The following is a 70,178-nucleotide window of genomic DNA, read 5'->3' as shown; positions in this document are numbered from 1 at the left end:
CGGCGCGGGGCCGTTCCGGGGCAAACCTCTCATTTGCATATGGCCCCGTCTTGGCCAAGGAGGGGGTGGGAGGTGGGGGCCGTGGGGGAAACGGGGAGAGCCCGAAGCGTCCCCTGGGGAGAAGGGGAAGGGCTGACCCGGCCGCGTCTCCTCCTCGCCTTCCAAGCCCGGCAGTCGGCGTTATGTGCCCATTGCCCAGACCGAGAGACTGAGGCTGGGGGCCAGAGCCCACCAGCGTGGGGTTGCCTCTGACCTTATCAGAAGCTTCCGGAGCTGCTCCGAGCTATGCAGAATTAGGAACAATAAACGCAGGCGGAGAGGGCAGTGAGGGCAAGGGGGACCACAGGCTGAGGTCAGTTCTCGGATCCCCATCTCTATCTAGGTTGCCTGAATGGGGGGCGCCCTGGCGTGGCTGCTGCTGTTGCTGCTGCAGGATCCAGGCAGCCAGGGACTGTCCTGCAACGTGTCCTCCGGCGGCGTGGACTGGACCAAGGCGTTCACAGACACATGCCTGAACTTCAGTGGCCAAGGCCTGAACCTGCCCCAGAACCAGTCTCTGCAGGCCAGCAGTGTGGCCATCCTCGACCTGTCTGGGAACAGCCTTCGAGAGCTCCCGCTGCCGTTCTTCACCCGCCTGGAGAAGCTGAAGGTCCTGGATGTAACCCGCAACCCACTAGAACGTGTGGACAGGGCACTGGCCGAACGCTGTGACATTGACCTGAAGGCTGACTGTCTCTGTGTGCTAGCATCCTGGGACGAGGTCCGGCGAGACAACTGCTCCCAGCAGCCCCCTCTGCAGTGCCTGCACACAGACACCGGCACCTGGCACAACGTCTCTGCCTTCCTGGAGGCCGGCTGCCCCCCTGGCCTGGCCCCGACCACCATGGGGGTGCTGGCAGCCAGTGCAGGCCTGTTCCTTGGGCTCGCCGTTGCTGGCTCAGTGCTGGCCTGGAGACTCCGGAGACACCGGGCATCCAGTAGCCAGGGTCTGAGCAAAACGTGGGCTGCTCAGGATGGTCTCCGGCCCGGCTCCGGCCGGCAGCCGAGGTACAGTAGCCGAGGCCTCAGCCCTGAGCCCTCGGGGGCCGCCCTGCGCAGGCCCTCCACACCTGACTATGAGAACATGTTCGTGGGCCAGCCGCCCGCAGGGCACCAGTGGGCCGACCACGGGTGAGTAACCCACACACATCTGCCGGCAAGACTCTGCAGCCAAACGGTCAGGGTTCATACCTCAGCTCTGCCTCTTGCAGGGTGTGTGATCTTAGGGCAAGTAGTCTGACGTCTCTGGGCCTCAGTTTCTTCATCTGTAAGATGGGCTAACAGCCCCTGCCTCATGGAGTGGGGATAAGAATTAAGTGAGCTCCTGTGTATGGGACAAGCTTCCCCTTTCATGACCTGCAAACCCAGTTTCTGCAGCCAGGGACGAGGAGAGAGGAGGCAGGTGTGCAAGGCAGAGTGAGGGCTCGTGGTAGCGGTCAGCGGTCTGGGCGCAGACCTCGTGTGACTCAGGGCTGTCTCTGAACCTCCATTTCCGTCTCTGTAAAATGAGGACAGCCCCCCCATACCTCCTTGTCACATAGGAGATGCTAAGAAGGCCCTGTGTCCCTCTTCCTCCACAGAGCCCCGCTCCCCGAGAAGGGCTGGCTGGACTCAGACAGATGCGCGCAGCTTTTCCAGTCGGGCGAGGGAGGGGAGGGCATTTCAGGGGGCGGCACCGGCAGGGCAAAGACCCGGAGACGGGAGAGGACAGAGAATCTGCTGTGAATGAATTGTGAGAAGGCAAGACACACGAGCTGAAGCTGGATGGGCCGGCAGCGTCCCTGTAGGAAGGGAGCAGGGCCATGGCGGTGTCAGGCAGCAGAGTCCACAAGGCGGGGAGGTCCCGGGAGCCTGCTGGTGAGAAATGGGAGAACATACAAAGCAGATGCAAATATGGCTCCAAAGCAGAAGTGGTCTGCGGGAGGGAGTTGAAATCACTAGCCTCACTAAGGCAGTGTGTGCTTGGATGCCCGCCTCTGGCTCGCTGTCACCAAGCCCTCACGGTCAATCTCCTCCAAAAACATGTTTTTGAATTTGATGTGTCAGTCCATCCTACATTTTATAGTTGCAGAAATGGAGGCTCTGGGAGGAAAGGGGATGACTTGCCCGAGGTCACCCAGTGAGTCAGAAGTAGAGGCAGGAAACAAACACTGACTCTCAGTCCTGCCCATCCCTATACAACCATTTATATGTTCAGAGTAATTCATACTAAAGTATGAATGACTAATAGACACCCCTTATCCAAAATGGTCTTTGTTACAAGAGGAACCAGGGGAGTGGTTAGGTTGCTCCGAAGGCGGGAATGTTCTTCTCCGGGGGTCTTGCCTACCATAGCTAGACATTCCTAGGAAGCTACCTCCTCCCCACCGACTCCGTGGACGCAGAAAGTGAGGCTCAGAGATTGATTTTTATATTGAGGCCACAAAGTCAGTTGTTTCAGGGGACCTAGCAAAAACATTTCCCATCTAAAGGGGCAGACACTGTTTGACTCCAGTCACTTGTGTCCATGTGGCCGCTGTGACCAGAGCTTCTGATTTTTCAAGAGGAAACTAAGGCGTAGATTTTAATGTGAAAAATGGGCAACCGTTTCAACTTTAAGGAAGAAACAATCCTACGGTGAACTCAAGGTCATCGGATGCAGCCCCGCAGTGCTGAGTCCACAAATCTTCCCTGAGTCACTGGCCCTACTTCCTTTCCTCAGAGAAAGCTGGCCTGGCTGGGAGGACGCCCCCCCGGGCCTCAGTGCCCTCATGGGTTAATCTTAGTAGTGGCTGCAGCCGCCCTGAACCTTCTTTGCCTCTCAAAGCTGACACGCCTGCCCTGAGTCCCACCTCCCTCCCATCTGTCTGTCCCCACAGGGCTCAGCCTTCCGAGGACGGTGACTTCTACATGAACTACAAGGGCCCTGACCATGCCTCCCAGCCTATCTACGGCAACCTGCAGTCGCTGGACTGGGCCCCGGAGGAGTACGTGATGGCTGGGCGCTGAGCCTCCCTCGGCTCCCATCCCAGCCTGTCCCCTTCCAGGTGACTCCGGGCCTTCTGGCTCTTCCTTGGCCTCAGTCTCTAAATATGGGCTATACCTTTACTTCTGAAAGTATTTATTAAGCACCTACTGTGTGCCAGGCATGGTGGTGACAAGCCGACAGAGGCCCCATTGGCTCCCCAATACTTGGGAGTGACCTGAGGTGGGAGAGAGGACCAATGAGAGTCTTCTGCTTCCTTGCACCTCTGCATCCCTCCTGCACTAGACACTGCTTGAGCCCCGAGTCCTGCCCCCAGCCACCTGTCGTCCTCCCCGCATAAATCAGATCCCACCCTTCCCCAGCTTCCACACCCTTCACGTCAACCCATTGCTCTTCCAACAGACCCACGTCCTCCCCACCACCCATGAAACTTGGTGGGTTTTGGCCCTCACCCACCTCTCTGGCCCCATTTTCAGCAGTTTTGCTGCTAGACACTGGGCTTGTTCCCACCTCAGGGCCTTTGCACCTGCTGTTCTTTCTGCCTCAGATGCCCATCCCCCAGCTCTCCCCCTCAAGTTCCATCCTTCCTGCACTTCTCGGTTCAGATGTCACCTCCTCAGGGAGGCCTCCTCCCCGATCAGCTGAATCCCCTCTGCCTCGTTCACGAGTGCGTTGGCCAGGATGACTCCTGGGCACAATTCGTACTACAGTTGCTGCTTTTTTAATGATTTGTCTTTGTGCTCATTTGTCTCCCTCATTCGACCATGCTCAAGTGGGATGGTTTCTGCCTGTCTCATGACTCCTGTATTCTCAGTGTACAGCCACACCTGGCACAAAGTGGGCACTCAGTGAATACATTCGGGGGCACCTACAGTCATTCAGGGCTGCCTCTGGGTGGTGGTGTTCACAGGGGACACACCTCACTCACTGCTGGAAGTGGATTCTCCTAACAGTTCCTCTCAGACACTCTCAGGGTGGACGGGCAGGTGGGTGTGAGGAGGGGCCTGGACTCAGCACATCTCAACAACTCCAAGATCCTGAGTAGGAAGAATTTACAACCAAGGAGATGCAGTGTGCATGAAAATGTTCTTCACAACTTGCTTATTTCTCCCTGCTCTTTTTATATGAAAGAACAGAGACACCATTAACATGGAGGGAGGTGCCACAAACAGGAGGGGCGATGGGACTCTTCTAATCAGGGGCCGCCATCACAGTCAGCGCGCTTGATTGCAGATGGCCGTGACTTGATTGCAGATGCGCGTGAGCAGATGGGCTGCTGTGTTTGGAAAGGTGACTCCAGCGTGGAGAGAGACAGCAGCAGGACCGTGCTAGAGAGTCAGGGCCAGATAATTACAGAAACAGGAGTCCTGAGAGATGAGGAGGGCTGGAAGGTTGCTGAGAGCCGGAAGGGTCTCAGAATCATGAACGGGAGCAGGGAAGTAGCGAAGCATGGCGATAGCGAGGGACGTCCTGGGCTGCCCCTGAGACCACTGGAGTCACGAAGGCCAGCCAACGCCCGGCGTCCCCGAGAACGCCCTGCCATCCGGTCCCTGACCCGCCGCCCTCGCCCCGGTACCAGGTGCCCTGCGGCATCAGGCCAGGGAGGGGCGGGCCCTTCCCTAGGTCACCAGCTCCATCACGGCCACCACAAGGGTCAGGTCCGACAGCTCCATTTTTATTGACTGAGTTTTAAATAAACGCACCCTGCCAGGCCAGCCCTCCAGTCCCCAGGCAGGTCACCCCAATAAATTAATAATAAATACAAACATAAATACAGCCGTTTGGGCAGGAGGGAGTGGACGGCGGAGGTCAGGAAGGGGGACCCGGGTCCCGCGAGCCCGTTCGACAGGCAAGGCCCCTAAGGTGCGTCCGCGGCGCGCGCGCCGCGAGCGGAGGCCGAGCCGCTCACTGGCAGTGGCAGCCGGCGGCCACGAGGTCGTCGAAGGGCGTGAGCGCCACGCGGCCGTCGGCGGCCCGGTGCAGCAGCACCACGGGCGCGTAGCCGGCGGGCACGCAGCACGGCGCAGGCGCGGCGGCGGGCTTCAGGCCGTGCAGCCGCGCCTGTGCCTCCGCGTGCCTGCTCGCCGACCGGAACCGGCCCGGGCAGGCGCCGACGCACATGCGCACGTCCAGCTCGCGCGGCGCCACCACCCAGTCGGCCCAGCCTAGGTCTTCGATCGACGCGCGCAGGCTCAGCAAGCGGCAGCAGCGCCCCTCCCCGAGCGGGCACGCGTCCCGGGCGTGCGCATGCGCGCCGCGGCGCCCCCTGGCAGCGGGGGGCCACCAGCGCAGCTCGAGCCGGGGCTGTGCCGCGCGCAGCGCCTCGGGCGACGGGCCCCCCCGCCGCGGCAGGCGCAGGCTGAGCGCGGGAGCCGCGGGGCCGCCGAGGCGGAGCTGGCGCTGCAGCTGCCGCGTCAGGTCCCACGAGCCTGGCGCCTGCGGGGACAGCCGGAGCAGGGCCTGGCGCAGGCGGGAGCCGGCAGGGAGCCCCTCGGTCAGGTCGGCCCGGAGGGCGTGCAGGCGCAGGTGGCCATCGGGCCCAAGCCGCACTGTGGGAGAGAGAGGGGAAACACGGTCACCCACGCGCCTACTGTGTGCCAGGGCGGGGGTGCCCATTTCCTCCCACACGCGAAGCTCGATCCCACCCCAGGGCCTTTGCGCAAGCTGCCTCCTCTGCCGGGCACACTCTTCCCCTGAGCCTCAGCCGGGGCTGCTGTCCCTCCGGCCTGCCTAACGCAGGCACCGCCCTCCTCTATGCGCCGGTGTATCATTCGTCTCCCCACCAGGTTCTCAGAAGGGATTTCTGTCCGCTTGTCACCACCATGCTTGGCACACAGTAGGCGCTTAGTAGGGAGAAGGGAATGTATAGCCCGTGTTTAGAGGCTGAGATTCAAACGCTGGCTCCGCCTTCTCCTTCTGACAGTCAGAAACATTTTACTGAAGGCCTACTAAGTGCCTGGGCCTGAGGACTGCAAGTCTGTACTTCTCGGGTTCCATAGCTGAGTAATGAAGGGCACCAGGCTCCCCAGGATTCTCAGACCCACAGGCTGGTGCAAGTGTGGGGAATACTGGGGGGAATGGGGTTTGAGGACCCTCAACGCAGTCGCTAGGCTCAGAGAGGGCGAGAGGTCTACCTGGATTCTCACAGCACAAGCGCGACTGGGATGGGATAAGAGCGCTCCCTTCCAGCCGAACACCGCCCCCCACCTACCACCCCTCCCCCCACCCCCTCCCCCCACCCCCTCCCAGCCCCCAGCGCAGCCCAGCTCTTCTTCCACTGTCCCCGCCTCCCGCCCCCCCAGCCTCCCTGGAGGGCGCGAACATCCTCCCTCCCTTCCTCCCTGAAGGCACCTGTCACGTGCGACTTTAGCAGTGCTTTCTACAGCGATTGCATCAGATTCGGGACCAGCCCGGACAGGTTCTGCACTCGCTACGCACCGCTCGTCCCCGCCCCTTCTCCCCTGCCCTGCATCCTTCCTCCTGGATCCCCCCAAAGCCACCACCTCAACCCAGCTACATCCAAGGACAGGGACCCCGCCCCCGGGCCCGACCTTGTCTCTGGGTTCTCCAGGCTCAGTGAGCCTTCGAGAGAGTCGCTGGCTTTTCTCTAGGGCTCAGTTTCCCCATCTGCGATCCGAGGACGCATTGTAACATATCACGTTGGCTAAGCCTCGCCTTGTCCCCATGCAAACGGGCCGCCAGCTCCCCCATCGGCCCCAAGGGGATACGTTCTTGCCTGGGCTCACAGATGGGGAAACTGAGGCTCAGCAGCAGGCCTGGGCCTCTATGACTCAGAACCACTGCTTAGATGATGGGAGCTGTGGGGGGGGGGGAGGTCCTCCAAGATTTCACTCACGCTTCGGGGTGAGCATCCGGACATGATCAACCGGGATGGGGTCGGCGTTCCAGTCTTCCTGGGTCTGGTTCAACAGCAGCCTGGCCTGCAGGTGCTCGTAGCGTTCCCGCAACTCCCGGAATCTAGAGACATCGAGACTGGAGTGCCCGCCTGAGGGTCCCAGGAAGGCCGGGGAGTGGTCCTGGGTGAGAGGTAGGGCGCCTCCCGGAGGCAGCCACAAGAGCAGCCACGACAGGAGCAGCATCGGAAAGTGGCGCATGGCTGTGCTACTTCAGCTCTGAGCCGGGACTGACGCGACGCTGCTGCTGGACTGGCCTTTATAGTCCCCCCGGACTTTGTCCGCCCCCGCCTGCCTGGTCCCGCCCGCCGTGGGTGCAAAGTAAACACTCCAGGGACCACAGCTGGGCAGGGTCTTGGGCTGCTTTTCCGGGGAGGGATTTGAGGGAGGGGTGCTCCTGGGGAAGGTGGGGAAACCTCTCCCCCCAGGGAGCCTCTCTGAGCCTCAGTATCCTCTTCCCTGAAATGGGGACATCATCCCAGCTTGGCGGGCTGGTAGGAAGAATAGAATGATTTTGTCAAAAAAAGACTTATTACTGTGTGCTAAATTCCACAGCAAGAGTTTATGAGGTGGCCATCTTCCCCCATGGGATTCCCTCTGTCCCCTCTCTGGTTAGGATCAAAGGCTGCAGATGCTGAAAAGCAAAGGAAGCAGAGGAGGAAGGGCCAGAAAGTGCATCCTTGGCCAAGTCATTCCTCTCTATCACACCTCCGTTTCTTCATCTGGAAAACAAGGGCCAACACTTTCCCTGGAGAGAAGGTCAAATGAGGTGTAAAGGACAGGGCCAGGCACATAGTAGCTATGTGATAAACTGGGTGTTTTTGCAATTACTCGTCCTTAAATGGGAAACTTCTATTCATTCTTCAAAACCCTACTCAAAAAGCCCCTCCTGCAGGAAGCCTTCTCTGACATTACGTTTCCAGGCTCAGCTGGGTGTTCCCAACCCCCATCCTCTCCTCCAGCCCTGGCCTGACCCCACAGCACTGGGAGTGCCTGTGCTTGGCTCCAGCTGCCCCAGCCTGGGGACTCCTTGAAGGCTTGGGCAGGGAATTGGGGTGCTGAGGTGTAGGGCAGGGAGGGCTGAGGTGAGGTCCGGCCACGAGATAGTAGAGGGGCAGGAGGTGCCCCAGGAACACCCTTCCCCCGGGGCACCCAGACCTTCCTCCACTGCTCAGCACTCCCTGCCCTGGGCACTGACCCCTGTGCGTGCTTCCAGGTTCCTGGCAGCAGAGAGGTGGGTGGCTGTGCAAGGGAGGTCATGGGGGGTGTAAAGTGTGACAGGGCACCTGCGGGCAAGAGGTACAAGCAAGGCTCCCACTGGAGGAACAGTCCTGGCCTCCCCTACCCCCAGCACACACCCACTGGCTGTGGGAGACCCGCCTCCCCCCGAGTGTCAGGCTCAGCCTCTGTGCGGGGGGGTTGTGGCCTGGCGACCGGGGTCCAGAGGCTCCCCCGGACACTCCGGGCACTCAAGTGCCCAGTAACACGGCTGCACCCACCACCACCCTGTCCCACCCAACTGCAGCTGCTCAGAGGCTGGGCCAGCCTCCCTCCATTCAGACCGGGTCCCTGTCTAGAGATAAGGAGGCCACTGGCCCGAGGGGCGAGTAGGCGACAGAGTCATAGGGGACAGCCCGTGGCGGACCTTGTTTATGCTCGCGCCAGCTGGCAGGCTTCGTTGGAGTCCAGTGGGAACGCTGCGTTCCCCGGGTCGTCGAGGCTGGAGGCCTGGGGGTCACGTCCCCTCACCACCCTCCGTCTCCTGGGTGGCTGCCACGGACGGACACGGAGGGTCCACAAAAATCTGCAGAAAACTCGCCATTTAAAGTGAACAGTCCAGTGGCACTTAGTACATTCACAGCGTTGTGCAACCATCACCTCTATGTAGTTCCAGAACATTCCATCACCCCAAAAGAAAACCCCATCCCCATAAGCAGCCGCTGTCCACCCCCCCCCCCCCGACCCCCGCACACCAGCCCCTGGCAACCTCTGACCTGCTTCTGTCTCCGTGGATTTGTCTGTTCTGGATGTCTCCTGTTACATATCCTGCACCCAATTTCCAATGCGGGTGTGTGGGTTTTTCCCCAGACAACAATTCTCCCACACCAGCTGGGTGTCCTAGAATCCAGCTCAATTCTGACACCGTCTACCCAGAGAGAGCATCCGATCCTACAGGGGAGGGCTCAGTCCCACAAGACTGCCCCCCACCAAGTCCAGGTTGTCACCTGTGCTTCTGACCAACCTGCTGTAAACGAGAGGCTCCCACGACCCCTATCTCGGGTTCAGTGTCTTTGCAAGAGCGGCTCCCAGAACTCAGGAGGCGCGTTTACTCCCTGGATTCCTGATTTATTACAAAGGGTATTAAAGGATACGAATCCACAGCCGGATGAAGGGGTGCAGAGGGCGAGGAAGGGCGAAGGCCCAGGCCCGTGCTCTCTCTGGGCACCTCCGCTGCTCACCAACCCGGAGGCTCTGCGAACCCCATCCTTTTGGGGTTTTCTGGAGGCTTCTTTTCACAGGCATGAGTAAGTCACCGGCCATCGGTAATGGAACTCCATCTCCAGCCCCTCCTCAGAGGTCGGGGGTGGGAGCCCTCTCATCACAGGTTCCCCTGGCAACCAGCCCCTGAAGTCCTGTTACTAACACGGCAGAAAGACGCCCTGCCACACTCATCACGGGGACTCCAAGGCTTCCGGGGGCTCGGGGCCAGAAGCCAGTCGAGGAGCAAATCTATGTTTCTCGTTGTCAAGTCACAATATCACACATAGAAGTAGGATCGCAGACTGTGTGGCCCTCTGTGTCTGGCTCCTCTCACTCAGCAGGAGGTTTTCGAGGTCCCTCCGTGAGGTAGTGTGTCAGGGCTTCAGTCCTGTCTACAGCTGAGCACTGGTCCATTGTGCGGCTGGACCGTGTTTTGTTCATCTTCTCATCGGCTGATGGACACCTGGGTTGTTTCCACCTTCTGGCGATTGTGACCAGTGCTGCTTGAACGCGCGCACACGGACTGGATGACCTGTCTTCAGTTCTTCTGGGGCTACACCCAGGAGTGGGATTACCAGGTCATACGGTCATTCTATGTTTGTTTGTTTGTTTGGTGAGGAAGATTGCCCCTGAGCTCACATCTGTGCCAATCTTCTACTTTGTATGTGGGACGCTGCCTCAGTGTGGCTTGAGGAGCAGTGTGTAGGTTCGCGCCCAGGATTCGAACCAGTTAACCCCTGGCCATGGAAGTGGAGTGCACAGACTTAACCTCTATGCCACCGGGCGGCCCCATGTTTTGCTTTTCAAGGAGTCACTGGAATGTTTTCCACAGCCTCCACCGTTTTATTTTTAAACTTTTATTGAGATACGACTTACGTAAAGTAAAAAAAACTCCACTAATCTTAGATGTTCAGTTCCATGACATTTCACAGATTGTATGCCTGTGGGACTGCTTCCCAGATGAGGTTCCAGAACATTCCCAGCCCCAGGAGCACCCTGGGGCCCCCATCACTCTCCCTGCTCCTGGATAACAGCCATGCCCCCCTCTATCAGCATGCATGAGTTTGCCTGTTTGCCAACTTGATGTAAACAGAACCAGCCAGCACACCCTCTTTTCTGTCCAGTGTCTGTCACTAAACACCATGTCCGTGGGTCACTGTGTCCTTTGTTATCTGCCAGGTGGTCTGCTCTTTGTCTGTGCTGTATAGTATTCCACTGTGCACATCCAAGAATGGAGCTGCTGACTCATGAATGGGCACCTGTCACTTTACGAGCAGGACCAGTAATTCGGTCAGTTTAATCCTGGATTTTCTCAAGGGGACACAACACTAACGAGGGCCTGGGGGATCCCTGGGGACAGGAAAGGGGAACATTAGCTCCATGGCAGTTTCCACTTCACCAAATTCTGGAATGCTGGCAGCCAGGCCAATCTGGCTCCCCTTTGAAATATCTTTAGGCGATGACCTCATGGCCAGTCCTGCGGCTGTGCTGGGAGGCACGGTGGGGCGGGCAGCAGGCAGCCAGCCAGCAATGAGCTCAGCGGGTTGGGACCCGCATTCCTCGCTGGCAGCATCCACCGGTCCCTGGAGGCTGGTCCAGGGCAGAGGTAAACAGAACACGGAGGCCAGGGGTCAGGCTGTCCCCTCCACCTGGCTTGGCCCCAAACCTCCCAGAGCTTTCCCTCACCACCTGCTCTGGGCTGTAGATACCCTTGCCAAATTCACGCAGCACGCTAGAAAGTTTGCACACCCACATTTATTGCTGGTTTCTCGTGACAAGAGGCCAACAAGGTCATGGGAGGAGGATCCGGAAGAGGAGGAAAAGCAGATTATTTTTCAGTCTCCCCTGAGTTCACAGGCCAGAGAACAGCTGATCCATCATGTGAACGTCCCTCAAGGCCGGCGCAGGCCTGTGTCACCCAGCCGTTCTGCAGCCGGCCTGGGTCCCCGTCCCGGCCCAGCCCTGGGGATGCCCAGCAGATCTGGGAAGCACGTCTGATCTCTCCAAAGCTCGGCTTCTCAGTTCTCCCCCGCACACGGCAGCACTGACTAGATGAGGCTGATTGAGAGCTATAACCTCAATATTTAGAACCAAAAGCCATTATTATTACAGGGGGTTGTGTGATGATGTCTCAGCTTCAGCCAGAGTTGGGTTCAGAGAAGCGTGGACATGTTTGCTTGGAAAGAACGGCCCCCAGGGCAAGCTCCTATTTATCTCTTAAACCCCGGCTTTCATGTCCCATCTTCCATTACGGCTTCTCTATTCTCGCCTCAGGTTCTCTCAGGCTGAGGAGCCTCCCTCTGGCCGCATCGTAACCACACAGGGCTGGAGTGTCAGTGTGTGGCTTTGTGTACCCCAGACCAGGGTCTTCTCAAGGACCAAGCCACAGTGTCACTATATTAGTGTCCTGGGGCCGCTGTAACAAAGGACCACAAACCAGGGTACTTAAAACAGCGGAAGCTTCTTCTCTCACAATCGCGAGGCCAAAAGTCCAAAACCAAGGAGTGGGCAGGGCCGCACTCCCTCCAGAGGCTCTAGGGGAGGGCCCTTCCTTGTCTCTTTCAGCTCTGGGGCCCCAGGTGTCCTCGGCTGGTGGCCACGTCACTCCAATCTCTGCCTCCGTCTCCACACGGCCTTCTCCGCCTCCACATCTCTCCTCTTCTCTCTCTGAGGACACCTGTCATTAGATTTGGGGCCCACCTAAATCTAAATCCAGAATGATTTCACTCTGGGATCCTTACTTATATCTGCAAATAAATATATGTTTCCAAATAATGTCACATTCACAGGGACTGAGGGTTGGGACGTCAGATTGTCACAGGAATTTGTGGTCCAGAGAAAGGCCATGGAACCCTTGAGAGACATTCCCAGCAGAGAATGGCGGGGTGGGAGTGGGACACCTACTTCTACAGCAGAGTGTGGAGCAAAGAAAGACATGCCAAGAGGAAAAATCTGAGGACCTACTATGTGTCAGACACTTAAGATACAATCTTTATAAAACCTGCTGAGATGGACCCGTGATCCCCATTTCACAGATGACAAACTGAGGCCGGAGAGGTGGGCTCGCCAAGGCCGCACGGCCAGAAGCCAGGGAGGCTGGGGTTCGAGTCCCAGGCAGCCAGCCCCCAGCCCTCCCCATCTCCCTCAGAGCCTCGAGCCGAGGGGATCGGCCGTCCTGAGGGGCGAGCACGAGATAAGGAGAGGAGGAACTATAATCTTCCCCCTACCCTTCTGAGTTCTTGGCTGAGACCCCCGTAATAAAAGACAGATTAACAACAGAAAAGCAAACAGAAGTTTAACACGTAGACCTCAAGCACAGCCACGTGCCACATAAGGACGTTTCGGTCCAAGATTGACCACGTAGACAACAGTGGTCCCACAAGATCAGTGCCACAGAGCCTGGGTGTGTAGGAGGGCAGGAGGCTACGCCATCCAGGCTTGGGTAAGTACACACTATGATGGTCGCATAACAACGCATCTCTTGGAACGAGTTCCTGCCACCCGGTGACGCACCACTGTAACCCTGGGAGATACCCAGAGCAGCTTAGCGACGCTCCAGATGGCCCAAGCCACAGAAAGATGGCGGGGGGCGTGAGGCCGGTTACGGCAGGTGACCAGGAAAAGCTCTGCAAACAAGGAGGCATGTAGATTTGAGTCTGTGCTTCCCCCTCCGAAGATCCTCTTGTGGTTTACAGCTGTCCTTCTCTTCCGGTGCGGGGAGGCAGACAGCCCTACAAACGGGGGTTTTCCTCACAAATGTAAATTTCCCCTACAAAAGGGTAACTTCTACTCCGTTTAACTTCCACTCCATTTTCAGAGCTTTTCCCATGTCTGCAGTTTCTCAAAATAATCAGCTCAAAACAATCCTTGTGCCAAAGAGGCACATTCTGGAGTGGCATCTTCTGCCACGCTCCAGGTGGGAATAATACACGTGCGATGTGGGCATACAATGGGCTTGCAATACCTGTGCATCGTGGGAAAAGCCCAGGCTCAGGGAAGGGAGACCCAGGTTCAAATCCTGGTCCTGCCAATTCTTGGCTGTGTGACCCTGGGCAAGTGGCTTGGCCTCTCTGTGCCAGGCTCCTTCTTCAATGTCCTAAGCCCTTGACAGCCATAGCTGTGAGGACCCATAGGTCTTTCTCCTTTGTGCTAACACAAGAGGTACTTTAAAGGAACTCATCTATTCATTTATTCACTCTGTTAAAAAAAAAAAAAGGCCCAAAATGGAGTCACTTGTGCTAAGCTCCAGGTCAGCAAACCAAGACCTAATTGCAGTTTCAGCCTCACCCGGGAACGTGGCCTTTAACCGTTCGCTCTGGGACTTCCTGGGCAGCACCAGTGAGGCCATCTACCTGACAGACCCCTGCCTTCCACCAAAGAAGGTGACTTTGTCTGAAATGATCTTTGCTTTTCTTGACGACTTCCTTGTCCCATCCCCTTTCTGCCTTAAAAATCCTTCCATTTTGTACAGCTCCTTGGAGCTCCTCTCTACCTGCAAGATGGGATGCTGCCTGATTCATGAATCACTGAATAAAGCCAATTAGATCTTTAAATTTACTTAATTGAATTTTTTGACAACTTATTCATTCATTTCAAATATTTCTTTAACATCTTGTTAAAATTTTTCTTTAACACAAGAAAAGAAGGTTCTAGGCATGGGAGGATTAGCAGGAAGGGCGCTTCTGGCAGGGGACACAGCATGTTCAAAGGCCCTGAGGTCAGAAAGTCTCACAAAGGCAGCTCCAGGTGCCAGGCTAGCTGATGAACTTGGAAGCAGATGAGGCTCAAACCCTGTTTGGCTTCTCCTAGGCTCTGTGGTCTGGGCAAGTGAGGGCTTCACATCCCAGAATCTTTTCCTCTTCAAGGGCAGTTTCCTCACCTGGAAAGGTTTATTTGCACCTCTTTACAGTCAAGGAGAGGTTAGAAAGTCTGTGACTACGTAAACACACCTCAAAAACTGCCCAATCAATGGCAGGGGTTACTTATTGAGCAAAGACAGTTTCATTAATTAATTTTTAATTTTTTTATCATGGCAAAATGCACATAAAATGTATCATTCCTAGCCATTTTAAAACATGCAATTCCAGCGAAGGAAACTATCAACCAAATGAAAAGGCGACCTATTGAATGGGAGAAGATGTTTACAAATCGTATATCTGATAAGGGATTAATAGCCAAAATATATAAAGGACTTATACAACTTAATATCAAAAAATAAACAACCTGATTTAAAAATGGGCAGAAGACCTGAACAGACATTTTCCAAAGAAGATGTACAGATGGCCCACAGGTACGTGAAAAGATGTTCAACATCACTGATCGTCGGGGAAATGCACATCACCTCACACCTGTCAGAATGGCTACTGTCAAAAAGACAAGAAATAACAAGTGTTGGAGAGGGTGTGGAGAGAAGGGAACCCTCACACACTGCCGGCGGGAGTGCAAACTGTTGCAGCCACTATGGAAAACAGTATGGAGACCCCTCAAAAAACGAAAAATAGAAATACCATATGACCCAGCTATCCCACTACTGGGTATCTACCCAAAGGATACAAAAACGTGACCTCAGAAAGACATCTGTGCCCCATGTTCATCGCAGCCTCATTCACAACAGCTGAGGCGGGAGACACCCTGAGTGCCCCCCCACAGAGGACGGATAAAGCCGATGCGGTGTAGACACACACACGCGTACCATGGAATGCTGCTCAGCCATAAAAAATAATGAAGTCTTGCCATTTGTGACATCATGGGTGGGACTAGAGGGGGTTATGTTAGGTGAAGGAAGGCAGAGAAAGACAACACTGTGTGATCTCGCTCATAGGCGGAATGTAAACAAAACAAAACAAATGAACAAAAAAACAAAACAGAAATAGACTCATGGATACAGAGCACAGACTGGTGGTCGCTGGCGGGGAGCGTTGAGGGGTGGGCGAACCTAGTGAAGGGGATCGAGAGGCACAAAGTTCCAGCTGTGAAATAAATAAGTCACGAGGGTGCAGTGTGCAGCATAGGGCGTGTAGTCGATAATACTGTAATACCTTTGTACGGGGACAGGTGTTACTAGACTCACTGAGCAGTTCATTTCATGATATGTATAAATATCGAATCACTATGATGGACACCTGAAACTGATATATATTGTATGTCAATTATACTTCAATTAAAAAAGTGTGCAGGGGCTGGCCCGGTGGTGTAGCGGTTAAGTTTGCACATTCTGCTTCAGCGGCCCTCGGTTCATCGGTTCGGATCCCGGGTGCGGACATGGCACTGCTTGTCAAGCCATGCTGTGGCAGGCGTCCCACATATAAACTAGAGGAAGATGGGCACGGATGTTAGCTCAGGGCCAAACTTCCTCAGCAAAAAGAGGAGGATTGGCAGTAGTTAGCTCAGGGCTAATCTTCCTTAAAAAAAAAAAAAAGTGTGCGATTCAGTGGCACTTAGTACATTCACAGTATCATGCAAACATCACCACTATCTGGTTCTAGAACATTCCTGTCACCTCAAAAGGAGACCTGGTACCTGTGAGCAGTCACTCCCTGTCCCCCTCCCCCCGCCCCTGGCAACCACTAATCTACTTTCTGTCTTTATGGATTTGCCTGTTCTGGGCATTTCACATAAGTGGGATCATAAAATATTCCTACTGTCATTGGCAACTGTGAACAGCGCTGCTATAAACACACACGTACGAGTCCTTGTTTAAACACCTGTCTCAGTTCCCTCGGGTCTGTACCAAGGAGTGGAATTGCTGAGTCATGTGGTAATTTTAGGTTTAACTTGTTGAGAAACTGCCAAACCTCCTGTCATTTTATTTCTCATGATGAAATATTTCAGGCATACACAAAAGTATCAGTAATAAAATAACCAGCATCTACCCGGGACCCCACCAAAGAAAGGACATTCCTAGGAGAGTCGAAGCCCCGACAGCCCCACCTCCCACCACGCTCTTCTCCCCGATCTCGTGGGAGCCTCTGTCCAAAACTGGTATTGATCATCCTCATAAATATTTTTAGAATATTATATCTATATCTAGGGGAGAGGCATATTTAAAACTTTATCTCCAACCACTCCTGTTGAGAAACAGGAACATCAAACAAGCAGGACTCTCGGCAGTGACTTTGTCAGAACTCTGGAGAACCGTCAAAGTTTTGCAGCAACTAAGTGAATGTAGAAGGAATAAAAAGGCAACTTGAAAATGGTAGGAAAGCTTTGTGGCATTTTTATGTGTCCTCGTCCCATGCCCTCCCCTGCTTGGCAGTGGTGTTGTAGCAGAGGCAGCCTGTGTTCCCAGCGCTGGACCTGGGCCCCGGCTCTGGAGGGAGGCAGAGCAGATCTTATCCACACAGGACTGTGTAGGTCCGTTCTAATGTGACCGGGGAATTCCTGAAGGACTGACATGATGTGTTCATCTCTGCATTGCGTAACTCGGAGCTCAGGCAGGAAAAGCAGTGGGCATTGCTCACAAACACTGCAATCTGAACCAGCAACCTCAGACACCTGGGCAGGAGATGATGGTCACATCCATCACCTCAGCCCTGGGAGGAAAAGCTGGGGGACATTCTTGGGAAAAATAGGACATTCGAAAGCATTGTGTATATGGAGGAAATTTAGAAATCCATGTGCATGCCCAGGGCAAGACTCTTGCTCAGAAAAGACCTGAGAAGATCGTCAGCTCTCACCTCAGGCTGATCCCTAGACTCAGTACAAGCCTGGCTTAATGTTGAAGGAGTACCCCAGCACCGAACCAAGGGGCAAAGACTAGGAAAGGTGCATAGTTTGTGTTTGGTTTGCATTTTTGGCATTTCTTTATTAGCTCCTGGCATTCAAGGAAATCTCTATCAAGATATTAGCTGAACATGAGCTAAAGAACAGAGACTGCAGTGACCACACATGACAAGGGATACAGTCTCTGCAAAAAACAGTCTGGAAAAGTAGCTAAACACACGGAATCCTACAGCCTGCAATGATTCAAAAACAAACACAGCAAACCCTCAGGAAGTGGGAGAATCTGGTTTTCAGAGTTACCACATTATAATATTCAAATGCCTTGTTTTCAACAAAAAATCACAAGGCATAAAAATATACAAGAAAGTATGGCCCATTTAATGGAACAAAATGAACTGACAGAAATCATCCCAAAGAGGCCCAGACGTTGGACCTGCTAGACAAAGACTTTTAAATGGCTGTCTTAAACATGCTCAAAGAGATAAAGGAAAACATGGGAAAAGAACTAAAGGCACTCGGGAAAATGCTGTATGAACAAAATGAGATTATCAATAAAGAGAGAGAAATTATTTTGAAAAACCACACAGAAAGTCTGGATCTGAAAAGTACAATAACTGAAATGAAAATGTCACTAGAGGAGTTCAACAGAAGGTTTGAGCAGGCAGAAGAAAGAATCAGCAAATCTGAAGACAGGATGATTGAAATTATTAAGTCTGAAGAGTAGAAAGAAAAAAGAATGAAGAAAAGTGAACTAAGTCTAAAGGACCTTTGGGACACTATCAGGAGGACCAACATACAGATCAGGGGAGTCTCAGAAGGAGGAAAGAGAGCGAGAGAGAAAGGGGTAGAAAGAATATTTGAAGAAATAATGGCCCCAAACTTCCCAAATTTGCTGAAGGATATAAATCTACACATCTAAGCAGCTCAATGCACTCCAAGTAGAATATAGTCAAAGAGACCCACACTGAGACCCAATGTTATCAAACCTTGGAACCCAAAGAGAAAGAGGGAAACGTGAAGGCAGCAAGAGAAAGCTACCGGCCGGAGGAGCGGCCCTCAGCATGACAGACAGCCACTTCCTCATCAGAAACCCTGAGGCCAGAGGGCAGTGGGAGGACGTATTTAAAGCGTGAAAGAAAAAAACTGTTGACCAAGAATTCTATAACCAGCAAAACTGTTCTTCAAAAATGAGGCAGAAGACATTCTCAGATAAAAGCTGAAGGAGTTTGTTCCCATGATACCTGGTCTGCAAGCGGTGCTAAGGGGAGTCCTACAGGTTGAAATGAAAGGACACTAGACAGTGACTCGAAGCCGTATACAAACACACACGCACAAACAGAGCCCCCAAACATAGTGAGCAAACTGACAGAACAGACGGGGGAAAGAAATAGCTCTACCCTAACAGTTAGAGACGTTAACGCTTCATAAGGGGTAGAATATATAGACAGAGGGGCTGGCCCCGTGGCCGAGTGGTTAAGTCCGCACGCTCTGCTGCAGGCGGCCCAGTGTTTCGTTGGTTCGAATCCTGGGCGCAGACATGGCACTGCTCATCAAACCATGCTGAGGCAGTGTCCCACATGCCACAACTAGAAGGACCCACAACAAAGAATATACAACTATGTACTGGGGGGCTTTGGGGAGAAAAAGGAAAAAAATAAAATCTTTAAAAAAAAAAAGAATATATAGACAGAAGATTAAGGATATAGAGGATTGAACAACACTCCAAACCCACTAGACCTGAGAGACATGTAAAGAACACCCCCTTAGAGAACAGCAGAACACACATTCCTATCCGGGGCTCGCGGGACAGCCTCCAGTCGAGACCGTCCGTTAGACACAAAAACAAGTCCAAATAAGTTTGAAAAGACTGAAATCATAGAAAGTACCTTCACCTACAATGAAATGAAGCTAGAAATCAGAGACAAGGAAAACTGGAACGTTTACAAATGTGGATACTAAACAACACGCTCCTAAAGAAACATTAGGTCAAAGGAGAAATCACAAAGGAAGTCGGAAAATATTTAGGGATGAATCAAAACAAAAACCCGACATACTAAAAGCCGTGGCATGGGGCAGATGCAGCGTACACAGGGAGACCGACAGCTGAAGTGGCTGCGTTGAAAAAGAAGAAAGATCTCGAATCAATAACCTAACTTTACACTTTGAGGAAGTAGGAAAAAAAGAGGAAACTAAAATCTAAGCTACTAGAAGGAAGGAAAGAAAGATTGGAGCAAAGACAAATAGAGTAGAGACTTGAGAAATAATAGAGTCATTGGAATCAATGAAACCACAAGTTGCTTCTTTGAAAAGATCATCAAATCAACAAACTTTTAGCTAGATTGACAAAGAAAAAAGAGAGAAGATACAAATTACTAAAATCAGAAATAAATGTGGGGACATTACTGCTGACTCTATAGAAATAAAAAAGATAATAAGAGAGTACTATGAACAATTGTACACCAACAAATTAGGTCACCTAGAAGAAATGGACAAATTTCTAGAAAGACACAAATTACCTAAACTGACTCAAGAGAAAATAGAAAATCTCGATAGACCTATAAGAAATGAAGAGATAGAATCAGCAATCAAAACCCTTCCAACAAATAAAAGTCCAGGATCAGATGCTTTACTGGTGAATTCTACTAAATATTTATAGAATAATTAATACTAATTCTCATCTAATTCTTCCCAAAAATAGAAGAGGAGGGAACACTTCTAACGAGGTCAGCATTACCCTGATAACAGACAGATAAAGGTGTCACAAGAAAAGAAAATCACAGACCGTGAGATAATAGAAAATATCTGTTGTTCTCTGCCCCCAGCTGCCGGCACAGAGCTCCTGAAAAGCTTGCAATTTTCTACGCAGTAAGAGCCCCAGGAGCATCTTTTGTTCGAGTATTTGGTCTCTGACCTGGGTTCCTGACATGGGGCTCCTAAATCCCGGAATTTCCTGGGTGATAGAGTATCTTTTGTTGCAATGAGGTGACTCTGGGTGGCTCCTGGCTGGGGCTGGTCGCTGGAAAGGCCAAGCCCTGATTAGAAGCTTGGAATTTCTAGCCCCACTTCCCATTCTCCAGAGAGGGGAGGGGCTGGAAGTGGAAAATGGCATCAGTGATTGATCGTGCCCACTTGAGGACGCCTCCGTAAATCCCAGGCGTGCGGGGTTCAGAGAGCTTCCTGGTTGGTGAGCACGTGCAGGTTTTGGGAAAGGACAGGAAGCCCTGCGCCCCCTCCCACATCCCTTGCTGCACACACCTCTTCCACCTGGATCTCCATCTACATCCTTTATCATATCCTTTTATAATAAACAGGTAAACAGTAAGTAAACTGTTGTCCTGAGTTCTGTGAGCCGCTCTAGCAAATAAATTGAACCGGAGGGGGCCACCGTGGGAACCTCCGATTTCCAGGTGATGGGCCAGAAGCGCGGGTGACAACGTGAACTTGTCACTGACATCTGAAGTCGGCTAGGACTCAGCCCTTACCCTGAGCACGGCCGCTATCTCCAGCTAGATCGCTTCAGAATGGAGTTAAATCGTCAGACACCTAGCTGATGTCACAGAGCAGTGCTTGTGGAGGAAAACACAGTGGCGTTCTTCTGTGTCAGGGGTGTGGTGAGGGTGGCAGCGGTAAGGGAGGAACACAGGAGGAAGACCGGGGTTTTCCTAAAACACAGATCAATATCCCTTATGAAGAAAGATGCAAAATTCCTGAACCTAATGCTAGCAAACTGAGTCCAAAGCACGTTACACACCATAACCAAGCGGGATCGACCTCAGGAACACACGTGAGGCTCCATATAAGAAAACTGATCAATGTAACAGTCACATTACCAGAATGAAGAGAAAAAGACACAGGAGCATCTCGCCTGATGCGTTAAAGGCACTGGGCAAAATCTGGTCTCGTTTTATGATAAAGACTCTCATAAAACTAGGAATAGAAGGAACTTCTCACACATGATAAAGGACGTTTTTAAAAAAACACAACTGACTTCATACTCAATGGTGAGCGGCTGAAAGCTTTCCCCGATGTTGGGATTGGAGCAGACAAGAGTGCCCACCTTCAGCTCTGCCCGAAGCCAGCGGACGAGAGAAATGAAGGGCATCTAAATGGGAAAGGAAGAAGTGAGACTCTCTATTTGCAGATGACATGACCCCACATATAGAAAAGCCCAAAGAATTCACAAAAAAGCTAGAAAATAATTGCAAATCATACATCTCATGAGGGTTTAATATCCCTCATGAGGGATATTATATATATTCCAATATATAACGTATCCCAATATATATAATACAGCCCATAGATATTATCCCCTATATATATATAATATATAAAGTACTCCTACAACTGAACAACAAAAAGTCAAGGAACCCAATTCAAAAATGGGCAAAAGACTTGAAGAGACTTTTCTCCAAGGAAGATTATACACAGGGCCAAAAAGCACGTGGAAAGATGCTCAACATCATCGGTCATTAGGGAAACGCAAATGAAACCACAATGAGATGCCACCTCACACCATTCCCATGGCCGTTACCGAGACAGCAAGTGTGGGACGTGGACAAAGAACTGTTGAGTGGTTACCAGGGGGCAGGGGCTGGTGGGGGGCACGAAGGGTGAAGGGGCGCACTCATGTGGTGACCCTCAATAACACACAACTGAAATTTCACAATGTCGTAAACTATCATAACCTCAATAAAAAAATAAGTAACAAGTGTGGTGTGCAGAAATTGGAACCTCGTGCATAGCTGGTGGGAGCGGGAAATGGTGCAGCTGCTGCGGCGAATGGTCTGGCAGGTCCTCAAAAAGCTAAACCCAGAGTCACCATATGACCCAGAAACTCCTCTTCTGGTCATATATCGAAAAGAACTGAGAGCAGGGACTCAAACTGAGCCCGCACACTCACGTTCATTGCAGCACTGTTCACAAGCGCCAAAAGGTGGAGCCCACCCGAGCGTCCGCCAACGGATGATGGACAAACAGCAAAGGAACGAGGCCCTGACCCGCGCTGCAACGTGGATGGACCTAGAAACTGCACGCTGAGTGAGAGAAGCCAGACGCAGATGGACACGCATTATATGATTCCACTTCCATGAAATATCTAGAATATGCAAATCCATAGACACAGAAAGTAGATTAGAGGATGCCAGGCGCTGGGGGAGAGAGGGGAATGAGGAATTTATTGCCTAACGGTTACAGAGCTCCTATTTGGGGATGCTGGAAAAGTTCTGGAAGTAGGTAGTGGTGATGTAATGTGTGTGTGCTCAACATTGTGAATGTACTTAATGCCACTGAGCGATACACTTAAAAAGGGTGAAAATGGCAAATTTTATGTTGTATATATTTTTTACCACAATGCAAAAATTTAAATTAAAAAATTTATAAAAGTGCTATCACACTGTTCCCTTTTGTAATCTGCTTCTTTTCACTCAATGTTCTGGTTTGGAGATTTCTGCCTGCAAGTCTGGCTCATCGCTTTTCACTGCTGTATAGTACTCCGTGGGACAAACACACCCTGACGTTACTCTGGGATCCAGCTCCTCATTATTATGAACCATGCAACCAGGAAGACAGGCACACCGGCTTTCTCTGGGGTTCACATCAGGAGCAGAAGGGCCAAGTGGGAGGGTCCAGCCATCCTTAATGGCACTGGCATGGCCAAATTGTTCTGCAGCATGGTCACACTGGTCCCGCAGCCATCACCAGTGTACTCACTGCCGCCAGACTTTGTCCACTGCCCCAGCCCCTACGTGTGAGCCTCCCTAGGGGTGAAGGGGGGTCTCAGAGCGATTTTCGTTCCTTGACAGCTAAATGTGTGCTTCTGTTCACTGGTTGTTCCAGGTTCATCTTCCCTGCATTGCCTGTTCTTGCCTGTCTGGCGTTGGATAGTGTGTCCTCAAACTCACGTCCACTCGACCTCAGATTCTGTCCTTTAGGGTCTTGGCAGACGTAATTATTTACGTTAAGATGAAGTCACCCTGGAGCGGGGTGGGCCCTAAATCCAATGACTGGTGTTCTTATAAGGCCACGTGAAGACATAGGCAGAGACTGGAGCGACCCAGCCACACGCCCAGGGACACCAGGAGTGCCAGAAGCCACCGGGAGCCAGGAGAGAGGCCTGGGACCAATTCTCCCTCAGTGTCCAGCCCCGGTGACATCTTGATTTGGGACTTCCGGCCTCCAGAACTAAGAGAAAAAATGTCTGCTGTTTCCAGCCCCCTGGTTTGTGGTCACTGTAACGGCAGCCCCGGAAAACCCTGGCGTGGGTCCTCTTTTCTGTCTGCCGTCTTTCCTTCCATCCGTCATGTCTGGGGGGCCTGCATGTGTTCTGGAAGCTACTCCTTGATCAATTAGATGCATGCACGTCTCTTCCCTCAGCCCCTGGCTTGTCTCTTCAGTTTCTTTATGGATCTAACAGTGTCCAAAAGTTTGAAATTGTGATTGCGTCTAATTGCACCAAAACTTCTCCAATTGTTCCTGTTTTCCTTGTCAAGGACCGGCTTTTGCTTGCCAAGCAGTGAGCTGGGGTGCGCTCCCCCGATGACCTCCCCGCGTCAGGCCTGGGGCTCCCCCTCCCTCCGGCGCTCAGCGGGTGTGAGTCAGGGGGGCCGTCGGGGCAGGGCGGAAGCGGGGCAGCTCAGGCCCTGGGACCGGCTGCGTGGGTTCCTGGCCGCGGGGGGTCACCAGACAACCCGGCTGGGCAGGAAATGGGTCAGCTGAGGCGTCAGGCTTTGGGCCCCCACGTGCTCGCTGCCCGGAACGTGTTGGCCGGAGTAACCCCGAGCCTCCCCCGCACACCCCGCTCCAGCGCCTGGCTTGCTAGCGCGCTTCCGGAGTGGTTCCACTAAGCACATGTGCGCTTACGAAGCGCCTGCTGCATGCCAGGCCCTGGCTGAGCATGGACACGCAGCCCTGCCAGGGGGGGCGCGGGCGCCGTCTCCCTGTCACAGCGGGGAACTGGCCCACAGCGGGGCAGCCCTGGGCATGGGTCACACAGCACGCAGCCCAGGTCACTTAACATCCCAAATCCTCACTCTGGGCTGGCTGGGGCCCTCTCTGGCCCTACGAGTCCTCAACTTAAACAGGGACCTTGGAAGAAAAAATATCTAGGAACTTTCCACATTTTCTCTCTTTGCCTCTCTTTGTCTCTCTCTCCCCTGCTCTCTGCATTTCTGTTTTTCAGTCTCTCGCGTCTCTGTCTGTCTGTCTCGGCACATGGGGCCGAGGCCGTGGCAGCCTGAGACCGCCCCTCCCCCCTTCCGGGGGACCCGGGCATGTCCGGGCAGATCTGAGGCACTCCTTGCAGAAACTGCTGCACGTCTGGCGGCAAGCTGCCAGAGCAGGAAGGAGCCGGTAGGAAAGGTGAAGCGGGTGTGGGAAAGGACTCCTTTGGGATTTCCGGGCCGGTACTTTGCCCCCCTTCCCCGACTCACGCCTGTCACACTCAGTGTGTCCCAAGATGGCTTAAGCATCTTCCCCCAAACCTTGGGTTTTGAGGGATGCATAGGCGTTCTCCAGGCATAAAATGGGGAAGAGGGACTTCCAGGCAGAGGAGATAGCCTGGGGTCAGTAGAGACAAGGGAAAAGGGGTTCGAACACCCAGCAGAGGAGTCCGGTTTTCTCCTGTGGGCAAAAAGGAGCCACTGAAGGTGTGAGACGTGGGGAGGGGCCCGGGCAGATCGCGGGAACGGGGTGGGCTGGAAGGGTGGGACTGGTGTCCGAGGCCCTTAGCTCCGAGTGAGACTGAGGATGTCCAGGCTGGAGCTGAGGGAAACTGCTGAATGGGGCGAGCATGGCCTCTCCAAGCCTCACCCTGGAACGCAGGGACCTCCGCGCATCGGTCTCGGACCTTCCTTCGGCCGCCCGTGCGCCCCGCGTGCCCTCCGCGAGCCCAGCACATGCCCTGCGGGGACCGGAGCCGCTCTCTGGAGGCGGGGAGGAGGCCGGCTCTTCCGCTCCCTGCGCCCCCTGCTGGCCTCGGGGCGGAGCACCCAGCGCTCACCGCCCTCCCGCCTGTAGTTTACTGCACACCCGTTATGCGCCCAGCGCTGCGCTGGGGGCAGGGGATGCAGCGGACCCCAGACGGACCGGCTCGCCCTCCCTGGCTTCCAAGAAACCAGTCGGCTACTACCCAGAGTACGGGGGGAGGGGGGCGGGGAGGTGCTGCTCAGGCAGCTGTGGGATCCAGAGGCGGGACCTGGACCGCCAGGAGGGCTTCCTGGAGGAGGAAGTAGTAATAATAATTGTATTTATTAAGCAGATTCTATGTGCCAGGCATCCAGTTAAGGGCTGGGAAAGCAGAATCTCACTGAATTCTCACAAAAGCCCCGTGAGTATGGGGAAACTGGGGTTCAAGGAAGCAAAAATGTCATCTCCCCTGCCCGGCCTGGGCCTCTCAGAGCCCTTAGAATAACACCCTGACCCCTCCCCAGGCCTCCAGGCCTTGCACCTCTCCCACTGGGCCTGCCCCCTCCCCCACCATCACTTGGATCCCCCGCTCCTTCCGCACACAGCCTTGCCACCTGGCCTGCAACTTCCTGGGGACAGTTAGGGTCGGGGGCTTCCCTCTGTGTGGAGCAGCGAGGGGAGGCTCCCAGGATTTGGGAAAAGGGACACAGAATGCCACAGCCCCTTCCAGCGGCCACAGGAGCATCCACAAGGCCCATCTGGGCCTGCTGCCAGCATCATGGGGCCTCAGACAGAGCTGGCCTGAGGAGCAAAGCTGCCCCCCACGGACACCTCCTCAGGGGGCAAAGGCCTGGGGTCCTTGGGGACTTCGAGGAAGCGCCTCCTCCCCTGGGACCTACATTCCCCAAGACATTTTCCTTCTTACTGAAGCCCCTGTGGTTTCACACGTTTACTCTTTGAAAGCCACTGACCCTGAGGTGTCCTCATGCCTGCTGAGGACAGACGCAGGGGAATGACCAAGTCTATTTCTAGTCTTCAAGCTGCTCAGCTGCAGGGAAGCTGGCCTGGGTTCAGGTTCTGGCCCTCCTCTCTCTGGCCATAACATGTGGCGCAAGGGGCTTCAACTAGCAGAGCCTCAGTTTCCCCAAATGGCACCCCCTCACAGGGTTGTGTGAGTGGGAATTTCGCACACACTAAGGGTCAACACGGTCATCATTCAAATCCTAGCACCCATCCCCATGCTGTGTGACCACCGGCAAGTCATTCAACCTGTCTGTGCATCAGAACAAAGGCAGCGGGCCGTGAGGAGGGAGCACTCCATGCAGAAGTCCTCCAGTTGTGACTTGCTCCGCACCCACACAGCAGCCCCTCGGAGCGAGCACAGGCTGCATGGCTGGAACAGAGGTCTCGGGATCCGGGGCCCCTCTGCCCGCTGATGACCCCAGGCTGAGGATGACCCTGGCAGATGCCAACTTCTCACAAAGACACACAAGAAATCACGTATTTCAACTGTTTTATTTGCTTTCTGGGGTGTCAAGTTTGGGGTCTCCCAGAGCCCAGCCCCCAGCAAAGCACGGCAGACCCTTCCCGGCCTAGGGTCCCAGGCTCGGGGTTTCAGACAAGGCACTCACGGGAGCTCTGGGGGCCAGGGAGGAGCCACCCGAGGCCGCAGGGGCCGGGCCCTCCCTTGGGGAGAGAAGACACGGTCACCTTCGGCAGGAAAGGTTTTTCCTAGAGAGATTAAGGACCAGATAGAAACCTGAGATGGTGGGGGAGCCCCAGAAACACAGCAGGGACCCCTCGGGCAGGCAGAAAGCCACTCCACTTCCCAGGACCCAGAAGGGCCTCCCGTGGGTCCGGGGACGCTGCAGGCCTTGGGGACATAGAGCCAATTTGAAACCAGCTTTCTCTGAGATTTCCTCAGAATAGAACGTGGAGGACACGGGGGCCCCTCGCCCAGGCTCCAGCCCTCGAATGGCTTGGTGGGGCCAGGCCTGGGCCATCGGAGCCAGGGCCACCTCCCTGAACCAGAAGGGCTTCTCTCTCCCAGCCTGTGCCCTCTCTCTGTGGTCCTTGCGTGCTGGAGAGGCAGGCACTTCTGTGGGTCTCTGGCAGCTGAAGGGGAGGCTTGGGTGATGAGACAGGAGGAGAAACAGATTTGGGGGCGGGCAGCTCCGGGCTGGACTGGAGCCCATCGAGGCCCGGGAGACCCCACACTCGGCTCGTGACAAGTGCCTCTGAGCCAGAGGACAGTCTCCCGGCAGGCATGTTCAGCTTCCATCCAGGAGTTAACTTTCAAGATGTCAAGTCAGCAAACGCCTGCCTTTGCAAACAGCCCTCCTGCCCTGGGTCTGAGGGCGCCTGTCCTTCAGCGTGCCTCCTCAGCGCAAAACAGAGACGCACTCCATCCCAGGGGCAGCCCCAGGCCCTCCTGAGGCACTTGTGCCTGGAGAAGGGAAATTTAATCTTGGCTATAAAAACAAAGCCCTGGGGACCGGCTCCATGGCCGAGTGGTTAAGTTCATGTGCTCCGCTGCAGCGGCCCAGGGTTCGGATCCTGGGCGCGGACATGGCACCGCTAGTCAGGCTATGTTGAGGCGGCGTCCCACATGCCACAACTGGAAGGACCTGCAGCTAAGATATACAGCTATGTACAGGGGGGTTGGGGAGATAAAGCAGAAAAAAAAAAAGAAGATTGGTAACAGTTGTTAGCTCAGGTGCCAATCTTTAAAAAAAAAAAAGCCCTTTTTGGTTCCTCCAAGTCCTTGGATGCCATGGGATTGGTGGCCCCGGCGACAGCCTGCCATGAGGTGGCCTGCTGCTGCCTGTGCGGCCACCACCAGTGCCCCATGCTGGCAGGAGGCTACCACAGGCTCCCAGCAGCCTTGGAGTGGAGGCTGGGCCCACAGAGAAGAATGGGGCTTTGTCCCACCATCCCTGACGAAGACTTCTGGGTTCAGACACTCCAAGGGGCGGAGAGGTCAAAGGTCAACAGTCTAGACAGTGACAGCAAAAGAGAGGCTAGTGTAGCAGGCAGATTTCCACCAGCAGCCCCGGGAGGACAAGGCATGCGGGTGTCCACACACACCAGCTGGCCTGGCTTCCTGGCAGAAACCTCTAAGATAACAAAAGGCACCTCAAGTCCGCTTTTCCAGCCGTCCCCTTGAGCAGACCCTTTCTGTTCTAGAAGTGCCCGTGCCAGCAAAGACCAGGGCAGCTGAAAACTATTTTCCTTGCTGAAACGATTGCATTCCAACATCCTTCCGAAGACCTGGCACCGATCTGGAAGCCGTGACTCCTGCCCCAACTGGTCCTGTCTCTCCTGGTGGCTGTTCCTTGGTTGGACCAGGTGGGCCAGGTGGCACCATGCCCCGTCCATCAACTCAAATTCCGGCCTCTTCCCACCTCTTTCTATCCACTCTGTTTTATTTCTTTCTCAGGCCACATACTCATGCACATACCGCTGATCTTTTTGGCGGGGAGGGGAGCCAAAGGTGCTGAGACAAGAAGAAAGGTACAGGGTGCAGAAGCTCTGCCATCTTGAAGGAGACGCCGTCACCAGACACCCAGGTCACTGTCCCAGCTCCACTGTTCCCCATCGCACCAGCCTCCATGGGCTCACCAGGGAGTGGTCCCCTCCTCTCTCCTACAAGACCCCCCAGCATCACTTCTCATTTCCCCCTCCAGCCTTCCCACCACATCTCTCAGCCCATCTTTCCACTTTAACACTTGGTGCCCCCACTTCTGGCACTGCTCTCCTGCACACCTGCCAAGCCACACCCATTCCACAGGCCCATCCCTCTGCCCCTTCTGTGCCCTCCATGCCACTTGAGACTCTAAAAATGACAAGGGAGAAGGAATAGGACCTGGTCCCCTTCACACACAAGGGCATTTTAGTTGGAGACCCAACAAATGCAGACAGACATGCCATGGAGTGAATGGATGAGTCTTCCCAAAAGAAAAAGATTAAAAAATTTAAAACAGAAAACTAGAAAAGTGGGCAGGGAGCAAGTGAAATACTTAATGGCTGTCTGATTAAATAAAAATGAGCTAAATGCTCTGCCTTGTGAACAAGGACAGGATTCCAGCTGGACTCAAGGAAATCTGAAACCACTGCAGGAACACAAAAATGACACACATGCACTCGACAATGGTCGGACAACCAGTTATAGCTTTAAGTTGCTAACTCCCATGGTCCTTTAAACAGAGAGGTGGGCTGAGGACAAAAGAAAGATAAATGTGAAGTTTAGGGGTGGCATGTCTGGGTTCCAGCTGGTGCCCAGCTAAGCTCAGACCTGCTCACCTCCAGCCCCGCATCTTGCCTAGATCCATTTTCTCCTCAGAGCCTGGCAGGTCAGACCTTTGGGAAACAGAGCTACATGGAGCTTGATGTTGTTCTGAAGAGGAGCTCTAGGCGATCCCTGGACCTTGAGCTCCCCACATTCAAAAGAGTCACAACCTCTGCTGGCAGAGGCTGGCTGAGCAAGCGGATGCAATGACAACTCACACTGCGGATTTCTCAGGAGACTGCAAACCCCAACTGGAGACCTGGGGAGGGCGTTTCCAGCAGAAGGAGGGCTGGCACGGAAAAGGGAGCAGAGTCCAGGTCATTTTAACCTCCTGGCCACAGTCCACACCACTGCCAAGCGCTGACCCCAAGTCCCCACCTGCACCCACTTTCCCCCTCCAGAGAAAGCCCAGGACTCAGAAAATGTGTTTAACTCAGACGCCCATCCACCCGGTTCCCAAGTGACACAGCAGCTCAGCAGAGGCAGGAGCCACCCCGGCCATCGAGCAGGGGGAGAGAGGGTGGATGTTTAAGAAAACAAAGATCTCAGCTGTTCAAAAAGAACTGCATGCCGGGAAACACCAGGCGACCCAACATGACCTCCGATTCCCGATTCCCGCAGCCTTGCCCTTAGGGAAACGCTGCCACTGCGCGGCCTACGGAAACAAGAGGACCGCAGAGCGCACGCCCTCCTCCGCGCCTCCCGGCAGCGCGGCCGGCCGGCGGGGTCAGGGCCCAGTTGGGCTTCGTCCCCCGGGGGACATCACTCTCATCCCTGGCTGGTGAGTTCAAAGTCAGCAGGGAGGGAGATAAACATTTACTCCTGAGTCCTGGGCGCGCCTCCAAAACCGTCTACACAAAGGCCGGCCGGCTGCCCCGCCGCCCTCTGCTCGGACGCCAGCACAACGCAGCCCAGCAAACACCAGCTCCCAAACCCCATTTTGGGCCCCCAGTGACGGAGCACAAGAAGCTGATCCCCAGCATCAAGACTGTGAAAACCCAGGCCCGATGCGGGGTGGGTTTGCAGCTGCTACAAATTTTTACACATTAAAAAAATCCATGCGCACATCGCAATGACAAGGTCTGCCTTCCCGGCAGCGGCAGCTCCGCAGGCCAGGGGCGCTTGGGTGCACAGAGGGTCAGCCGCCCCCTCCGCCACCTGGGGCAGCAGCTCGCTCTCCCACGGGCGGCAGCCCCAGCCGGACCTCCACATCAGCCCCACCACAAAGATGCAGCTCAGGGTTAGGGCAGGAGGCAAGAGGGGTCGCGTCCCACTGTTGAAAAAGAAAAGACACTGCTGTTGTTGGCTGAAGCTTGCTTTTGAACCAAAGGGAATATAAATTACTCTGTGCCCAAACTAGCACTATTGTTTTGAAAAGAGAAGAAGAGAGAAAGCAAGCCACGCCACAGCCAAGGCTGTGCTTTCCGGGGCTGTCCAGGCGGTCGGACCGGCTTGAGGGCAGGGGCTCGAGAAGCTTTTAAGTTTGGGAAAAGCCAGCCCAGGCAGAGGGAGTCTGGAACCCTTCGCCAGAGACTTGGAAAAGTGCACAGGCGGCCCAGCCGTGGGATCCCAGCGTGACACCCACCCGACCAGGGCTCTCTGAGGAAATCAGGACCCACCAGCAGCCGTCACAGCCGTGTCCCCAGAAGCAAAGGGGAATAGAGCAAACATCTGCAGCTGCCTCCTTCAAATCAACGGCAGCTGCACAGAGAAAGAGGGAGCAGAGGCATGTCAGTGGGGACATGTGATCCAAATCCGATCTCAGCTGAGGAGCTGGGCCTCCCTGGCCAGGCCCCGCGGGCAGACGTCTCCCCGGGTCCCCAGTGGCACCAGGTCCTGGGAGGCCTGAGTGGCTCTCAGTGTTTGTGGCGACAGCTGAGTTTGCCTTCCGACTGCTCCAGGACATCCAGCATCTCCTCGATGATGGCCTGCAGTGCCCTGCCCAGCTGGTCTGCGTTGTACGGCTTGCCCAGTGGAGGCACGTGGACGAAGGCGGAGCGGCCGTGGCTCTGGTACAGGGAGGTGTAGTAGGTGAAGTCGCAGAGGTACCTAAGCCCAGGGCACGGGGGCAGCAGGGAGATCACAATGGGGTCAAAGTCAGTCCACTGACCAACAGGACCCCCTCCATCCAAATCCACCGTAAGACCCCAACTTCAGCAGAAATCTGCAAGAGGGAAGACTGCCTCTCTCCCAAGCCAGTGAAAAGGAAAACCCCTGATGACTCCAGGTGGGCGTGCATGTGGGAGGTAAAAGCCGACAGCACACCCCTAACGCGGTGCCTTGGCAGACTCCCTGTGCACACGCAGGGCGTGCGGCGAGCAGGAGGGCTCCAAGTCAACACTCTGGTTTAACAGAGGGATCAGTGGTGGAAGGAGGGAGGGCAAAAGAATTTCTCACAAGAGGAACATGTGAGAATATATTCCAGAATTGTCTGTGTATCTTAAAATTAGTTTTAAAATGAGACTGATGGTAAATTGAGTCACTCCTTCATTCTTTCAGTCCCCTGAATTTGCCACCTGTCGCCTTTGGGCTGGAGAAGAATATCAAGTGTTGAGAAATGGAGGCACTTAGTGCTGAGAAGGTGTGGAACAGAGAGGACGTAACTTCGTCTGGGAGGCTGGGGAGGCCTCCCCAAGGACGTGATAAATTGGAGCTAAGACCTGGAAAAGGTGTTATCAGAGGGAGGTGAATTCTGGGCAGAGGCCACAGCACATGCAAAGGCCCTGAGGCTAGCGTGAGCTTAGTGTGTTTGAAAAATAGGAGGAGGTTTGTGTGTCTGGAAGGCAGTGGGTGAGGGGAAAGTGGAGGCAGATGAGGCTGGAGAGGTGGGCAGGGGCCAGACCACACAGAACCAATGGGTGGTGGGCAGAGGTTGCGATTTGATTCTTGGAGCAGTGGGAGCTGTAGGAGGGATTAAGCAAGGAAGGGACATCATTTGACTTGAATTTATAAAAGACCTCATAATAGGCTGCATAGTTTCTCCTCAAAATTCTTGTTCACCTGGAACCTCAGAATGTGACCTTATTTGGATAGAGGGTTTCCGCAGATGTAAATAGTGAAGATGAGCTGGACTAGGGTGGGTCCTAAATCCAATGACAGGTGTCCTTATAAGAAGGCCATGTGAATCCACACACAGGGAAGACGGCCACATGATGATGGAGGCAGTGATGCATCCACAAGCCAAGGATCGCTGAGGGCTGCCAGCAGCCTCCTGACGCCAGGAGTGAGGCCTGGAAGAGGCAGAGGGAGCCAGCCCTGCCCACACCTTGGCTGTGGACCTCTAGCCTCTAGAACTGGGAGAGAATAAATTTTTGGTGTCCTAAGCCCCCCACATGGTAATTTGTTACAGCAGTCACATGACACTAATACAGAAATCACTGCTTAGGGGAGAAGGACTGGCAGGGTCGGGGTGGGGTGGCAGGAAGAACGCCATGGAGGCAGCTGGGGCAGTGTCCAGGTGAGAGATGCCAGGGGCCTGGGTGGGAAGAAGTGGACGGATCCATACATAATGAGTTCCAGAAGCAGAATCAGTGGGGCCTGTTATATATATATACTCAGCTCTGTATATATACTAATATACTCTGTTTATATACATATATATACTTAGCTCTTGTGCATGGTAAGAATTATATCATATGAAATGCTATGTAAAGTTCCCTACATAAAAATATGGATAATACTATTAATATCCCATGCTTTAATCAGGTGATAAATCAGTAAAGTTTTTTTTAAAAAAGTGAGGGGCCAGCCCAGTGGTGTAGTGGTTAAGTTCATGCTCTCTGCTTCAGCGACACAGGGTTCATGGGTTTGGATCCTGGGCACGGACCTATGCACAACTCATCAAGCCATGCTGTGGTGGTGTCCCACATACAAAATAGAGGAAGACTGGCAAAGATGTCAGCGCAGTGACAAATCTTCCTCAAGCAAAAAGAGGAAGATTGGCAATAGATGTTAGCTCAGGACCAATCTTCCTCACCAAAAAAAAAAAAAAAAAAAGGTGAGTGCTTGTCCTAAAAAGGTCAAAGTCAACACATTTGGCTAAACACCAGCCTGAGCTGGCAGAGGAGGGAAACCCTGCCCACAGCCAACCCAGAGGGCCCCTTGGTGCCCTACCTGCCAGCATCTTGTGAGATGGTCACCGATACATCCAGGCCCAGTGTAGTGACCCTCTGACATACAGCGTCCATGTCGATGATGGAGTCAATGCTTTCAGGCCCATCCTCCACGCAGCACTGGGAGCCGGGGCAGAAGCGGCAGTTGTCCAGCCCCTTGTAGCCCTTGTTGTGCCCACACTTCTCCAGCGTGACTGTGGTCGCCATTCCTGACACCCCCACATGTACCACCAGCTGTGGACAGATGTGCAGGGCTTAATGGGATCTGGCCATGAGACTAGGGGTCCCCTCAGGGCAAGGAGAGGACAGTATCCTTGCTGGGTTCTGCCTGGGGTTACATTGTTTCTGACTTCTTGCTGCTGGAAATAGATCCTACAGTCACTCTTGCAGAAAGGTATGCCAAGCGAAACATACAAGAATGTGAAACATGCAGAGATGTTTGCTGCAGCTTTGTCATTACAATCGAATGCAGGAACAGCCTAATAGCCATTCATGGAGGCAGGGGGTTGACTAAATAAGTTATGAACAACTATGTAGCCATTAAAATGCCCAAGGTAAGCTCTATAGGGAATGATCCTCAAGACATATAGCCAAATGCAAAAGGCAAGGTATAACTTGCAGGAATCCAGTTTAAAAATAATCCAAGAGATAATAATTTGTCAGTGGTCACTTCAGGGTTGTCTCTAAAAATAAAAAAAACCCACAGAAATGACTGGCATGCCAATTAATAGGAAAATGGCTATATTAATTATCAAAAATTACCCAGCCATTAAAATAACGTTTAGACGTCAGCATCATAGCAGACTGAGTTGTTCCTGTTGTCTCTCCCCTGAGTTACGACTAAATGGACATCCATTAACCAAGAGAGGTCTCCCCACACAGCATGACAGGATGCTGAGATCCGTGCAGCCATACGTCTGAAGGTGGGGGACTGGCCCCCGGGAAGCAGAGGGACTAGGGGAGCAGCCCCCTCCCCATCACTGGCAGCAGCCATCCAGGGCGCAGACCCTCACACAGCAGCCGGGCGGCTGTAGGAGGCGGGGGCAGCCTGGCCTGCGCACGATCACTTTCAGAGGGGTGGCCCAGGCCATGGGAACACCTGCTGTGCCACAGCAGCCCCACCCATGCAAATGCTCCACATCAAGCACAGCGGCTCAGCTGAACTGCCCGCAAACACAGAGCTGGCCCACGTGCGCGAAAGAAAGCACGCCTCCCTTCCCACTGAGCGCAGCAGCTCCACCAGTCCCCTGCCAAGCACAGTGGTCTCACACCAGAGTGACCTGCTGGCAGAGCACAGAGGCCCCACCTGTACGTGCATGCGTGACCTGCCAAGCAGCTGCGGCCAGTGCACCAATGCAGACGAGCCTGACCGGCCCAACTTCCAGCAGATGGGGCAGGATCAGAAAACACAGCTCTGGCCCAGCCCAGCCATGGCAGGTGGAATCTGCAACCCAACACCACCACAGATGTGCCAGCAGAGGATCACTTCATCAAACACCATGAGGAACTGCAGTGACACTGCAGAGCAGAAGGAAAACGACAGCTCTCCAGAAACCAGTCCTGAAGTCACAGCAATTTACAACCCGAATGACAGAGAATCCAAAATAGCTGTCATAAAAAAACTCAACGAGTTCCAAGAAAACTCAGAAAGACAGTTCACTGAGCTCAGGAATAAAATTAATGAGCAGAAGGAGTCATTCACCAAAGAAACTGAACCTCTAAAAGGAAACCAAACAGAAATTCTGGAGATGAAGAACACCATTAATGACAGACACCCCACAACTAGAAGGACCTGCAACTAAGATATACAACTGTGTACGCAGGGGGGGGGGGGTGGGGCGGTGGGGAGATAAAGCAGAAAAGAAAAAAAAAGATTGGCAACAGTTGTTAGCCCAGGTACCAATCTTTAAAAAAAAAAAAAGACACAATAATCTAGAATCCATAAAAAACAGAGCTGATGTTATAAAGGACAGAAGTGGTAATTTAGAGGATAGAAACATAAAAATGCTTCAGGTGGAGGAGAGAGAACTAAGATTTTTTGAAAAATGAAGGAATTCTTTAAGAAATATCTGACTTTATTAGGAAACACAACATAAGAATTATAGGTATTCCAGAGGGAGAAGAGCAGAGAAAGGAGCAGAGAACTTGCTCAGAGAAATAATAGCTGAGAACTTCCCAACCTGGGGAAGGAGCTGGACTAACAAGTACACAAAGCCAATAGAACTCCTAATGACATGAATGCAAAAGGCCTTCTCCAAGGCATGTATCACTAAAACTAACAAAAGTCAACAACAAATAAAAAATACTCAGGGCAGCAAAGCAGAAGAGAATAAACTACAAAGGAAGCCCTATTGGGCTTTCAGCAGATTTCACAGCAGAAACCTTACAGGCTAGGAGAGAGTGGAATGATATATTCAAAATACTGAAAGACAAAAACTTTCAGCCAAGACTTCTCTATCCAGTGAAACAGTCCTTCAGACATGACAGAGAAATAAAAGCTTTCCCAGATAAACAAAAGCTGAGGGAGTTTGCCGCCACTAGGCCTGCCTTACAAGAAGCATTGAAAGGAGCTCCCCATCCCAAACTAAGAAGCCAAGGTTTACAAAACCTTGAGAAAGGAGACAAATAGATACAGTAAGAAAACTGCACCTCTGTACCAGGAGAGGTTCTTAAACATTAATTACAACATAAAAGACAAAGGGAAGGGGCTGGCCTTGTGGCTGAGTGGGTAAGTTCGCATGCTCCACTTTGGCAGCCCAGAGTTTTTCCAGTTCGGATCCTGAGCGTGGACCTAGCACCACTCACAAAGCCATGCTGAGGCAGAACTATGGGGATCTACAACTAGAATATACAACTATGTCCTGGGGGGTCTTTTGGGAGAAAAAAAAAAAAAGATAGGCAACAGATGTTGGCTCAGGTGCCAATCTTAAAAACATATATATGCCTTTTTTTAAAAGACAAAGGGAAGGAAAGCATCAAAAATAACTATGAACACTACAATTTAGTCACAAACTCACAAAACAGAAAGAACAATCAGAACTCAGAAGGGGAAGAGGTAAGGGATGGAACCTGCTTATGCAATGGAGATAAGGAGCTAACAGAAAATGGACTATCTCATCTATGAGATCTTTTATACAAACCTCATGGTAACCACTAAACAAAAAATTAGAGCAGAGCCGCAAATCATAAATAAAGAGAAAACTGAGAAAATCATCACAGAAAACCACCAAACTGAAATGGCAGTCAGAAATACAAGAGAAGAGAAACAATGGAAATATAGAACAACCAGAAAACAAAAGATAAAATGGCAGTATTAAGCCCTCATATATCAATAATCACTCTAAATGTGAGCGGATTGAATTCTCCAAGCAAAAGACACAGAGTGAGAGCCAGCCCTGATGGTGTAGTGGTTAAAGTTCATCACTCTCACTGCTTTAGCAGCCTGGGTTTGTTACCCAGTGGTGGAACCACACCACCACACCACCCATCTGTCAGTTGCCATGCTGAGGTGGCAGCTCACATAGAAGAAGTGGAAGGACTTACAACTAGGATATACAACCATGCATGGGGCTTTGGGGAGGAAGGAAAAAAGAAGAAGAAGAAGATTGGCAAGAGATGTTAGTTCAGGGCAAATCCTTCCCTGCTTAAAAAAAAAAAAAAAAAACCCACAGAGTGGCTGGCTGGATTAAAGAACAAGACCCAACAATACACTGCCTCCAGGAAACACATCTCAGCTCTAAAGAGAAACACAGGCTCAGAGTGGAGGGATGCAAAACGATACTCCAAGCTAATGGCAAACAAAAGAAAGCAGGTATTGCCATATTTATATCAGACAGAGTAGACTTCAATATAAAGAAGGCAATGAGAGACAAAGAGGGGCAGTACATAATGAGAAAAGGAACACCTCATCAAGAGGACATGACACTTATAAATATATATGCACCCAACACAGGAGCACCAAAGTACATAGAGCAACTATTAACAAACCTAAAGCAAGAAATTGACAGCAACACAATAATAGTAGGGGACCTCAACACGCCACTTACGTGAATGGATAGATCATCCAGACAGAAAGTCAACAAGGAAATAGTAGCCTTAAATGAAGCACTAGACCAGATGGACTTAATAGATATATATAGAACATTCCATCCAAAAACAGCAGAATACACATTCTTCTTTAGTGTACATGGAACATTCTCAAAGATAGACCATATATTGGGAAACAAGGCAAGCCTCAATAAGTTTAAGAAGATTGAAATCATATCAATCATCTTTTCCCACGACAAGGCTATGAAACTAGAAATCAACTACAAGAAAAAAGCTGGGAAAGTCAAAAATATGTGGAGACTAAACAAGAAGCTACTGAACAACCATGGAATCAATGAGGAAATCAAAGGAGAATCAAAAAATACCTGGAGACAAATGAAAATGAAAACACGACATACCAACTCTTATGAGATGCAGCAAAAGTGGTTCTAAGAAGGAAATTTATTCACTACAGGCTCATCTCAACAAGCAAGAAAAATCTCAAATAAGTAATTTTAAACTACACCTAACAGAACTAGAAAAAGAAGAACAAACAAAGCCCAAAGTCAGCAGAAGGAGGAAAATAATAAAAATTAGAGCAGAAATGAATGAAATAGAGACTGAAAAAAAAATTAGAAAGGATCAATGAAACTAAGAGCTAGTTCTTTGAGAAGATAAATAAAATTGACAAACCCTTAGCCAGACTCAGCAAGAAAAAAATAGAGAAGGCTCAAATAAATAAAATTAAGTTGAAAGAGGAGAAATTACAGTGAATACCACAGAAATACAAAGTATTATAAGAGAATACTATGAAAAACGATGTGCCAACAAATTGGACAATCTAGAAGAAACGGATAAATTCTTAGACCACCAAAACTGAATCAAGAAGAAAGAGAGAATCTGAATCACAAGTAAAGAGATTAAAACAGGAATCAAAAATCTCCCAAAAAACAAAAGTCCAGGACCAGACGGCTTCTCTGGCGAATTCTACCAAATACTCAAAGAAGATTCACTACCTATCCTTCTCAAAATATTCCAGAAAACTGAAGAAGATGGAGTGCTTCCCAACACATTCTACGAGGCAAACGTCACCCTGATGCCAAAAACAGACAAGGACAACACAAAAAGGAAAATTATAGGCCAATATTGCTGATAAACATAGATGTAAAAAACCTCAGCAAAATATTGGCAAACTGAATACAGCAATACATTAAAAGGATCATACACCATGATCAAGTGGGATTTATACCAGGGACACAGGGGTGGTTCAACATCCACAAATCAATCAACGTGATACACTACATCAACAAAATGAGGAAGAAAAATCACATGATCATCTCAACAGACACAGAGAAAGCATTTGACAAAATCCAACATCCATTTATGATAAGGACTCTGAATAAAATGGGTATAGAAGGAAAGTACCTCAACATAATAAAGGCCATATATGACAAAGCCACAGCCAACCTCATACTCAATGGGGAAAACTGAAAACCATCCCCCTGAGAACAGGAACAACACAAGGGTGCCCACTATCACCACCCGTATTCAACATAGTACTGGAGGTTTTGGCCAGAGCGACTAGGCAAGAAAAAGAAATAAAAGGAATCCAAATAGGGAGTGAAGAAGTGAAACTCTCTCTGTTTGCAGACAACATGATTATATAAAAGACCCTAAAGAATCCACCAGAAAACTATTAGAAATAATCAACAACTACAGCAAAGTCGCAGGGTACAAAATCAACTTACAAAAATCAGTTGTATTTCTATACTCTAATAATGAACTAGCAGAAAGATAACTCAAGAAGACAATCCCATTTACAATCACAACAAAAAGAATAAAATATCTAGGAACAAACTTAACCAAGGAGGTGAAAGATCTATACATTGAAAATAATAAGACATTATTGAAAGAAATCAAAGAAGAAATAGATAAATGGAAAGATATTCCATCTCATGGAAGAATAAACATAGTTGAAATGTCCATACTATCGAAAGCAATCTACAGATTCAATGCAATCGCAATCAGAATCCCAATGACATTGTTTGCAGAAATACAACAAAGAATCCTAAAATTTATAGGGAACAACAAAAAACCCCACTAGCCAAAGCAATCCTGAGAAAAAAGAACAAAGCTGGAGGCATCACAATCCCTGACTTCAAAATGTACTACAAAGCCATAGTGATCAAAACAGCATGGTACAAAAACAGGCACAAAGATCAATAGAACAGAACTGAAAGCCCAGAAATAAACCCACACATCTATGGACAGCTAATCTTCGACAAAGGAGCTGAGAACACATAATGGAGAAAGGGAAGTCTTCAATAAATGATGCTGGGAAAACTGGACAGCCACAGGCAAAAGAATGAAAGTAGACCATTATCTTACACCATACACAAAAATTAACTCAAAATGGATTAAAGACTTGAATGTAAAACCTGAAACCATAAAACTGCTAGGAGAAAATATAGGTAATCCATTCTCTGACATCAGTCTTAGAAGGATCTTTTCCGACACCATGTCTACTCAGCAAGGGAAACAAAAGAAAAAATAAACCAATGGGACTACATCAGACTAAAGAGCTTCCGCAAGGCAAAGGAAACTATGAACAAAACGAAAAGACAACCCACCACCTGCGAGAAAATATTTGCAAATCATATGTCTGAGAAGGGGATAATCTCCAAAATACATAAAGGACTCATACAGCTCAACACCAAAAAAGCAAACAACTCAATAAAAAAATGGGCATAGGATATGAACAGACATTTTTCCAAAGAAGATATACAGATGGCCAACAGGCACATGAGAAGACGTACAGGGGCCAGCCCAGTGGCATGGCGGTTGAGTTGGCACACTCTGCTTCAGCAGTCCAGGGTTCATGGGTTCAGATCTCAGGTGCAGACCTACAGACCACTCATCAAGCCATGCTGTGGTGGTGTGCCACATATAACATAGAGGAAGATTAGCATGGATGTTAGCTCAGGGCTAATCTTCCTCACCAAAAAGAAAAAAGTTATGAGAAAAAAAAAAAAGATGTTCAACATCACTAATTATTAGGGAAATGCAAATCAAAACTACAATGAGATATCACCTCACACCTGTCAGACTGGGTGTAATTAACAAGATGAGAAATAACAAACGTTGGAGAGGGTGTGGACAAAAGGGAACCCTCACACACTGCTGGTGGGAATGCAAACTGGTGCAGCCACTATGGAAAACAGTATGGAGATTTCTCAAAAAACTAAAAATAGAAATACCGTACAATCCAGCTATCCTAATACTGGGTATTTATCCAAAGAACATGAAAGCAACAGTACAAAGATCTACGCACCCCTATGTTCACCACAGCATTATTCACAATAGCCAAGACATGGAAGCAACCCAAGTGCCCATCGACTGAGGACTGGATGAAGAAGATGTGGTGTATATACACAATGGAATACTACGCAGGCATAAAAAAGGCAAAATCATCCTATTTGCAACAAAATGGATGGACCTGGAGGGTATTATGCTAAGCAAAATAAGGCAGACAGAGAAACACAAGCACCGTATGATTTCACTCATATGTGGAAGATAAACACACGGACAAAGAGAACAGTTTAGTGGTTACGAGGGGGAAGGGGGCCTGTGGATGGCAAAAGGGGTCAAGGGGCACAAAAGGGACTAAAAGCTAGACTACGGGTGGTGAAAACGATGCAGTCTATACAGAACCTGATATATGATAATGTACACCTGAAGTTACACAATGTTATAAACCAATATGGCCTCAATAAAATTGTAAAAATACCTAAATAAAATAATGTTAGGAAGAATTTTTAATGACCTAAGTGATTAAATGCTCATGATAACACATTTATAAAAGGCAGGGTCCCAAAGTGACGACCGTTTAACTTCAGCCGCGTCTTATTCGCGTGCACGCTTACACACAGGAGGAGCCCCGCAAGAGAATGTGTAAGCATCCACAGCAGAGGCAGGGGAGCTCGCAGCCCACATGACACCTCGGGCCACACGTGGCTATGGTGTGGCTGGTACAAATCGAGATGTGCAGGCAGTGTAAAACTCGCAGCAGATTTTGGAGTCTGGGCACAAAAAACACATGTAAAATGTCTCATTAATAGCTTTAAAATATTGACTACATGTTGAAATGATAATATTTTAGATATACGGAGTTATATCTTTTTTTGGTTTTTAAACGTGGCTGCCGGAAGTTTAAAGCACCCTGTGGAGCCGGCATGCTGCTCAGCAGCCCGACTCTCCGGGAGCTGGTCTCTCCGCTCCTGGAGGCCCGGCCGCTGGTGCCGTGTTACCCGCTGCCCCATGGACTGAACACTGGTGATGCAGGAATAAAACAGCAGCTTTAGTACAGAGGGCTGAATGGTGATCCTGCCACCACCGAAAAGAAAGATATGTCCCTGTCCTAACTCAGAAACTGTGACTGCGACCCTACTGGGAGAAAGGGCCTTTGCAGATGTCATTAAGGATCCTGAGATCAGGTGATGCTGGATTATGTGGGTGCACCTGAAACTCAGTGACCAATGTCCTGAAAAGAGACACACAGAGGAGACAGAGAGAGGAGACTGTGTGGGGACGGAGGCAGCGACTGGGGGATGTGACGCGCCCACAAGCCGAGCACACCTGGAGCCCCCAGGAGCTGGAAGAGATGGCGTGGCCCTGCGACACCCGGGTCTTAGACGTCTGGCCTCCAGACTGAGAGAGAAGAAATTTCTGCTGTTCTAAGACATCCAGTTTGTGGTCATTTGGGAGGGCAGCCCCAGGCACCTCATCCACGCAGTACACTAACCAGCACACAGGCGCGGACGCGTCCATGCACACGTAGGGAGGCTCGTGTATGTGCGTGAAGACCGTGTGAGCCATAACGTGACAATAACCATGGTGCTAGTTAACTGTTACTAAGAGCTTACTGCTACAGATCAGTTCTCCACCAGGGCCAGCCCCACCCCCCAGGGGAGGCTGACAATGTCTGGAGACATTTTGGGTTGTCACAACTCAGGGGTGGGATGCTCCTGGCATCTGGTGGGTGGGGGCCAGGGATGCTGCTCCACACCTGGACGGCCCCCTGGAGAGGATGCTCAGCCGGGACTCTCTGGGGTAGGCTGAGAACTGTCCGTGGCCCTTCTGGCCTCACCTCCCTCATCCTCACCACAGACTCAGGATGTGGTTACTTGTGATGTTGTGACTTATAACAAGAAATATATGTGTTGTTAGTCCACTGTCCCTGCACAGAGCTCCTAAAACCTTGGAACTTCCTAAGTGATGAGAGTGATAAATCACATTATGATAATGAGGTGACTTTGGAAGGAAGCGTGGGGCCAGTTGCCAGGGGACCCAATCATGAGATGAGAGGATTAGAACTCTCAGGGCCACCCCCCGATCCCTAAGGAGGGGAGAGGGGCTGGAGGTTGAGGTCAACTACCAACGGCTGATTGAACTCATCGTGTCTGCATCATGAAGCCTGCATAACAACCTAAATGGTTTAGGTCCCGGGAGCTTCTGGGCTGGTGAGCAGGGAGGCGCTGGAAGGGCAGGGCACCTGGAGGGGGCATGGAAGCCCCGTGCCCCTCCCCTCAGGCCTTGCCCTCTGCATCTCCTCCATCTGGCCCTGCCTGAGTTATACCCTTTGTAATAAACCAGCAGTCTAGGGAGTAAACGGGTCTCTCGAGCTCTGTGAGCCGCTCTAGCAAATTAATCGGACCCAGGTAGGGGGTCCCGGGGACCTCTGATTTACAGCTTATCAGTCAGAAGCTCAGGTGACGGCCTGGACTCGTGCTTGGCATCTGAAGGGGGGTGGTCTTGTGAGACTGAGCGCTCCCCCTGGGATCTGATGCTGTCACTGGGAGAACAGCGTCAGAACTGAGTTGAACGCAGGACACGCAGCTGGTGTCGGAGAATTGCTTGGTGTGGGGAACACCCCCACCCCCACCCCCCACAGCCACACTGGAATTGGGTGGCTGACTCTTAGTACTATGATTGTTCCCACCTGTCACAGGAAGAAACTGAGGCCCAGGGAGCCCAAGGAGCTCGCCTGAGATCTCGCGGCTTAGCAGCAACAGCCTGACTCCAAAACCCTTTTTCTTTATCCCTTCCCCTATGGTGTGAAATGTGTAAAAAGATGTTCACGCATCAGGGCTGGTTTTGCTTTTTTAACTAGAATAAGGCAGGACTGTGCAGAGGCAGCAGAAGAAAAAGCCCATTCCAGAACTTTCGCCACATCTCGCTAAGCCTCCAGGCCCCCTGCTGTGAGAAAGGGCAAATTCCGCCTGAGATGTGACAGGAGGGCTCTTTAGAAAGGAAGATTCCTCCGGCCAACCCTGGAGAATCCCGCATGGCAGGCTAGGCTGGGAGGCTGAGTGGGGCCCTCACAGGTCCCTGTGGTGGGAGGGTGTGGCTCCCACCTGCCAGTCCTCCAGTCCGCCACATCCGGTAACAGCCACAGCTGCCTCCCACACCTATTTTCCCTTTGTGGAAACTGCTACTCGCTCTTCTCATTTCAGGAGGTTTGGAGAGAGGTGACAGCACCCCCTGGCCACCAGAGTGGGCATGTGACACAGGCCTCACAAGTCAGAGCCTTCCTTCTTCCTCACCAGCCACAGTGATTGGCTCAGGGACTGGCATGTGACCCCAGGTGGCCAACGAGAATGAGCCATGGACTTTGGGGAATTATTTCGAAGAAAGATGTTCTCTTTCTGCTGAGGGGCTGAATTGGGAGGATATCAGCTAGTAGCCACCTATCTTTGCCAAAGCAAGAGCAAAACGCAAAGCAAAGCTGAGTGGCCATGAGAGGATGCTGATGACTGGGTAAGTGCCTGGATCACTGATACAGAACTCCAGTGGCACAGAGCCAGGCTTGGTGAGGTTGCAGACATTTGTTTTCCTCCCTTACCTCCAAGGGTAACCCAGGAAAGTGTGGCCCTTTGGGGGATAAGGCCATGGCATCAGCCATATAATCAGAGCAGGAAAAAAAGCCAGAAATCCTCCACATTTGGGCCACCCACCTGCAGGTCCTGATGAGGAAGCACCCGCCTCCGCCCTGCTCACCTGTGGGCTGTGCTTCTCCCACAGGGCGGGGATGAGCCTCTGCACCGTCTTGTACTCAACTGGAATCTCATACACATGCAGGTCCACGCTGTCGCCGAGCCCCAGCTTCTCCAGCTCCTAGCAGCGAGAGGAGGGGGGCGTCACCGCATTCAGTGAGGGCTGCAGGGGTAATGCTCTCCCTGGGCATAAACTGACTCATCCTCAGAAAGTGAGGAGGCTCCCAACCGCCTGTGCAGAGGCAGCAGGCACGTGTGCTGGCCTGCCCCCGAGCTCCGCCCTCCTCCCCTCCCCTCCACTTGTCTGGAACTCTCTCTGCATCTCCATGGGCCTGGTGTGAGGCTCTGCTGTGGCCTCTGGAGCTGGGCTCCTGGGTTTGAACCCTGCCTATGTGACTTTGGGCAAGTAACTTAATGTCTCTGAGCCTCAGCTTCCTCATCTGTAAAGCGGGGATAAGAAACTACTCACCTCACAAGGTGGTTACAAGAATGAAATGAAAGAATTCACACTGAGTGTTCCAAGCAGTGCTTGGCACATTCCAAGTGCTCAAATCATGCTGGCTACGCCCCTACTACTGCTGTTGTGGGGTCATCCCCTTCCCCATTTGTCACACCCAAGAAGAGCTGTTGACAGACTTGGCGCACGGCACGCAGAAGGGCCTCGGTACCCATTTACAGAAGGGCCTGACTCCCTAGGGAGCCTCCGACCTGCTCGGGCCCAGGAGGATCTGAGGACAGCACTAACTATGTATAAAAATGGCCCCTGGACCACCGTGTGCGCACTTTTCTGCGGAAACATCAAGGCTTTCCTTGGCTTCTCAGTGTGGTCGCCAGGATCCACCTGTCAGCTCCTTGCAGGCAGAGCCGGCGACCAGCCCTCCTTCCCCCAGCCTGGCCAAGGCATAGCGCACAGTAGGCCCAGAACCAAATTTACCGGAGGAACAACGATCTTGCCAGGCTTGGCACCCAGAGGCGGGCAGAGACGTTTGGGGACGAAGGTTTCGGCTCAATAAGGAAAGCTGAGCGTTCTTCATAGTGTTGAAGACGCTGCCCTGCGATGTCAAGAGCTCCGGGGCGCCGGCGCCCTGCGGGGGCGGCGACTTCCTGCGTCTCCTGCAGCAGCTTCAGGATCCCTTCGTCTGGTCGCCGTGACCTTGCTGTGCAGCGTCCGCACTCCACGGCCGTCCCCGCAGCTCCTCTGGAGGGTATGTGATGCCTGGAGAGGCAGGCCCCTCCTCACCAACAGACAATTCCAAAGTGCTCCCCACAGGGGACGCATCCGGGTGCCGCGGAGACGAGGACACTGCGGGGCAGGTGGGGCTGGTGGGTATGTAGGGAGTCTCGAATGCCAACACTGAGAACTGGGGCCCCGTCCCTTTCGCCAAGCCAGGGGACATGCGGGGTCAGGGAGTGTCCCCCAAGAAATCCCACGCTGGACAGACGAGGGAAGAGTGCAAACTGGCTGCCCAAACACGGGCGCCCAGGCGAGCGCAGCCGGGACAGGGACGGGGGCGGGGGTGGGGCACGGATTTAGAGCATCTAAAATATACTGAGGACCAAACTTGGTCAAACATTTCATTCGCCCGCAATCATTTTTCCCGGTCATTAGTATTATTACTCTTCACGATTCCTTTGCAACTAACCTTCGACTTCCCGGACTGTGCAACTGGGTGACGCAGCCTGGCCCCGGAGCCGCGCCGGCAGAGCTCAGGCGCCCGGCCTCTCGCCCCCGCCCCCGCCCCCGCCCCGCCCCGCGCGCCCCCACACCCGCGTGCACCCAGCGTGCGCCGCGCTCCCGGAGGCCGGTCTCCGCACGGCCGACAAACACGCACAGCCCCGTCTGCTTGCGGTTGGTTGGATACACCGAGTCTTGTTTGGCAAATGGATTTTTTGGCAAACCAGGCCTGGCCATCTCCTGCCCCACAGTGCCGGGCCTCCTGCCCCCAGGGCAGCACCCGCAACCGGGGACTGCAAATATCCAACAGGAACAGGACCACCCTTCAGCCTTGTTCCCATCACAGACACAGAGGAGAAGTTAATCTTGCTCACTTGGTGTTTTCTTGTTTAACCTCAGGGGTGACTCAAAGGTCACAAGGATATACCGGCCTGTTTTTCAGAAGAAAAAGAATGCCTTGGAGGAAGTTACAATCACAGAAGTCTGATTGCCCCAGGGCTTATCTGGAGTGAAAGAAACATGGATGGTCCCTTTGATTCTCTGAAACTCCTCCGCCAGAGTCCCTTAGTTGTATAAAGACCCCCAATTTCTTCTTTCCTTACAATGGATTTGAGAGAGCCTATCCCCTCGCCTCCTCGTTTTGACCAGCTTGAATAACCCTTTCTCCATCTCCAGGCACGCGGTCTCAGGGATCAGCTTGTTGTGCACCAGGCACACAAACCTGATACCGGTTTGGTATCAGAAGATTCATGGATGAACCTTGAAAACCTCACGCTGAGTGAAAGAAGCCAGACACAGAAGGCCACATAGTGTGTGATACCCTTTATCTGAAATGTCTGGAACAGGCAAATCCATAGACACACAGCAGACTGGTCATTGCCAGAGGCTGGGGGCAGACAGGAAGAGGGAGTGACTGCTAATGGGCACAGGATTTCCTTTGGAGTGATAAACATGTTCTGGAACTAGACAGACACGATGGCTATACAACACTGTGAATGTAATAAATGCCACTCAATTGTGCACTTTAAAATGGTTAATTTTAGTTATGTAAGTTTCATCTCAATTTAAAAAGAAAAAAGTAGCTCTTAATTGCATGGATAGTGGAGGGGTGGAGTCAGAGGCATGGCCTCCAGAGCTAGCTGACCAGATTTGTTCCTTCCTCCCCACACATGCCAGCTGGGTGACCTTGGGCAAGTCACTCACCCTCTCTGTGTCTCAATTCCCTTATCTGTAAATGGGATTAACAGTAGCACCCATGTCATAGGAAGGAAAAACAAAATAATACACACGAAAGGCATCGTGTCTAATAAGGGCTTAAAACATGTTAAATTATTTTAAAACATCAACTTGCTTCCTTTAAAAGAAACCAAAGAGACTTCTGGCTAAAATGGAGCCACAGGAATCAGATTTACTCTCCTGTCTGGAACAAATGAAAAAAATGCATAAAAGATATGTTTTCAGACAATGAGTTGAGGAGTCAAAGCTGAGGTTCTGGGAAGGGTAAGAAGGCTCCGGTTTCCAGGGCAGAGTCCTGGAGAGGAGACAGCTGGGGGCAGAGGGACGGAGCTAGACTAGATAGGTAGATTTTGGTCCAGAGATCTCCAAGGGTCTGAGGCTGACAGGCACGCCCACGCGCCCAGGCCCGGGATAGAGGCACCTGAAAGGAGCAGGAACAGCCCTCGGAACTCACACAGCCTGGAAACGCTTGCCGTTCCCACCAGCCAGAGTAGAAAACCTCATAAAGAAGGGGGTGGGGGGAGAAGTGGGGAAAAGTTAGCCAAGAGAATAAAGACTGCTCTCTGCCTGACAAAATTTAACAGCAAGCTTCAAAAGGCTCAAGCTGTTCCCAGTAACTTAATTCCAGAGCAAAGCTCAAGAACATTTAGAGGAAATACAAAAGTATCCATCTTGCCACGAGGTAACATTCATGTGGGCAGCCACCCGAGATGCACCAGGTGTGCAAAGAGGGTGAAAAATACCCGCCATAATGAGGAGAAAAAGTGATCAACAGAAGCAGGCGCAGAAACAACACAGATGGTAGAAGTAGTACATAAGGGCGTCAAAACATTTACCATATTCCTAAAAAGCCAGGCAGATCAAGTTTTAAGCCTGCCCTCCACCTGTAGTCTGGGCCCTGTCCCCCTTCAGAGAGAACTACTTTTCACACACACAGGGCTACAGACCTCTTTCCCTCTCTTATCCACCTATCTGAGAAAACACATAGTATTTATTTTGACATCAATTGTATCCTTCTGACCTGTCTTCTCCACTCAGCAGTTTCTCTCAGAGAACTAGCTACACTGTCACATGTATATCTTCTTCCTGCTGTTTCCCCACTGCATAATCTTCCATCTCAGAAACCACCTGCCCTGGATTTAAACATTCCGCCATACTAGAACACTAATTTTCCTCAATGATGAGCCATTGTTTTTTTTTTTTTTTTTTGAGGAAGATTAGCTCTGAGCTAACATCCGCCGCCAATCTTCCTCTTTTTGCTGAGGAAAATTGGCCCTGAGCTAACATCCGTCCCCACCTTCCTCTACTCTACGTGTGTCGCCTGCCACAGCATGGCTTGCCAAGCAGTGCCATGTCCGCACAGGGATCTGAACTGGCGAACCCCAGGCCGCCAAAGCGGAGTGCGAGAACTTAACCCCTGCGCTAGGGGCTGCTCCAGGGACGAGCCATTCTGCAGCAAGCATTCTTGTGCACATTTCTCACACCCCCGGGCGAAGCGTGAGTGCTAAGCAGCAGCTCCACACCCAAGCTCAGTCCACGTGTACTAGTGAGCGCGCTGTCGCAGCGAAGCCTGCTTCTCTGGCCGCAGGCTCGGCAATCCCAGAGGCCGGCGCACAGCTTCAGGGTTTACCAAGGGATCTTCCCCTGGTCTCCAAGAGGAGAGCCACTGAGCTCTTTCCTCTCTTAGAAACAAATTCAATGACACCAAAAGCACAGGCAATAAAAGAAAAAATAGAGAAATCCCACTTTATCAAAATGAAAACTTTTTATGCATCAAAGAACACAAGCAACAGAGTGAAAAGATGGCCCCCCAAATGGGAGAAAATATTGGCAAATCATGAATCTGACAAGGGATCAACAACCAGAATGTAAAAAGAACACATACAACTCAATAACAGAAAAGCTAATAACCCAATTTCAAAAATGGGCAAAGGACTTAAATAGACATTTCTCCAAAGAAGATATGCAAATGGCCAATAAGCACAGGAAAAGATGCTCAATACCAGTAGTCATCAGGGAAACGCAAATAAAAACCGCAATGAGATAGCAGTTCACACCCACCAGGGCAGCTATGATGAAAAAAACAAGTGTTGGTGTGAATGCAGAGCCGCTGGAACCCCACGCACTGCTGGTGGGAGCGTCAAAGATGCAGCCGCTGTGGGAAACAGTCTGGCAGTTCCCCCAAAAATTAAACAGAATTACCATGTCATCCAGCAACTCTACTTCTAGGCATATACTCAAAAGAATGGAAAGTAGGATCTTGAACAGATCTTTGCACACCCATCTGCAAAGCGGCACTGTTCACAATAGCCAAAAGGCGGAAACAACCCGTGTCCCTTGACTAAAGAATGGATAAGCAAAAGGGGGCCCATCCACACAACAGAATACTATTCAGCCTTAAAAAGGAAGGACATTCTGACACAGGCTACAGCGTGGACGAACCTCAAGGACATTATGCTGAGTGAAATAATCCAGTCACAAAAGGACGGATACTGTGTGAGTCCAGTTATGTGAGGCCCCTAGAGGAATCACACTCACAGAGACAGAGCGTCGGATGGAGGGCGCCAGGGGCGGGGGGAGGGGGAGTGAGTGTTTAACGGGACAGAGTTTCAGTCTGGGATGATGAACAAGTTCTGGGGACGGATGGTGGGGATGGCTGTTCACCAACATGGATACACTTAATGCCCCTGAACGGTACACTTAAACCTGGGTAAAGGGGTAAATTTTATATTTATGTATATTTTATCGCCATTTTTAAAAAAGAGAAAAAGAAAAGCAGGAAGCTACGGTCTGCTTTACTCGCCTGCCCTTTGGACGGCTCCTCAGCACAGACATTAAAGGCATCTGCTACAGCCAACACCAGGAGCTCTCAGGAGCCTGTATCTGGAGGGCCAGCAGCTGCCCCCTGGCTTCGCCCCGAGGCTTCGCCCCGAGTCTGCGCCCTGAGCACACTGTTCCCGCGCCCAGCTCTCCCCTTGCAGATCCGGAGTCTGACTCTTTGCCAACTCTACTTCTTTGTTTATTGAAAGCTGGGAACTATCCAGATTCCAATTTTAAATGCTCCAGAACTTTCTGGAATTCCTCTCCCTGCCTTTTCTCCCAATCCCGATGGGAAATCTAAAATTTCCCAGAGTAAACACCCACTTCAATGCCCCTCACACACAATTTACAGGAATTTCAAACTCACAACAACTTGGCCAGGAGGGGGGCCCGGATGCGTGAAGGCACCCAATCTGGGGTTCTCCTTTGTTCCCTCCAACAAGGAGTCCTGTCCCTTTGTCGGGATCTTGAACATGAGAAGGAAATGAGGGAGCACAAACTTTTCATTTTTAAGAAACACGAGCTTTCCAGAAGGTCATGAGCTTGGAGGCGGGGAAGAGCTTTCCCCGAGCCCCAGGCTGGGCGCCCGGCGTGTCCAGCTCCATTTCCCCACTGGAGCTGACATTTACAGAATGTTTTCCTCAAACTCATCCACTTAATTTCTTCCCTTCAATAAATTTAGCCTCATCCCTAGTGACAATATCCATGAAGTTATAGAGTTCACACTTCTACGTTTTTTCTAAAACATTATATTAAATATATAACCACCATAATTTTACATTTGTCCTATATAGTGTGCGTGTATATACATATTCTTTTCCTATATGAAATATTTCAAAAGTAATTTATAGCACTTCTCTCTTCCTCCAAGAATGTTTTTAAGTTATTCCTTTTCAAACTATCTCAAGTAACTTTTTTGAACACGGTGTGTGGACCCTTTGCCCTCAGGCTAAAGACAAAAAGAACCACGGATCTTCCTCGATTTATGATGGGAGTTACATCCCGATAAAACCGTCGTAAGCTGAAAACATCATACATCGAAAACGCGTCTGATCCACCTCACCTAGCGAACGCCACAGCTCAGCCCACCTGAAATGCGCTCGGGACACGGCCATGAGGCAAATCCACCTGCACAAAGCCTGCTTTACAGGAAAGTGTCGAGTTTCTCATGTAACTTACTGAGCACTGTACTGACAGTGACAAACAGCGTGGCTGCATGAGGACAGAATGGGGGTCAGACTATCGGTCATTCACCCTCATGATCATGTGGCACGTGGAGCTGTGCTCGCTGTCACTGCCCAGCATCATGAGGGGATCGAACCACATGTCGTCAGCCTGAGAAAAGATCAAAATTCAAAATTCAAAGTACAGTTTCTACTGAATGTGTATCGCTTTTGCACTGTCATAAAAATCCTAAGTCAAACCGTCGTAAGTCGGTGACAGTCTGTATAACCCAATACTGAATTCTAAGGAATAAGCACCCTTTTTGGAGAAGCATGGGTTAGCAATTCGGAAATTCCTTTCTGCTCCTTCTAGGACTGAGCAAAGAAGTGAACGCCCTGGGGATCACAGGGTGGGGTTTCACACTGTCAGAGGAGGGAGCCACAAGTCTGGGTACAGAAAACACTAGAAAGAACCCTGTAGTGTTGGATGGAATTGGAGGTGTCAGTGTAAACTCCAGGGTTCTGATGTAGACATGGGTGAGAGGGGGTGTGAGCGTGTGTGTGCGTGTACACACATCTATCTTCCAGCTCTGGTCACCAACAGAGCTCAGAAGCAATGAGCATATCCAGCTCCTGGTTCTTCAATATTATTATTGACTAAAAGAATGAAGGCTTTCGGGAGAAATTGCTGATTTCAGGCCTGGGCAGGGAAAGTACAAAGGTGAACCTGCAGTTACCATGTGACCCAGCAATTCTCCTCCGAGGTGTATGCATATCTAAGAGAAATGAAAACCTACAGCCACACGAAAACTCGCACGTGAATGTCCATAGCAGCATTATCACAATAACCAAAGGTGGACACAACCCAAACGTCCATCAACGAATGAATGGACAATCACAACGTGGTATATACACGCAATGGGATAGTATTCAGCCAGGAAAGTCTGACACACACCAACACATGGATGAACCTCCAGCACATTATTCTGAGTGAAATAAGCCAACCACAAAAGGACAAATACTGTACGATTTCACTTCTGTGAGGTCCCCTGAGGAGTCACACTCATGGAGACGGGAAGTAGGGTGGTGGGCGCCAGGGGCTGGGGGAGGGGGAGTGAGTGTTTAACAGTTTGGGAAGATGAGAAAGTTCTGGAAATGGATGCTGGTGATGGCTGCACAACAGTGTGAATGTACTTAATGCCACTGAACTGTGCACTTAAAAATGGTTAAGATGGTAAATTTTTTGTTGTGTCTATTTTACCACAATAAAAAAATGACTTAGAAGTCAAGAAAAAGTTCTTTAAATTATATTTATCTACCTACCTATCTATTTATCTAAAGAGAAAGAGCAAATGTAATATATTAACATTTGGGGAATCTGGGTGTGAAAGAACTTCTTAGCTCTACTCTTTTAACTTGTCAAATTTTTTAAAAACTTGAATGGGATGAAGACGGCTGCTTCCTCTTTCCCCAGGGCTGGAGGAGAAGTCTCCAGCAGAGGCTGCGTCTCAGAACCAGGTCCACAAGCTCATCTATCTTTACAGCCTGTCTGCCACCACCCCACTTTTCTTGAGCCCACTTTTTCCTACCCTCCTGTCCTCGGCTGCTTGAAATCTTCCTGCCCCTCCTGCCCGCATCTTTTTCCCATGGCCCCACAAGCCCTTTCTGGCAAGAGACAACATGTTGAAAAGATAGGAACTGACAGAATCTGCCTCTCGGCCTGGGTGAGGACAAGCCCAGGCAGGTCAATTAGGTGGCATCACCTCCGCAGGCAGCAGGACCGAGTATGCTGCTAACTTGATTAGTAACCAACCCAAGGGACCCTCAATGGGGCACAGTAACCCCATCAGTGGCCACTATGACATGTGACGTGCCAAGGCCGGATGCCCGGTGCGGGCAGCACACCCCCCCTATGGATCCTCTCCATTAGTGGGTTGGCCACTCACCTACATTGATTCTTAGTAGTAGGAAATGAGCTGGCGTCACCAGGGAGACACAAAGTGAGTCATCTTCTTGACCCAACCTTTGTTCCTCATGTCCTCTGGGTCCCTACCTATCATCTTCCCAACTGGGGGAAAAAATCTAAACTAAGCAAACTATCATCAAAGATAAGCACATGTCCCACGGCCAGCAGCCCCACGGTGAGGCATCTATGTATTTGCCAAAGACCCCGACGGGAGCGCCCCTGTTGGTTTATTCGTAGGGAGCAAACCCTGAAGCCCCCCGCATGCCAATGTCAATGGGGGGGGGTGAGTAAGGAGAAGAGCCAGCTGCCCCCAAACCAATGCAAGTGAACAAAAGCCCCCAGCACATGGAGAACAGAGGTGGTGCTGTCCATTCACCGTGGCTCGAGACCTGGCAAAACTCATCAATGTGACAGGGCTCAGGACAGCAGCTGCCCCAGGCAGGACAGGGCATGATGGGGAAGAGAGGCATGAGGGAACATTCTGGGTCGATGAAAACTTTATCTCGATCCAAGTATTGGTAACATGGGCATAAATACTTTTCACAGAAGTGATGGGGGCACTGAAAAATGGTACATGTCGCGTTATGCAAACTATTCTCCAACTTTAAAAAAGGGTAATGGAGGGAGGAGCAGCTGTAGAGCTCATCTGAAGTGATGAGACGCGGGTGGCCTGCAATCTAGGTTCCTTGCCTCTGAACACTTGCTGTAACAACAGGGCCAGCCAGTTCCCCTGGGGGGGTGGTAGTGCACCCCAAATCACACAACATTTTGCAGCAAGCCCCACTACTGCCGAGCACACACTGTGAAAGGAATGGGCGCTCCAGACAGCGCATTGTCTACACCCCATCTACCTGACAAGACCCCGCCACGCAGCCAAGTCTGACCGATTCCCCTGACCCCACAACAAAGACCCCCTTTGTTCCCTGGTTAATATCCTTAGCAGGTCTGTCTAGACTCACCATGGCAGTAGTTGTCCGGTGATGTCACCAGGACCTGTGACTCGGCTCCTCCGCACCCCGCTCAGGCAGGGAACACTCCACACGGCCCCAAGCCAGGGGCCTAGGCCCTCGACATCTGCCTGAGCCTCTGAGGAAGAGGGAGATCTGCAACCAGCACCCCACGCCCACCACACGAGACCTAAGGGCGACCAGACCCGAAACACGCAGACAACACAGGCCCTCCTGTGTGGGGTGAGGAGGAGCAGCGCCATCCTAGGGCAAGACAAAGGCTTGGGGGTCACCCCTCCAGCCCCAGAACTCCCACCTCTCGAACGTGGCTGGTGCGAAACAGTCCACTCTTTGCTGGGCACGAGTTCACCCAGGGCATGAAGAAGGCAGGTCAGATGAGAGAGAAGAGAGACACACGGAGATGCAGAGAGAAAGATGGCAAAAGGAGGGAAGAGAGACTGAGAGAGAGAGGTAATGACTCACAGGCCAAGAGAAATAGAGAAAGACAGAAGAGAGAGATGAAGAGAGAAGGAGAGAGAAAGAGACACCCAGAAGGAGGCTGAGAGGGACAGAGAAACAGAGAGAGAGAGACATGGAGAGACGGGGAGAGACGGACAGAGAAGTTAGCTGGCCCCGGAGAGAGAAGGACGGCTTCCTTCCACAGATGGCAACTCCTGAAAAATCGGTTGGGACAGGAAGTAACCGCTGCTAACTCCACGGAACAAAACACCCATCTTCAGCTTGAAGTGACAGACATCAACTCCTGCCTGCCACTCGTCCCTGAGGCCCACCAACAACGCTCCGAGGCGTATTTTCTTGAGCGTGGATTCCACCCGTCCAACGGCCATACCCCTTTCACAGGCAAATCGCCTTCAACCAGAGCAGCTAAAGAGCACGGAGCAACTCGCGGCGGCGCAGATCGCGGCCACAAGCGCAACTCCAAGCGCAAATCCGCCGACGCCGAGTTCTAGGCCAGGCGAGGCCCACCTGCGCGCGCCAAGGTCGGCAGAGAGGCTCACCCGGGGGCAGGGAGGGTGGGGGAGGCTGGGAAAGAGCACGAGGAGCGTCTGCCACGAGGAGGGGCGCGGAAGGGCTAGGTATGTTCTAGATGTCGATGGGGACGCGGGGGACGCGGAGGCGCACTGGTGCGAAATTTCACGGAGTCAACGGGCGCGCGGAGTGTGTACGTGCGACTCCAGTTGTTTTCAAAAAGGGAAACAATCAGATTTGGGAAGGTTGGCGTCTTTTTCGCTGGGGAGTGGTGGAGAATCCTCTCTTTTTGTTTCATAAGCTGAGGAAGAAGTTGAAAGTCTTCCAGGGGCGAGGTCTGGAGAGATTGGGGACTAAAGCCTAAGAGGTTCCCCCTTCGGCAGCATGAGGAAAGGCTGCTCTCTTTCCCCGTCGGAGTCCCAAAGCTCGGAGGGATTTCCAAAGATTGTTTAATTGATTTTTCTCCTATTTAGATGCAGATCATAGTGTCTGGGGCCCAGGAATTCAGACACACGGCTTTGTGTCCACTCAGCCCCGTGAAGGCTCCTGTCTGAAGCTCCCACAAAGCCAGACACACACGTCTTCAGAAACGCGCTGCTTCCTTTTTGTCCGCGGCTCCAGGGAGCGGGAGCTACAGCAGCGCCTTGGACACGCTCCGTCTGCAGGGTCCCGGACCCAGCCCTCTGGCTCCCTTGCAAAGTGGGGTAAAAATTAAAAAAAAAAAAAAAAGGAAAGTGGCCAAGATTTTAAGGTCTGCAGTAGGGGTGATAACAAACGGGGGGGAGGGGGGGCAACTGGGCGTTGATACATTGAGGTGTCAAATTGAAGTTTTTTCCAAATTCAGGGCTCTGGAGTGGAAAGCAGGGAACGCTTTAAATCAAACAGCTAATGGGCTCCGATTAACACGAGTCTGGCTCCGGTCTCTGTAGATCTGATTTATGTACAGAGAAAACGTTTCTCTTTCTCTCTGCCCATTGTTCCCAGTCTGTCCCTGCAAATGCCCATCTGACAAAGAAACTGGAAGGCTTTGCAGGCGGACACCCAGCTCAGGACAGCACGAAAGACCCCCCCACGCACCCTTCTCCTCCAGCTGCCAAGAGGCAGCAAGGCGGGTCACTACACCCCCCCGACAAGGTTAATACATCCCCCAATATCCCTGCCTGCTCCCCAAACCCGGCTGGGGCATAGGACGCTTCTGAAGCAATGCCACTCCGGTGTCCTGGCCTCAGATCACTCTCTCGGGGCCTCGGTTTCTGCATCCATAAAGTGGGTGCAAGAAAAACTGCTCCTGATCCTGCAAAGGTGGTTAGGAAGATTCAGAGCACAGGGCTGCAAAAAACGCCCAGCGCAGCGCCAGCACATGGCAAACGGAAGGCCCGCGGTCCCGCTCTGGGGAGATGCGGGCATCACACTCAAGTGCTTCACAGGGAGCTTCATGAGACGTTCTCTGGAGATCCCTTCTTCTCTTTGGTGCCAAATATTTCCAGGGGGAGCCCAGTCCCAAGCCGGATTCCTGCCCTCTGGATCCGAGTTACCTGGACTGCAATCCAGCTGGCGTTCACAGTGTGCTCCCCAAAAGGGCCAAACCCTGAGGAAACAGTTAGAGCAGCCTGTCACTCAGAGTGGCCCTTCCTAGCCTGCCCAGGGCCAGGAGCAGGGAGCTGAGGGAGCAGCTGCCTCCTGGGATGCCATTGGGGGCCTGATCCCAAGTTCCAGGGCATGCCCAGTGGCCCTTCAGGGCCACCCCACCCCAACACACTTGTCTGCTCTTAACGGAAGCTGGGGGTCCTTTCTCATTCTCACCTTCACCTGACCTTCGAGCCTGGCAAGGAGCTAGTGCCCTCCTTTTATCCCAGAAAAGGCTGGCCCGTTCCCTTCTCAATTCCTCCGCTATCCTTGACCCAACTCACAATTATTTTATCACTGTCTTTGTGGGGGGGCTCTCCCCTGACTCAGGAAAAGCAGGGCCGTAGGCACCCTGTGAATCAGCACCAATTGAGGAAAGGCCCTAAAGGGACGCATGTGGGTATCTCCGAGGCCAGGCTGTCCAGACACCATCCCAGCACCCTCCTCCTCTCTCCCTCAAACTCCACGCCCCATTTACAAACCAAGACAGCTACCCGAGGATGTGCTAAGTGCTCTGTGTGCACTGTGGCATTCAGCCTCATTGCATCTCCTTTCAAGCAAGGGTATTTCCTGGGTCCATTTTACAGGAGCAGGAACTGAGGCACAGAGAGGTGAAGCCAGCTGCTCAAGGTCACAGAGCAATAAGATGGAAGAACGGGGATTCGAACTCAGATCTGTGAGAGTCCTCAGCTTCCCTCTTCTAATCATCCTGTCGAGCCTGGTGGCATAGCAGTTAAGTTCACACGTTCTGCTTTGGCAGCTTGGGGTTCAAGGGTTCAGATCCCAGGTGTGGACCTATGCACTGCTTGTCAAGCCGTGCTGTGGCAGGCGTCCCACATATAAAGTAGAGGAAGACGGTCACGGATGTTAGCTCAGGGCCAGTCTTCCTCAGCAAAAAGAGGAGGAATAGCAGCAGATGTTAGCTCAGGGCTAATCTTCCTCAAAAAAAAAAAAAAGGAAATAAATAAATAAATAAACATCTGCCCTGGAAGCATGGGCCACTCAGCTGGGCTGAGGGTCCCAAGTGGTGTCAAGGCTCTGGAATGGATGCTGTGCCCTGGAAGAGGCCTCCCAGTAGGGTCAGGACCTCTCTGCTTCCTCCCTCCTCCTGCATAGACAGAGTTGGAGTCCCAGCTCAGTCACTTGCAAACAGCCGGACCTCTGTGAGCCTCAGTTTCCCCTTCTGCAAAATGGAAACAGTGAAGATGTAAGGAGTTCATGCACGGCAGACGCCTAGCCGAGTGGCTGCCGCATCACCAGCACTAGAGTCACAGAAGACCAGACACAGGCAGGCTGCAGGGAGCAGGGATCTGCCCGACTACACACGCCTGTGAGGCAGGTGGGCAGCTTCTTCCATCTTCCTGGGAATTCCAGGACCAGCCCCCGCTCCCGGGGCCACAAAACACCTGTGTGAACCTTACCTGCATTTCCCACTCTGACCTCTCCAGACAGCGAGTCAAAATGACACCCCGCCCCCAGCAGAGGCGGGCGGAAGTTCACACCCACGTGGCACCGAGGCGGAGCCTCCTCGAGGAGGAACAGTTTCAGTTACTTTCGGGGAGTGGTGACAGCAGGGCCGGGTTCACCAGCCCGGGCAGAAAAGATTTTGACCGAGACAGTCCCTGGGACAGGTGGGAGAACGGCCGGGCACCTGAGGTACCCCGACCTCCACCTGTCCCTGCCGCCGGTGAGCAGCGCAGGGCTCGGGGAGCAGCGGCTGGCATGAGATTCATGTCAGCGGGGCGCTTCCTGCCCACAAATCGGCCTTTGTCCCCTGGGGCCGAGGGTGGGGACAGGCTCGACCTCCGGGGGCAGGAAGGAGCCGTCCAGCCCAGCCTGCCCGCCGGGCAGACAGGACAGGTGCCCAGAGGGTCACTGTCCCCACCCTGGGAAGGAAGGATGCCAGAGGGCCCTGCTCCGCGCTTGTTACTTGCCCGGACCCCCAGCCCTTGCCGGCCCCCACCCCTGACACCGGGACCACAGGGGCGCCCCCTTCTCCACTTTCTACGTTGTGCACACCGAGCTGGGCTCCCGCGGGCGATGACATCTTCCAAACCTGGGACGACTTCTAGCACTTGCCCCTCCCGGGCCCGTTGCCTCCGGCCGCCCGCCCCGCCCCTGCCCCTGCCCCTGCCCCTGCCCGCGGCCACCATCAGCGCGCCTCCCGCGTACCGGTCACCACCACCGCCTTCCTGGGCTGCTCCATGGCGGGTTCGGGCTGCGCCAGCTACCCGCCGCTGTCGGGACGGGAGCGTCTGCCGCCGCCGCCGCCGCCTTCTGGCCCCGCCCCCGCCCCCGGGCCCGCCCCCAGCCCCCCCGCCCCAGCCCTGCCCGCCCGGCCCCGCCCCCGGCCCCGCCCCAGCCCGCCCCAGCCCGCCCCCGGCCCTGGCCCTGCCCCCCCGACCCTGCCCCCCGCCCTGCACCCGGGTCCCTGGCGCCGGGTCCCCGGCCCTGCCCTCAGCCCGCCGCCGATCCCGCCCCGGCCCCGCCCCTGGCCCTGCCTCCAGCCGGCCCCCGGCCCCGCCCCAGCCCGCCCCCGGCCCCGGCCCTGCCCCCCGACCCTTCCCCCAGCCCTGCACCCGGGTCCCTGGCGCCCGGTCCCCGGCCCTGCCCCCAGCCCGCCCCCAGCCCGCCCCCAGCCCCTGGCCCCGCCCCTGGTCCGACCCGGCTCCGCCCCCGTCCGGGCCGCTCGGCGTGCGCGCCCCCAGGGCCCAGACGCAGCGTGCGTGTCCCCGAACAGACGGTTAAAAGCAGGAGCGCCCCGCTGCCCGCTGCCAGCCTCCCTTGCCCCCGTGGGGGGTGGGGATGGTTCTTCTCGTGGGGTGTGGCCGCTTGAACTCACTGAGTCGGGCGCTGGGGACGAGCCCTTTACTCTGCGAGTGTTCACTGAGCGCCTGCTGCATGCGTACTGCTGTGAATTATCTGGGGGGGGCACCTCCCTGTGAGCAAGGCTCCATTATTCAGCCCGTTTTACACATGAGGAAACTGAGGCTGAGGAGGGCGAGGTTTGGAAGGCCAGTGGGCTGGAGCCTCCTGGGGTCACAGAAGTGGTATTCAGGCCAGGAGGTTGAGGGAGGAACCGAATAAAATGAAAAGCCGGCATCCGCAGTTGGGTGGTGGTGAAGGTTCTCCGCAGGCTGTTATGTTGCTAAGGAGGCTGATGCGGCCCCAGAGACCTCAGCCTCTCCTCTCTCCATTTCCCCAGCACTCACCCGCTCCAATCCCAGCATGCCTCCAAGGGCCTCTCGCAGTCTCACCTCAGGGCCTTTGCACTTGCTGTTCTCTCTGCCTGGAACATGCAAACCCAGCTGCTTCTCCTCCTGCAGGGCTCAACTGGAAGATCACTTCCTTCTAAGGGCCCTCCCTGGCTGAAATCCACACCCTACCCCACCCCCATGCCCAGTAGCTCCATCTCATTTCCTTGTGTCATCCTCTTAATAGCAGAGATCCTGTTCAGAAATCATTCCTGTAGAAGCACGGTTTTTCTGGTTTGTTTCCCATTTCCTCTGACGCAGGGGCTAGGACGTCCAACGCAGAGAGTGTGCTCCATTATAGCCATGTCCCTGCACCCACTATGTGCCCAGCACACAGTAGGTCCCCCACCAACGTTCATCAGAGGCCAGAATTCCTCCAAAAACAGCTAGAAAAATAAAGTTGAGTTTCTGGCCATATCCTCAGAAATAGGGCTGGACTTTGGCCTGGGGTCACTGATATCTCATTCCAGGAAGCCTTGGCCCCCGATTAGCCAGGGTGCTGATGAGGCATCATCTGCCTTGGGCGCAGGCCTCAGAAACCCCGGGACAGAGTTCTTGGGACTGGCCGGGAGCCCTGTTTGCAAGCTCAGACCAGAGGTCACACACTCAGTGGCTATTTTGGTCTCTGGCAACTTCAGGTAGAATTCAGAAAATCTGAGAGGCAGTCTGTGCCAACAGTGAGAGCAAGACCAAAGCCAAACAGAAGAAGAGAACAGAACAAAAATCTTCCAAGAATCAGGTTTTATAGCTCAAACACGTAATCGGTGTCTGGTGCAAAGTGCACATGTTGTGAGCTGGGAATGGGGAAGGAGGGAAGCCACAGACGGAGTCATTTACCCCTCATGGCACTGGAAAAAAGGGAGAACCCAGCAACACCGGAGTCAGTGGTGACGAGAGAAACTGAGTCACATGCTACTGCCAAGAGGGACTGGGAGTAAAGGCTTGTGTCCACCGGGAGCCAGAACCACATGCCAGCCCTGTTTAAGCACGTCACTGGGGTCCTCTTTTTTTAATGTCACAAAACCCTTGGAGAGGGGCCAGCCCCGTGGCCGAGTGGTTAAGTTCACGTGCTCTGCTGCGGCGGCCCAGGGTTCGGATCCTGGGCACGGACATGGCACTGCTCGTCAGGTCACGTTGAGGCGGCGTCCCACGTGCCACAGTTAGAAGGACCCACAACTAAGATATACAACTATGTACGGGGGCGGTTTGGGGAGATAAAGCAGAAAGAAAAAAAAAAAGATTGGCAACAGTTGTTAGCTCAGGTGCCAATCTTCAAAAAAAAAAAAAAAAAACAAACCCATGGAGAGAGGAACTATTCTTATCCCATTTTGCAAGTGAGGAAACTGAGGCCCAGGGTGGCTAAGTCACGTGTCCCAGGTGACACATGGGAGGGCCTCAGATTTGCAGCAGGAGTCCTGGGCACAAGCCGACTGAAAAAAGGAGCTGCCAAGCTGTGTGCCCCAGGATGGGTTTGCAACAGTGTAATTAACGATGCAGTGCGTGGGGTCGCGGGGCAGCTTGGGCGCATGCAAGGAAGGCTCTTAAAAAAAGGCAAGATGGTTACACTGGAAAGCCAAGCGAGGTAAAGAGGTCCTGCTGCTGTGCAACGGTTCCGCAGCTCCTCAAGACTGGGAACAAAGTCACTGCAGACCCCCGCAATGCCACTCCAGGTAGAAACTCCAAATAACTGAAGGGAGGTGTTCAAACGAATACTTGCACATGAATGTGCATAGCACCACTCACGAATGCCCAAAGGTTGGAAAAACAAATGTCCATCAATGGGTGATACAGATGGATGAAGGAAAAACAAAATGTGGACCATCCACATGGTGGATCAGTACTCAGCCGTAACAAGGAATGACCCGTGCTACAGCGTGGATGAACCTGAAAACCTCACGCTGAGGGACAGAAGCCAGACGCAGAAGGCCACATAGTGCACGATCCCATTGATGTGAAATGTCCAGAACAGGCAAATCCTGCAGGTTAGTAGATTTGTGAAAGCAGATGAGTGGTCACCAGGGGCTGGGAGACAGAGGATGGGGAGTGACTGCTCTTGGGGACAGGGTCTCCTTTTTGGGTGATGAAAATATCCTGGAACAAGATAGAGGTGATGGTTGCACAACATTACAATTCAGTGGCATTAAATACATTCATCTACCTTTTTTTTTTTTGAGGAAGATTAGCCCTGAGCTAACTACTGCCAATGCTCCTCTTTTTGCTGAGGAAGACTGGCCCTGAGCTAACATCCGTGTCCATCTTCCTCTACTTTATATGTGGGACGCCTACCACAGCGTGGCGTGCCAAGCGGTGCCATGTCTGCACCCGGGATCCGAACCGGCGAACCCTGGGCCACCGAAGCGGAACGTGCCACCGGGCCAGCCCCATGAATTGTATACTTTAAAATGGCTTAAGTGGTAAGTTTTATGTTATGTGTATTTTATTACAATTTTTAAAAAACAATGTGGAAGCATTTATGGAATGAAAAACAAATGTAAGAGAAAGAAAGACACACACAATGTGTTTGCAAATGCAGAAAATATCTCAGGAACGAAAAGCAAGATACTGATCCCACTCGGGTCTCCAGGGAAGAGGCCGGGATGAGGGTGCGTGAAAGTGGGGGGGAGGGGAAATAACCCCAACGCTTCTGGCGCCGTGTACATACCTCAACAGCTCAGACATAAATATGGTATGGACATTTCCCTTTTTAAAAATGCCACTAGAGGCTTTTTTTAATTGTGGCAAAATACACATAACATGAAATTTACCGTTTGTAAGTGGACAGTTCAGTGGCATTAAGCACATTCACATTGTTGTGCAGCTGTCCCCACCACCCATCTGCAGGACTCTTTTCATCGTCCCAAACGGATCCTCCATCCCCGCTAACCAGCAATTCGCCGGCCCCCTCCCCCAGCCCCTGGCGCCCTCCATCCTCCTTTCTGTCTCTGTGACTCTGACTCCTCTAGGGACCTCATATAAGAGGAATCACACAGTATTTACCTTTTTGTGACTGGCTTATTTCACATAGTGTAATGTCCTCAAGGTTCGTCCATTCTGTAGCGGGTGTCAGAATGTCCTTCCTTTTTAAGGCTGAGTAATATTCTACTGTGTGGATATGCTGCATTTTCCTTATTCATTCATCCATCAGTGGACACTTGGGTTGCTTCCACCTTTCGACTATTATGAATAGAGCTGCCACGAACATGGTGTGAAAGTCCCTTTGAAACCCTGCTTTCGATTCTTTTGGCCATTGGACTTTTATAACTTTTTTTTAATTTATTTTTTTAAGGATTGGCACCTGGGCTAACAACTGTTGCCAATCTTTTTTTTTTTTTTCCCTGCTTTATCTCCCCAAACCCGCCCCCGTACACAGTTGTATATCTTAGTTTCAGGTCCTTCTAGTTGTGGGATGTGGGACGCCACCTCAACGTGGCCTGAGGAGCGGTGCCATGTCTGTGCCCAGGATCCGAACCATGGGCCGCTGCAGCAGAGCGCGTGAACTTAACCACTCGGCCACGGAGCCGGCCCCTATAGCTTATTTTGAAACAGTTTAATTAAGACAGACACAAAGTTGCAAAAACAGCATTTTCCCTGGACCCTTAATTCAGCTTCCCCCAGTGAAACTGAGTATCTTAACAAACCATTGTCAAAGCTAGTAAGTTGACATTGGCTCTATGTAATAAACTACACCCTATTTCCCAGAGTTGTAAAAAAATTCTCTTGTCAAGAATTGTTTCTGGGGCCAGCGCCATGGCTGAGTGGTTAAGTTCACGCACTGTGCTTCAGCGGCCCAGGGTTTCCCGGGTTCGGATCCTGGACGTGGACCCCATACTGCTCGTTGGGCCACGCTGAGGCCACGTCCCACATGCAACAACCAGAAGGACCTACAACTAGAATATGCAACTGTGTGCTGGGGGGCTTTGGGGAGAAGAAGGAAAAAAAAAAGATTGGCAACGTGTTAGCTCAGGTGCCAATCTTAAAAAAAAAAAAAGAAAAGAAAAGAAAAAGAATTGTTCCTTTTAAAATTTTTGTGCCGTTTTCTTAGGGAAAGGATGGAGGGCAGCAACTGAGATGGTCAGAGCCAGCTGGCCTGTATTCAAATTCTGCCTGGCTTTTCGTGTGCTGCTGCGCACCTCCTGCACATGAGTTATATTCCCATTCCAAGCCTCAGTTTCCTCACCTGTAAAATGGGAGTTAAAAAGTGCTGGGACCCCAGTGAGCCCTGGGAGGGAAGGTGAAGTCTAAAATAAAGAGTATTTGCATAGAAAACAATGTGGTCACACACAAGGTCTTCATAGGGCAACTGTTTATTTTGTTAATGGAATGCGCCCGTGTGTTTGCATATGGGAAGATGAGCATGACATACTTACTGCTAAGCAGTCAACAACCGGCAGTATATCCAGTCCCTTCCGTGTGCTCTCCCTCCATGTTGTCTCCAGTCTCTCCTAACACGTGTCGCTGCGGTAATTTCACATGTATCTGTGCGATTGTGTAGCTGGCAGCTGTCTCTGCCTCTGGACCGTGAGCCATGGGGGGGGCCGGGACCCAGTCTGACTTCGTCACTGCTCGCACAGGGCCCAGCACGCAGTAGATGTTCAATAAACGTGCTGAGTAGAGCAAAACCGACTGTGCTGGAGTTTGGCTCAGGGAAAAAAGCTGTGTTCCTCCCACCTCAGCAGCACCGGGAGCCTGGGGTCCACGAGCACAGAGGGTGTGCGCCCTGCGCTCACTCCACCTGGGGTCTCCAGGCTCTCTGAGTATCTCCAGCTGCCGCTGAGGGGGCCTTGGGAGGGAGGGAGGGAGAGTGGGAGCCCCTGGGGGCCACACAGCTCCCTCTTGGGGCTCCTTCCTTTTGGCTCTGTCAGGGTAAACCAGGCCCAGTGGGGGCCCTGGATGGGTCTTTTGGCCAAGTTAGGCAGAGGGACATCTGGGCAGACGGGGCCTTTGAAAGGGTGGATGCCTCTTTCTTCTCCAGGTGTTGTGTGAGTCCTTTAGGGAGCTGAGGCTAAAAGATGGAGGGGGCGCTTTTGACGGGGTTGGCTTACAACTCTGCACCCCTCCACCCTTCCATAGACACACACACACACACACACACACACACACACACGCACTAGTAGTAAGAACGTTGAGGCCAGACCTAGCTTCCCTTTGGGTCTGTGCAGGCACACAGTAGGTGCTCAATCAATGCACTAGGGTCAGGGATGTGTGGCAGCAGCGGGCAGCACTGGATCAAGCAGGCCCTGCATCCACCCACCTAAGGAACTTGTGCCACAATGCACCGGAGCCCATGGGTGGGCTTCCTCGCGCTCCTCCTGGGGAACCTCTGTGCTTCTTGACTCTGGGAGATGGACCAACGTCATGGCCCAACCACCCCCCCCTCTCCACGCAGACAACCGTGCTCTGTTCTTCACTTCCTGCACCCCAGGAACGTGCTGGCCAAGGGACAAATGATATTTTCAGTCTGGCTGCCAGTGGCCAGTAAAGGCCCGTGGGGGCGTCTTGGTGTCTGGAGGGAAGGAGGACTCCGTCTCCGGCCTGACGAAGGGTCTGGATTTCTAGCTTCTCTGAAGAGACAGACAGACACCTGGAAGTCCTGGGGGAGACCTCGCCCGACGCCCCCTTGGGCTCCAGCCTCAACGAAGTGTCCCCAGGCTGGAGACATGTTCTTCAGCAAGCCAGGCCCAGGATGGGGACAGACAGGGAGGCCCAGCAAAGATGACCAAGTGGTGGCCCCCTGAGGTGACAAAGCCTGGCCCGCAGGCCTGAGGTTGCACAGGGAGACACTTGAGGCCATCAAACCTGCTCCCCAAGGCCGGGCGGGAAACCTTCTTTCCGAGTTTGCACCCTTCGCACCACCCTCCCTTTTTTTTGTCTGAAAGACAATTCACTGTTCACATTTTACTTACTGTTCTGTACACCGTCTGTTATCAACGGGACTGCTTATCTACTTGAGCCATTTTTAACCAAAGCAAAAACCTAAGTAATACGAAGTGTTAAAATACAGCATAAAGGTACAAAAACAGACATACTAATTCTGATCAGGAATGTCATTTTGATGTTACAGTGATTTAAATCCAAGATTATATTTTACCCAGCCACAATATTCCAAAGAGAACTTAGAGGGGCCGCCTGTGGCCTGGTGGTTAAGTTCACGCGTTCCGCTTCGGCAGCCTGGATTTGGTTCCCGGGCACAGATCTACCCCACTTGGTGGCAGCCATCCTGTGGTGGTGTCCCACATACAAAATAGAGGCAGATTGGCACAGATGTCAGCTCAGGGAGAATCTTCCTCAGCAAGAGAAAAAAAAGAACTTAGATTTCTATACCTTACAGGGAGAAAAAAAATCAGTTTACGTTCCATCATACACAGGAGCATATTCTGCTAGACGGAAAGAGGAAGAGAGGGACAGTTCTCTCTGTGTCCTTGGCTCCTTCTGCAGGGCGGGCTCTGCAGTCCTCAGGAGTGTGGACATTGTTGCAGGGGTTTCCACCTGCAGCTTAAAACACAGAAACCAAAATTAAGGAAGAGAAATCTTAACATCCAGAGAGCCCAACACGGCCCTCAATGTTTCCCCTGGTGGCGTTTTTACCCCAGGAGCATCTTACACTCAGAGTCTGGTACTAATAGGGAATGCAAGTGTGGTGCCTCAGTTTCCCCACCTGTCACATCGAGGAAAACCCTGGAAACATCTCACAGGTTAGATGTCAGAATTCAAGAAGGAACTGAGCCCTCAGTGCACACGAGCAGCCCGTCCGCATCCTCCCCACAGGTGTTTTGGCTACTGCATCTCTGCCATAGCACCACAACGTGCCCTACAGGCAGCATCGACAGCACGGGACTTTTTAAAATAAACTTTTTTCTTGAGGAAGATTGGCCCTGAGCTAACATCCATCCCCATCTTCCTCTACTTTATATGTGGGACGCCTACCACAGCATGGGTTGATGAGCAGTGCCATGTCCGCACCCGGGATCCGAACCAGCAAACCATGGGCCACCGAAGCAGAGCGTGTGAACTTAACTGCTGTGCTCCTGGGCCGGCCCCTGTTTCTGCTATTTTAGAATTGGCAGCATTGCTGCAAGGCCTTGGCACAGACTGCTTCCCTTATTTGCAAGACCTCCTTGGTATAAATCTTCAGAAATGGATTACTGAGTTGAAGGGTATAAGATGTTTATGGACTTTGAGACATAATGCTAACTTTTTTCCTACTTAAAAGGAAATATATGGGGCCAGGCTGGTGGTGCAGCGGTTAAGTGTGCACATTCCGCTTCGGCGGCCCGCGGTTCGCCAGTTCAGATCCCGGGTGCAGACATGGCACCGCTTGGCAAGCCATGCTGTGGCAGGCGTCCCACATATAAAGTAGAGGAAGATGGGCATGGTTGTTAGCTCAGGGCCAGTCTTCCTCAGCGAAAAGAGGAGGATTGGCAGCAGTTAGCTCAGGGCTAATCTTCCTCAAAAAAAAAAGGACATATATGTCTACTAGTTTCACCACAACCTTGCCGGCATTGGGTTTTACAATTCTCCCTTTTTTTTTAGTGGAAGGTAGGGTGTTTTTGTTAATTCGATAGAGGCATTGGTCTGCACTTTTTAAGTCTCTGCTGTTGGAAATACAATTTAAACTGAACTGAAAAGAATAGGAGTATTGGTTCACGGGATAGGGAATGATGAGGATTTATGAAGCATCAGGTACAGCTGGATCCAGGATTAAAGGGGGCCAGAACTCTGAAGTGGAGAGATGGCTATGTCTGTACCTGACTCGCAATTCTCCAGCTCTGCTCCCAGAACCGCCCCAGGGAAGCCCTCTGATGGGGTAAGCCTGGGTCATGTGTTCATAATGAGGGTGGAAGAGGAACTATGCTGACAGCCTGAAATAGTGGCCTATGCGAAGTCCCATGTTTTCACTCCTGCAGGTCAGAGTCCAGAAGGCTTGTGTGTGCAAATGAACAATTACAATGCGGCACGAAGCAGATAATGATGAAAACCAGTGCAAGGTACTGAAGTTCACAGCATAAAAGAGGGAATAATTAGATTTGGGGGTACAGTCATTGAAGTGTTCACAGAGCAGCTATTCATTGGTGCAGGTTCTGCCAATTTCCAGGAACAGAGTCCAAACTCCAAGAGGATTAAGCAATAAAGGACAACTTCTTGGGCTCATATAAATGGGAAGTCATGCCTGCTAGCTTCAGGTATAGCTGGATCCAGGGGCTAAAACTCTGCCTCTCTTTCTACCAAGTTGTCTTGTGTATGTTGGATTCAACCTGCAAGAAGATCAGTGCTGACGGCACTGGGCTCTTACTCTCCCACTTTAACAACCTCCATGGGAAGTGCTCTGCTCCCTCCTATCCCTCAATATCCCTCTCAAGGGGGATTCTAATTGGCCTTGGTTGGTCACTTGCTCCTCCTTTAACCAATCACTATCCCCAGGGGGATTGGCCACCTGTGTGTTGAAAGGGCTAACAAAAACTGCAGTGACCATTGTCCACCACACGGGGTCATCCAAGCAGAGTTTTCAAGGATGAATAGGAGTTTCCCAGTTGAGCGAAAAGAGAAAGACTGCACACAGAAAAGTCTAGAAAAGTGAGAAAGAGGTGAACCAGCATGCAATTTTCTTCCTACTTCCACCACCATGTTGATGCTGGACACTTCATGATCCCCAATTTCTGTTTACATCAGAAATTACTTGTTGTTTACTTCAAGTGGCCTTTACCCTTGGCAGACAAGGCTTGGCTAGTCACCCCAATCTCTCTGACCGATTGGCATATCACTGTTGGCTGCCTATCAGCATCCTGCACACATCCCAGACCTCGCCAGCACTCCTGGGAGCAGCCCTAAACCAATGCTTGACAGGACTTGGAGAACAAACGCCCCAGCTGCCTTGACCCTGGGAGGGACCCCCCAGGAGACACGAGCTCTCACGCTGTCTCCCTGAGGTCCCCAGGTGGACTGACTCCCAGTTACCTTCTGCATCGCCCACTCATCGGTGCCCCTGCAGGAATCTTTCCCTCCCTGTCTCAGGTCTCACCCCCAGTGGGAGCTTCGGGGGGTCACCCCCTGAATACACCATGTGCCCTTGAGTCCTTATCTTAGGGTCCAGCTTCTGGGGGAGGGGGGCCCCCAAACTAGGACATGAAGGACAACTGTTGGCCTAGGGCTACTGGACCAGCCAGGTGCTTGGCCCTTTAGATGGGCTCCACATGTGGTCACCGCACACAGCACCCCTGGCTGGTGGAGAGGACTATTCCCGTTTTCACGGAGAAGAGAGAGGGAGGAACACACCTGAGCCACTCAGCTCCCTCATAGCGAGGCCGGGCACCCAGACCCTTCTCCCCTCGCCGGCTCCTGGAGGGGACATGTTAGTGCTCGCACCTGTCTGGTGGGAGGTGACTGGGCCGGTGGGTTCCCATCCTCTTCAGCCCAGGTCCCTGGGGCCCGATGCAGGAGAATCTTTTATTGAGAAGCTGAGCATCAAGGGCTCCCCAAGCCAGCTCTGAGAGGCACACGGATTTTTCAGCTGGAAGAACCTGGCCCTGGGCTTGGTAAGGAAAGTGTCTCAGCGCACCGCTGACACTCAGGAGGCTGGGGGAGAGTGAGTCACTGGAGGAGGGCACCCATCGCCTATTTACAGGCCTGAAGGTCAAGGCAGAGGAAGGAAGCTTCATGGTCACAGCGGGGCCTCTCCTGGGAATTTAGGCTGCCGTAGTGTTCACAAATGTGTGAAACTACATGCACGGTCACCGAGGAGAAATGAACTATTCACACAAATGTCTATGTTTGAAGGAATCATTGCCAATACTTGATGTAGTAGGCTGAGCAGTGCCCCCTGAAGAGGTACAGTCTAATACAGATAAGTTCTAACGCCCGCACCTGTGAATATGACCTTATTTGAAATAGTCTTTGCAGGTCTGATTAAGGATCTCAAGATGAGATTATCCTGGATTTAGGGTGGGCCTAATAAGAGAAAGGAGTGTCCTTAAGAAAAGGAGTGGAAGATCTGAGACCCAGACAC

General features: G+C 52.1%; 3 protein-coding genes across 11 annotated transcripts in view; 1 reads left to right on the top strand and 2 right to left on the bottom strand.

Moving 5' to 3' along the window:
• The window catches only part of LRRC25 (leucine rich repeat containing 25), a 4,084-nt gene extending 355 nt beyond the window's left edge, over nt 1–3,729 (top strand). Inside the window, exons 2-3 of the mRNA XM_070586616.1 lie at nt 383–1,170; nt 2,898–3,729. Of these exons, the coding sequence (XP_070442717.1) occupies nt 392–1,170; nt 2,898–3,027 (909 nt within the window). The 5' untranslated portion in view covers nt 383–391 and the 3' untranslated portion in view covers nt 3,028–3,729. The remainder of the gene's footprint in view (nt 1–382; nt 1,171–2,897) is intronic.
• Nucleotides 3,730–4,658: 929 nt separating this feature from the next.
• On the bottom strand, nt 4,659–8,467 carry GDF15 (growth differentiation factor 15). The gene is made up of 2 exons (XM_070586617.1): nt 6,861–8,467; nt 4,659–5,553 (listed from the first exon to the last, which is right to left on the bottom strand). Exons 1-2 carry the CDS (start codon nt 7,117–7,119, stop codon nt 4,910–4,912), a joined length of 903 nt encoding a protein of 300 aa, XP_070442718.1. The 5' UTR covers nt 7,120–8,467; the 3' UTR covers nt 4,659–4,909.
• An 18,052-nt stretch (nt 8,468–26,519) lies between these two features.
• Nucleotides 26,520–59,227, bottom strand: PGPEP1 (pyroglutamyl-peptidase I). Of its 9 annotated transcripts, none has more exons than XM_070586606.1 (5): nt 59,097–59,227; nt 56,834–56,886; nt 44,506–44,622; nt 33,425–33,657; nt 26,520–31,360 (listed from the first exon to the last, which is right to left on the bottom strand). In XM_070586606.1, exons 1-5 carry the CDS (start codon nt 59,128–59,130, stop codon nt 31,168–31,170), a joined length of 630 nt encoding a protein of 209 aa, XP_070442707.1. In that variant the 5' UTR covers nt 59,131–59,227; the 3' UTR covers nt 26,520–31,167. The 9 variants fall into 9 exon arrangements, with proteins under 9 accessions (XP_070442707.1, XP_070442708.1, XP_070442714.1 ...); XM_070586607.1 differs by having other exon boundaries at nt 44,463–44,622; nt 59,097–59,221; XM_070586613.1 differs by lacking the exon at nt 59,097–59,227 and adding an exon at nt 58,346–58,446.
• Nucleotides 59,228–70,178: the final 10,951 nt, after the last annotated feature.

The sequence above is a fragment of the Equus przewalskii genome, chromosome 20, assembly GCF_037783145.1.
Source record: "Equus przewalskii isolate Varuska chromosome 20, EquPr2, whole genome shotgun sequence".
NCBI classification, from domain to species: Eukaryota; Metazoa; Chordata; class Mammalia; order Perissodactyla; family Equidae; genus Equus; species Equus przewalskii.
This window is presented reverse-complemented; position numbering and strand designations above follow the sequence as displayed.

What these genes read in the sequence shown, in the direction of transcription:
- GDF15 (XM_070586617.1), bottom strand. Translation starts at nt 7,119, where the DNA reads ATGCGCCACTTTCCGATGCTGCTCCTGTCGTGGCTGCTCTTGTGGCTG. An exon ending in CCGGATGCTCACCCCGAAGC is followed by an intron (nt 5,554 to 6,860) that starts GTGAGTGAAATC and finishes TCTCTCCCACAG; the next exon opens with TGCGGCTTGGGCCCGATGGC.
- PGPEP1 (XM_070586614.1), bottom strand. Translation starts at nt 59,130, where the DNA reads ATGGAGCAGCCCAGGAAGGCGGTGGTGGTGACCG. An exon ending in GGGAGAAGCACAGCCCACAG is followed by an intron (nt 33,658 to 44,505) that starts GTGAGCAGGGCG and finishes ATCTGTCCACAG; the next exon opens with CTGGTGGTACATGTGGGGGT. An exon ending in ATCTCACAAGATGCTGGCAG is followed by an intron (nt 31,321 to 33,424) that starts GTAGGGCACCAA and finishes TCCCTGTACCAG; the next exon opens with AGCCACGGCCGCTCCGCCTT.